Source organism: Triticum urartu, chromosome 2A (assembly GCF_056163025.1).
Source record: "Triticum urartu cultivar PI428250 chromosome 2A, HENAU_Tu73, whole genome shotgun sequence".
In the NCBI taxonomy this organism is placed as follows: Eukaryota; Viridiplantae; Streptophyta; class Magnoliopsida; order Poales; family Poaceae; genus Triticum; species Triticum urartu.
The window spans coordinates 353,542,644-353,614,732 of NC_141874.1; the positions used below are offsets into that span (position 1 = coordinate 353,542,644).

At 45.4% G+C, this 72,089-nt stretch overlaps 1 protein-coding gene and 1 pseudogene across 1 annotated transcript; one reads left to right on the forward strand and one right to left on the reverse strand.

Annotated features, from left to right (window-relative positions):
* Positions 1 to 12,365: 12,365 nt before the first annotated feature.
* Positions 12,366 to 37,173, forward strand: LOC147985083 (uncharacterized; annotated as a pseudogene).
* Positions 37,174 to 38,028: 855 nt separating this feature from the next.
* On the reverse strand, positions 38,029 to 46,379 carry LOC125537086 (exocyst complex component EXO84B). The gene is made up of 7 exons (XM_048700380.2): positions 46,036 to 46,379; positions 44,909 to 45,006; positions 42,926 to 43,961; positions 41,131 to 41,643; positions 40,384 to 40,572; positions 40,177 to 40,310; positions 38,029 to 38,561 (listed from the first exon to the last, which is right to left on the reverse strand). The coding sequence occupies exons 1-7, from the start codon at positions 46,240 to 46,242 to the stop codon at positions 38,399 to 38,401; spliced, it is 2,340 nt and encodes a 779-aa protein (XP_048556337.1). The 5' UTR covers positions 46,243 to 46,379; the 3' UTR covers positions 38,029 to 38,398.
* Positions 46,380 to 72,089: the final 25,710 nt, after the last annotated feature.

The following is a 72,089-nucleotide window of genomic DNA, read 5'->3' on the forward strand; positions in this document are numbered from 1 at the left end:
GGAGCTGGCGATGCATGAAGACCTGTGCACTTCCTTGGAGCTGTTCAACTTGGCGACCAAGTGCGCCAGGGCTGAGGAAGGGCGTCTCTCCCTCCTCGAGCTGCCTGCCGTAGACCCAGAAGAGAAGAAGCCCAAGGCCAAGGACGTGAAGCGCAAGGGGGCTGCCGTGCTCGCGGCAGAACCAGACACCAAGCGGGGAAGAGATCAGCCCGAACCTTCCAAGGGCAGCAGGTACTGTGTGTACCACGACCTCCACACCCACAATGCCAACGAATGTCAAGAGCTCTGAGCCGTGCGAGAAGGATCGGCCGTCGCCCCGACCGCGGTGACCGGGGCTACGGTCAAGGAGGAGGAAGGAACGCAGGACGCTGGGAAGACTGTGGCCTGCGCTAAGGGTGGCGTGATCAACCTCGCGAGGATCGCTGGCAAGACCCGCCTCGCGAGGGAGACTGGAGGGATCAGCCTCGCAAGGATCGCCTGCATGGCAACGCAGGCCTCCCTCTGCTGCCGCCGCAGCCAAGGAGAAACGAGGACCGCCACCAAGACGAGGGGGATGGGGGCTTCCAGGAGCCGCGCGCAATCGCCTGCATCCTAGGCGGGGCTCAGGCCCCAGCCTCTCAACGCATCTTCAAGCAGTTCGCCCGCGAAGTGAATGCAGTCCTCCCCAGGCTTGAAGCCACACGCCCTCTCAGGTGGTTGGCGTGCGCCATCACGTTCAGCTCAGCAGATCAGCTCAAGTGTGCGGCTACAGCCGGAGTCCTCCCGATGCTTTGTTCCCCAATCATCAGCAACGTGGTGGTCACCAGGACCCTCATCGATGGAGGGGCAGGGCTCAATGTCCTGTCCGTGGAAACATTCAACAATCTCCAAGTGCCCTACAGCCAGCTTCAGCCAACCAAGCCCTTCTCCGGAATCACCGACGGCTCCACGGTCCCGATTGGGCAGGTCCGCCTCCCTGTCACCTTCGGGGCACGCGACAACTACCGCACCGAGCTCATCGACTTCGACGTTGCTCACATTCGCCTGTAGTACAACGCCATCCTTGGGTACCCGGCGCTGGCCAAGTTCATGGCCGTAACTCACCACGGCTACAACGACCTCAAGATGCCAGGAAGTGGCGGAGTCATCACAGTGCCCTGTGAAGAGAAGGACGCGGTGTGTTCCCTGGAACGAGCCTTTCAAGCCGCGTCACTGGAAGACCCGGATCGCGGAAGCAGGAGGCTTCTCGAGACCGCCCCCAAGAAGAAGAAGACATTGTCCGGCCCGGTCCCTCAGGAGGCAGGCCCCTCTGGGCCCGTGCCTGCCCAGGGGGAACCTTCTTCCATCACATAGGAAAGCGCGCCCGACGCCCTCCTCAGGCAGGGCTCGGGGGCTCTCCCCTGGAGGGCCACCGACCTGGCTAGGGTCACGAGGGAGGCGCTTGGGCACCACATGGAGGCGTGCTTCAAAGCACATTTCCCTCAAGAAGGAGTAAGGCAAGGAGAGCCAGACCCTCAGGAGTTCGTCAGCAAGGCCATTCAGGAGCTACAGTAGTCAAGGGTCATGAAAGGTGGCCGCCGTCTACCAGCAGTGGCTCCCCATCCAGGCGAGGATGGCGGGCTGCACGTCTGCATCGACATACCAGGGCTCAACCGAGTCGCCTCTCTGGAGCGCCTCTGGCCCTCGCGAGTGGGGCGCTACAGAGGTCCACCCCACAGTTGTGTTTGCATGCCTTACGGCTTGCCAAATGCGGCTGTCATGTACCAGCGCCTCATGAGGGGCATCATGGAGGCACAAGAGGCCAGGCGTTCCGCAGCCCTGGCGGAGATGGAGATGGCCCGTAGGGAGCCACCAAAGCCTCCTGAGGCCCCTGGGCCTGGGGGCTCGTGAGGATCGGCTTCCGCAGCCCACCGAGTCTGCTACACCAACACCCCTTCGTCCTCAACGTCATCAGGTGACATCTTTCAAGTTTCACTTCCAGCTGGGAGCACCCCCCCAGGGCTGCATTATTGCCAGGCCGCGTGGGTCCGTCCCTGCGGCATGTATCCCTTTTATTTCATGTTGTTAGCTTACCTTGTTGGGGGCGCCCCTCGGGCTGCATGATCCTCAAGTCACTCGGGCCAGACCCAGTGATGTCCGCCTTCCCAGCATCTATTTGAATGAATCCACTCCTTCGCGGCTAATGTGTTCGACCTAGCTGCCTGCTCAACTGACGCCAACTGACGGAACTGCTCTCAAACGGCACGACGCTTGCGCATGGGTCCGTCCCTGCAATGCCGACAAACCTGATGGGCTGAGCTCTGGCCGCGGCAGCCCCGCATGGTGCCACCTCGTCAAGCCTTCAGTGCCTCGTACCCCTCGGAAGCAACCAACGGCTGATTGTCAATTGTCATGGCAACCCCTCGTTTTTTCTATGATAGGTCTACAGGATCTCCTGAAGGAGCTGCGTCAGGCGAGGCCCTTGCGGTGTCTCCTTCGCTCTCATCCGCGCGAACCGCTTGCACATTAAAGGGGGGGTGCCTGAGCATCGCGACTTAGGGCTCCTACTGGCTCTCCAGCCCTCACCCTCTGGCCTTGTCCACGGCATCGCGACCTGGCATACCAGCGACGGCCGAGACTCGCTCGAGGGCCGGGACCCGAGGACGTAGAGCAGAAAGGGGAGCAAAGGCGAGAGGGGAGGGACACGCGAGGACCTCGCCGAGCAACCTCGCGACTGCCGATGCACGGACCCGGCGACACGCCAGAGAGCGACCCCTGATTCTCAAGATAAGTCACCACCGGAAGCACCAGCTACCGTGGCACCACCCCCGCACCTAATGCAATCCCGTGTTAACGAAGCCGCTCTCCTTTCTCACCAAACGACAGCTGCTTGAGCGCCAAAGGGGACCTCCTGAGCATCGCGACTCAGGGGCTCTTACCGGACTCCAGGTCGCTCACCTCCTGGCCTTGACCACGGCATCGCCACCTGGCATACCAGCGACGGCTGAAGCCGCCTTGGGACTGGGACCTGTCGGCGCAGAGCACCAAGCCCTCGTGAGGTTCGAAAGGGAGGACAGAGCTAAGACAGAATGAGAAACTCGCACAGTTCTACGACAAGGGTTGTATTAACAGAACAAGATCACAGGCACCTTACAAGCCCTCACGGGACGCGTCTTTGATTCCTCGCAGGGAACAGATCCTAAAGGGACACTAACTACGCGCGTCCCTGCAGAAGACGCCATCATCAAGAGTGGGCCGTCAAGCACCGGCACCAACCCCATCCAGATCAGAGTCGGCGGTGGCCTGACGAGCCCGCCCTGCTCCAGGAGCGGCGCCGGCTCGGGGGCACGTAGCTGTCGTCGCTCGTCTCCGGAGTCGCGAAGAGCTCGCCGGAGTCGCTGGAACCTCCGACGCCTCCACCGCCTGAGGAGCCGCCAAGGGAGAGGGCGGCGGGCCTAGTCCTCGCCGCAGCAGGGTCCGGGCCACCTCTCCCGAGGCAGCACTCTAGCCGGCGCCCGTTCGCATCGAAGACCTTGAAGAACATCACTAAAGCACCGTCGTACTCCAAGTGGATCGCGAAGGCGCCTATTGTCCTGCAAACCCGGGCGATTTCGCTCCAGCCTCGAGACATGAAGACCTCGCCCGGGGCAACGACCGCGACCTCTGCCTCGGTCGCGAGGGTGCTGCAGCCGGCGTGCTGCAGCCAAAGCTCCAGGGGCTCCCCCTGCGGGACGATGGAGGCGAAGAAGGGAGGAAGGAGAATCCAAGACTGAGGAGGCATGGCGACGTGGAGCACGAGCTCTCGGGAGGAGCCCTCGGTGTGGGCCCCAGGGGGGACGACCCACACCTTCGTGACCCATCGGCGCCGACGGTGGCGCCGCTCGTGGCGATCAGCATCAGCTCCTTCAGGGCCCTCGATGTGGGCATACAAGGGAAGCGGGAACCCCGGCGGTGCTCGCTCGCACCAAGGCCTCGGCACCACCTGATGGGCCCCCTCGTCCGGGCCATGGGGGACGAGTCGTTTCTTCGGCGGGAGCAGGTCAGGTTCCTCTCGGGGAGCCTTTCCCTTCTCCGCCATCGAGAACCGGTGGATCGGAGCCATTGCAGCAAGACGGAGCAAGGACCGGGAAGAAGGAGAAGCAAGGGGGGATGAACTGGAAGGGCGCGCGCCATTCCGTACTTATGGCCGGCGAAGGCCAACCGTCGACCTCCACGATCGCAGGTAATAATGACCCGCTTTGCATGCAGGGACTTGTCCAATCCGTGCAGTTGCCGAGGTGCCATGGGGAAGTGGAGGTGCTCACGTCCAATCAACCGCCACGCGGCGCCCAAGGCCGCAGGCTGTTAGGGCCCGCGGCACTTCGCTCTTGCCCTTCCGCCTCCCTGCATGGCCAAGTCCGGGCGCGCCTTGGGCCCGGGGGCTACTGTCGGCGTTCTGGGAACGGGGGTCCCCAGACTTGCCTGCCTGCGGCCTGCGGCGTGGCTCAAAGGGGGGCCCAGCACGGCCCATCTTCACCAACACAGACCCAAGACCCTCGCGAGGGGCCAAGCCTCGCGGGGCGGACGACGCGGAGCTTCCTCAGGCACGGCCTCATCAGGCTGGCTCGCGAGGAGGCGGAGAGAGCAAGGCGGGGTACCTCACAAGGTGCCTGTGACGCAAGCCATGACGACCGAAGGCGCCAGGCGGGTGCCAGCCCGTGCAGCGTCCTCCTTTCCTCTTTGGTGCAAAGGGAGCAAGCGCAACCGCGGAGTACCGAGGCATCAGGAAAAGGTTGCCATTTCGGTGCAACAAGACCAAGACCAGGAGGACTGCAAGACGGAGGTCATTGTGGAGCCCAAGATGGCGTCACCACCAGAGCTTTGTGCAGGCGAAGACTACTTTTGTCAGGATAGCTGGTACTAGTTGTCCCCCTTCAAATTAGCCCACCATTGTTGGCTCCCTTCCCGCTCGATATTTGGGAAGAGGACCAGGGCCTCCATAAATAGGACCAACCACCCACAGAACGAGAGAGGGACGAACGAAGAGAAAAAGGACGAGAAAAGGAAAAGAGAAGGAAAGAGAGAGAGAGAGAAGGGTGACTGAACTCCTCCCAGCAGTTCATCGCCCCAGCCAAGAGCAGACCCTCGCGAGGCTGTTCTTCCTTGTATCGTTCATCATCATCAGCCCAAGAGGCAATCCACCACACCACACACTAGAGTAGGGTATTACACCACAACGGTGGCCCGAACCAGTATAAACCCTGTGTCATTCGTGTTGTTCTTTCCATTGCTTAGATCTTAGCGAGGCGGAGGGGTGCAGGTAGGTAGGAGGCGAAATATCCGTGCGCACCCCAGTGTTCGAACCTCAAGGATCTGCCGGAACCCGAAATCCGACAGGTATGATGGAAACTAGGGCGGCAAGAGTGGAACAAAACACCAGGCATAGGGCCGAGCCTTCCACCCTTTACCAAGTATATAGGTGCATTAAAGTAGACAAGATATAATAATGATATCCCAACAAAGAACATGTTCTAACAAGGAACAAACTCCAATCTTCACCTGCAACTAGCAACGCTATAAGAGGTGCTGAGCAAAGCGGTAACATAGCTAAACAACGGTTTGCTAGGACAAGGTGGGTTAGAGGTTTGACATGGCAATATGGGAGTCATGATAAGCAAGTGGTAGGTATCGTAGCATACGCATAGCAAAAGAGCGAGCATCTAGCAAGCAAAGATAGAAGTGATTTCGAGGATATGGTCATCTTGCCTGCAAAGTTCTCCGAGTTGACTTGATCCTCGTAAGCGTACTCAACGGGCTCCTCGTTCACGTACTCGTCTCCTGGCTCTACCCAAAGCAAGAACACAAGCAAAGGGAGACACAATCAACCACGTGCAATGCATAAACAACATGATGCAAAACATGTCATGATATGCGGGATGCGATAAGTGATGCATATGCATGATTTGGAAAGGAATGATTGAACCTGGCCTCAACTTGGAAAACCAAGAGTGCCAATGGAAAGAGGAGTTGATTTCGGTCAAAATCAATATAAAGATCACCGGAATCGGATGCACGGATTGGAAATGGCAAGCAAAACAAATATGACACCGGTCTGCAATTAATAGCACGAGGCCATCTAAATGCATCAAGAACAACATGCTACAGCACTCTAACATGACAACAAAATACATGGAAGGGATCCACTCAAGATGCTTGACAAAATATGAACACTGAGCTATGGCTAATTCACTCAATATCAGGTTCAAACAAGCAAGGCTAAAGAGCAAAAGATTACTGGTTGCAGACTTAGTGAAAATAACAACAAGTCAGGAATTTAACATCAGGAAGCAATGTTTAGAGCAAGATAACTACAAGCTACAGGAATATATCATGGCAAAGCAAGGCATAACATGAAGATACTCAAAACATACAACAAAAGTCCCTTACTGACCATAAGCCAAAAGGGATCAGAAAATACAATGGCAACCATGTGAACTTAGCAATTATCGTTAACAGATTCAGACTTGGTGAAAAACTAGAACATGACAAAACAGATATCAAGTAGGCATGTTTACGAGCTCGATGCACTCACCACAAAGCATTGCATGATAAACTAAGCATACACCCAGCAAGTAGACATGGCATAGAAGCTAGACATGGCAAGAACAACAACATAGCATGCACGGATCAACAACAACAAGCTCAGCAAAAATGCTTAACATGTAAACATTCTGCCAGGAACATTTTATAGCAAAAGTAGAGCTCGGTTGACTCAAGCTAGGGTGCTCCATAAATGAAAACAAAGACATGGATGGAGAGAGCACCACAATATCTACAAAACATCCTTACTGATCATGCTCAAAAGAGGCACGGATCACTCGGTAGCAACATGAATACATGGCATAAAAATAATGACAGGGCAAAGACTTAGAATATTTCTAAGTCCCTGAAATCAGCAACATTGAGTAAGCTACTTTGCATGCTTGTGCTAGTCACCACAGGGATCACAAAAATACATGGCATACACCCCTGTAAAGATGGCATGGCATACTCCAAAACACATGTAGAGCTCAAGATCATAGGAGGCACACATCAATCATGGCAAAAATGACAAAAGTGCATTTGCTGATGATAATCTGAAACTAACATCACATAGCCCTCTTCCAACAGCATTTCGAGCATGAAGATGAGCTCCAATGAACATGATGCAATGAGATGAAATGAAGTACTCGTCGAGACGAACATTTCGCTATGCTACACGTACGAATCGGAGCCACGGTTACAGAGATATGATGCATTGAAATGAGCAAAAAATTATTAGGGTTCGGGAAAAATTAGGTCAACCTCACGATCCAGATCAGGCGGGGAAACCGAGGTCGCCAGAAAACACTGTAGCTGCCGGAGTTCGTCGCGGGACGTCGCCGGAGTACTTGAAGACGCCGGATCCAGGGGAGGAGAGGCCGGGGACGGCGAGGTAGGAGCGGCGGAGGGCGGTGCCTCGGGTCGGCGCTTGCTGGCGAGGAACAAGGCGGTGGCCGGTCGGGCGAAGTGGCGAGGGTGGGCGGCGCGCGGCAGGAGGATGAAGGCGGCGGGCGCGGGCGCTCGATGGGCTTCGGGGGCCCCGGCCGGGCCGAGCGGGCCGGCGGGGATGAGGCGGCGATGTGGGCGCCCGCCCGGGACACGTGGCGGCGTCCTATTTGTCAGCGGAGGCGGCGCGAGGTGTCCGGCTAGGAACGGACATTGACCGGCGGCGACGTGAGAGAGGGGGCTAGGGTTTGCCCGAAAATTTCGGGGGGGGGGGTCTATTTATAGAGGTAGAGGGAGCTAGGAGGCTCCAAATTGATCACAGTTTGCGGCCACGCGATCGTGATCGAACGGCCTAGGTGATGGAGGAGGTTTAGGTGGGTTTTGGGCTACTTTGGAGAGATGTTGGACTGCAACACACACGAGGCCTTTTCGGTCCCTCGGTTAACCGTTGGAGTATCAATCGAAGTCCAAATGGCACAAAACTTGACAGGCGGTCTACCGGTAGTAAACCAAGGCCGCATGACAAGTCTTGGTCCAATCCGAGAACGTTTGATACCCGCACATGAAAAGAGGTAGAAAGGGACACCGGAGGACATAGGAGCGCCGGAATGCAAAACGGACAATGGGGAAAATGCTCGGATGCATGAGACGAACACGTATGCAAATGCGATGCACATGATGACATGATATGAGATGCATGACAAAGACCAAAACAACACGAAGACAAAAACCCGACAATGAGGAAATAACATAACTTAGTGCCGAAAATGGCAAGAGTTGGAATACAAATATGGCAAGTTACATACGGGGTGTTACAACACTCCACCACTATGAAAGGATCTCGTCCTGAGATCTAGGACTGGAAAAAACTCCGGGTACTCAGAACAGAGGTGATCCTCACGTTCCCAGGTGGCTTCATGGTCGGAATGATGTGACCACTTGACTTCGAGGAATTTGATAGACTTGTTGCGAGTCTTGCGCTCAGTTTCTTCAAGAATAGCAACTGGGTGCTCATGATAAGACAGGTCTTCTTGGAGATCAATGTCTTCGAAGTTGACGGTGCGGTCAGGAGTCTTGAAACACTTGCGGAGTTGAGACACGTGAAACATGTCGTGCACGTTTGCAAAGTTGGATGGAAGCTCAAGTTGATAGGCGAGATCGCCTCTTTTGCTGATGATCTTGAAAGGACCCACGTATCTAGGGGCAAGCTTCCCTTTGATACCGAAGCGACGAGTACCTTTCATTGGAGAGACGCGGAGGTAGACATGGTCTCCGATCTCAAAAGCCAAGTCACGATGCTTGCTATCATAGTAACTCTTCTGGTGCGATTGCGCGGCTTTCAGATTTTCACGAATGACTTTGCACATCTCTTCTGCCTCTGTGATCAAGTCATTGCCAAGAAGTTGACGTTCACCAGTCTCTGACCAGTTAAGAGGAGTACGGCACTTCTTGCCATAAAGAATCTCGAATGGGGCCTTGCCCGAACTCCCTTGGAAGCTGTTGTTGTAGGAGAACTCGGCATATGGCAAACAATCTTCCCACTTCATACCGAAAGAAATGACACAAGCCCTGAGCATATCTTCAAGAATCTGATTTACTCGCTCGACTTGGCCACTAGTTTGAGGATGAAAAGCTGTGCTGAAGCGAATGTTGGTGCCCATGGCCTTCTGAAAAGAATCCCAGAACTTAGAGGTGAAGATGCTGCCATGATCTGAAGATATCAACTGCGGAATGCCGTGCAGAGAGACAATCCTGGAGGTATATAGCTCTGCCAACTGAGCTGCTGTGATAGATTCTTTGATAGGAAGCAAATGAACCACTTTAGTGAGTTTGTCAATGACAACGAAAATAGCATCATTGCCACACTTGGACTTTGGAAATCCAGTCACGAAGTCCATCTCAATATGGTCAAACTTCCATTCTGGAATGGCAAGAGGTTGGAGGAGACCAGCTGGTTGTTGGTGTTCTGCCTTCACTCTTCTACAGACATCACATTCATTCACGAACTGAGCAATCTCACGTTTCATTGGAGTCCACCAATAAAACTGCTTGAGGTCATGGTACAGCTTTGTACTTCCAGGGTGAATAGAGAGGAGTGAATTGTGAGCCTCATTCATAATGACTTTACGAAGGTCACCTTTAGGCACAACAACGCGATCCTCAAAGAATAGAGTATCCTTGTCATCAACGCGGTAGCACTTGTACTTGGGTTGACTCTTGGCAATCCCAATTGATGCGGAGCATCCTATGGACATCACCATGTCAAGAGTCCATTCGGCAAGTGACACGTGCCACATCTACTTCATACATACAAAGGTGAATCATCTCCTTTACACGTGTCCACTTGTACCTCTCTAGGATGGTATACTACTTGACCCCTCTCTCGTATGCATACATAGGTGTGAGCGGAGCTACACATTCATCGAGGAGGAGTCCAAGAAGAAGAGAACATCTACACCATCCAAGAGGGAAGTCTGGAAGCGGAGAAGGAAGCGCCAAGAAGAAGGCAGCAGCTCCCAGGAAACCCCGTGCGCACGGGCCCCTCCGATCCCGTGTCCACGGGCCCCCCCAGGCTGGCGGTCCTGAAGCCCCCGTGCGCACGGGTGTGTACCATGCCCACGGGACCCCCGTGTCCACAGGCCCAGCGGACCCCGTGCGCATGGGCCCTTGCGTCAGGTCTCTGGACACCCCGTGCGCACGGGCTCCACTTACCCTGTGCGCACGGGGCCCCCTGTGTGTTGTTGCGGGCTTTGCCCATGTAATCCCCATTTCGCCCCTGCTTACCCCTTCATCCCTTGGACCTATATATACTCCTTCATCTCCTCCATTTAGACTTAGCTAAGAATAGATCTAGATATTAGAGCTTAGCTCATGTACCTCCCCTTGTGGGATTCCTCTTGAGAGAGAGACACTCCATTGGAGTTCAAGGCCTCCATTGGAGAAGATCCCTAGTAGATGAAGACCCCCTTGAGGGAAGGATCTATCTAGATCATCAAGCCCTCATCTCCTTCATAGGATTTGGGATGAACTCTACCATGTATCTTATTTCCCTTTGATTGTTCATGTACCTTGTGGATCTTGTGTGTTTGATTGTCTAGTGGATGTGTGATTGGACTTGTTCTTGAGTGTTCCTCTTGTTTACCCTCTTGTGTTCATCTTGTTCTTGGGGATTCCCCCTCCAATTCGTGAAAGATCTCCACTTAGGGTTCCACCCTATATCATTTGGTATCATGAGCCATGGTTTCTCATGAAATTGGAGCCCCCTCTTTGTTTTTCTAGCCTAATTTTGCTTGTTCTTACCCAATTTCGAAAATTCCCCACAAAAAGAGCCATAATTTTTTTTTGTGATTTGAAGTTTCTTGTGAGTTTTTGTTGATTTTGATCCGTGGATCTGGTGTCTAGCAAGTAGATCTAACTCCTATTGCGTCCCCATACCCCAATTTTTCTTTCCCCCATCGAATTTGACAAGAAAATCATGAATTTTCCGCCTACCCCGTACCCACGAGCTCCCCACCCCGTGCCCACGGGCCCCCGCAAAGTCGCTGGTGACCCCGTGTCCTCGGTACGTGTACCATGCGCACGGGACTCCGTGCGCACGCCCCCCCCCCCCCTACAATAGCCGCGAGCTTTTCACATTTTTGCTCATAACTTCCACTCCCGAACTCCGATTTGGGTGTTCTTTGGCTCGTTGAAAAGCTAGCGACGTTCCCGAGCTGCTCATCTTGGTTTTACCACCATTTGACTCCATCAAATTTTGCCCATTTTTGCATCTTTTGCATAGGCCCTACGCCATAACTTCCGCACCACCACTTAAAACGTCTGCAAACTAACCCATTTTGGTTCTTATTGCATTTGTGGTCGGTTGAGTTGTGATTTGAGTCTCCTGAGGTGTTTCGGCTACTTAGGGACGGTTACATATTCATCCACCATCGATGACTTGTATCGGTCCATCGACTACATCCACCACGAGCTTCCACATCGACGACAACCATCCATCCTTTGAGACCATCTTCAACCGAAAGCAAGGCCAGTTACCCCGACTTTGTGAAAGGTTATGTGTGACGAAGGTATCCATTCCGTCATAAACTTTTCCTTCCTTGCCATTACATCTTGATAGCCCCACCATCTTTGCGAATACCTTCATACCTATTGAGACTAGCTATCCGAGTATTGCCGAGCTTCGCGAAAACTTGTGCACCATAGTGATACGATATCATACTGTTGCATCATTGGATATATCATATAGTGCAATTTTTTACTCCCGTGCATATCTTGTGATACTTATCTTATGTTTGTGGTTGAGGCTCATTAAGCATAGTGGAAAGGAAGAGAAGAGCAAAAAAAGCTTTTAAGCAAGAAAGAGAATGATCATATGCTTATAAGCAAAGAGTTGAGCATGATAAGAGATACTTGTGCATGAGGATACATGGAATAGGAAACATTAGCTTGCATGCATATAGGTTGGTGCCAAGTGGTGAATCGTGCCCAAGTGTGCAATCAAGCTAGTGCTCTCCTAGTGTTTGTGCAACACGAGCTTCGTCTTCATTAGGCAATTTTGTATTGCTCATCCCTATAGTTGCATAAGCCCCATTATCCCACCGTGTGTGTTTCTTTATTACCCTCCTCTATATTGGTGATCACTTGCTTTGAATTTTGAGTCCTTTGGATTTATTTCAACATTTACAATATCTTGGACTTCAATTTTCATGAAATTTGTGCCACTTGTCCTAACCAAGCCACTCGATAAGCTTTTACTTGTAGGTGTGAGTGAACAAGTCCGGTACCAATTCCACTATTCTTTCATCTCACATTGAGTGATACGAGATACATCCTCAACTTTGGGAAAAGGTAGCTTGGTATTGTTTATCTCATTTCCTACTCACCTTTGCTTAAGTCTTGTGATGGATAGGCAAAGCACATCATCTCCGGACTACAACCACGACGACGAGTTCGATGCTAGGACGAACGTCATCAATGCCAAGATGGACAAGCACATGGAGGAGCTCAAGGTCCTCATCAAGAACGGCAAGCGGTCTTCCTCATCTTCGAGAAGACGCTCAAGTGCAAAGACTTCTGTGCTACCATCTCCGGCAAGTACACACAAGCATCGACATCGACAAAACCATGAAGAGCGACCTATTGGACGAGAGTTGGCTTCTCTGCCACCCCCGTGCACACGGGCCCTTGACCCCCGTGCACACGGGACCCCGTGCACACGGCCTACAGCACCCCCGTGCGCATGGGCCATACAGTACAGCAACATCGACTACAAGGCTACGGCTTCTTCAACACCTTTGGCATCTTCGCCAAGTGACTTCACGACATCTTCGCCTTCGGACGTACGGCATCTTCGCCTACTCAATGAGCTCAAGTCCACTACTCCCTCGAGCTAGTACGACCTCGACACCAACCATGAGATTCCTTTCTATGGGACTCTAGAACCCGAGGAGTATCTCGAGTGGGAGCGTTTGATGGACGACTACCTCAACCTACATCAAGTCCCTCCCGAAGATCAAGTGAAGTGCGCCTCAAGAAACTTCCACGACTACGCATCCACATGGTGGCTTCACACACCTTCGGAGAACTACAACATGAGTTGGCCCAAGACGAAGAAAGTTTTGCGGCGAGAGTTCGTGCCTCCAACCTACACGGAACAACTTCTACGCCAATTGGAGAACACCATCCAAGGATCCAAGTCCATCGACGAGTACTTCAAGGAGATGAAGCATGCCTTGCGACGTGCCGGCGTGGACGACCCCATGTCAATGAAGTTCCACTTCATGATGGGATTGAACAACGACATCTCCAAGCCTATCTTCCTCGAGAACTACAAGTCCCTCGACGACAACTACATTGGTGCTCTCAAGGCGGAACAAGAACTCATGAAGGCCAAGGCTTCTCCACCCCAAGCACACTTCTCAAAGACCAAGCTCCAACACGACGAGCATGAGGCTAGTACCGATGTCCAAGCCCGACGAGCTCCAAGACAATGCTCCCAAGTTCGACTTCACCGCCATCCCTCTTTGTGGCATTGATGATGCCGACTCTCCTATGACTCTTTTTCAAGATGGTGCGGCGACGAGTTCAACTACGGAGACCTTCAACGACCAAGCTTTGGAGGCGAGCGACACGGTGGCGAGAAAGAATGATGCTTCCATCTTAGGAGGTGAGAGTGATGATGTGCCATCTTCGGCCTTCATCCACGGCGAGAATGATGTTGTGCCATCTTCAGCCTTCATCCATGACGACGACTACGAGACAGTTGAGCATGGGATTTTCCCTTCGGCCACGGCGGCGTATGATGACTTGAGTGACTTTAGCCACCATATTGAGAGTGAGAGTGATTTCACCACTAGCCCCATATATGATGTGTTTCCATTATTCCCATGTGAGGAGAGCCACAACCCCCACCTCTTGAGTGAGATGAGTGACTCCATCATATGTGAGTTTGAGTGCACCTATTTTGAGGGAGTGAGTGAACCACCACATAGAGAGAGTGAGATAGTTGATAGGTCATGTGAGGCCACTTTCAACACTAACAACTTGACCTCTACCTTTATTGTGTCTTCTCATTTGGTGCTAGGTCCCATATATGATGACGCGCCGATTCACGACGACTACCCTTGGACAAGACTATGGCCATGGTGGAATATGATGCACCCCCACATGGTTCCATCAAGTTGATGATGATGACCACCATTTGGTCTTTACCACCTCACCTACACCACTTGAGTGGAATGACAAAGGTAACATAGGTGAAGGTGATGCTCTTGTCCCACTAGTGGACTATCTTGACATTGATTGCTTGCATGATGTTGATCAACCTATTTCCATGCTTCATGCTAGTGTGACTTCCCCATGCGATGATTTACCCATTTATGATGAGTATGATGATTGCCATGTGGAGTCTATTAGTTGTGATGCCATGTTACATAGGATTTCTTGTGCTAATTCTCTCGGTCACATCATGTTTGCCAATCCGCTTGACTTGTCATATGCTATGCATGCGATTGACCACATGTCATATTTGCAATCTCTTCATAGTGACTATGCATATGCCATTAAGTTTAACCCAATTTGCACTTATGGCATAGATGACAAGCCCATGGTTATTGGCATTTGTTTTTCTTGTGATGATATTGATATGCTCCCTTTGCATCCTGTATCGCATATGCCATGCCATGACCACCTAGCTTCGGATATGCATTGTTTTGGATATTGTCCATTTTCTCCACATGACGTTTCCATTATTGCTCATGAGGAGACCCCCATAGTTTCCTCATACATGTTTGGAGATTTTGATCACTCCCATCCATTGCATGATCCCAATACTTATGTGCACCATATGCTTCCCATGAATAAACATGCTATTGATGTGCCATATACTTGTATGCTAAATTTGCATCCCCATCGTGTCATACACAATAACTATTCTTTCATGATGGATGACATGTTTCTATATCATGCAACTCATTTATTTGAGCATTGGATATTTTGTGCTAACCAACACAAGCACGTGCACATCATGATGGATGATGCGTACATTTACCACGTGCACAATTTCTTTGGTTTGTGTCTCCTTTGTGTAGGTACCCATGAATTCTTGTCAACCTCGCAATCCCACGAGTTGACAAAACGAGCTCTAGAGAGCAACGATGACTTGGGATCCCAGGGATTGCCTTTCCCACCACTCTCTTCAAGCGAAGTCTTCGCACATTTCTTCTACATGACCCTCACTTGGCTATGGGTTATTGTTCATTACATATTCTATGCCCATCTTGCCAAGTTCACTTTGCATGATATACTCATTCCTATGCTTTGGCCATGCATTTGTGACCCATGCTTTGCATTACACATGATGATTGATTCTAATACTTGTATGTGTATTTGCAAGCTTGGTGGAGATATCACTTGTTATTGCCATATTTGCTTTGTGCCCCATGCCTATGATTATACTATGATCTTGCTTTGTGTTTGTGCTTGCGATATGTCATGTGCATTGCCTATGCCTATTATTTTCTCACATGACATGATTGCCATGATTTCCTCTAGTATGTTGCATCTTTGCACTACTAGCTTGCACGACTTGATTCTTATGATTTCTTGCCTTATTGCCTCACACATGATGAACAATTGCTCTTTCTATCGTGTTGAGTGCCACACTATATTCACTACACCCCATGCACATTATGCTTGGATTGTCTGGCACTTGACCCATGTGTTTAGACACCTCATTCTACTTGGTGTTGTGAATGATTCCTATGCCTACCATAGACCTTTTGTTGAGCACATTGCGCATTCTTGCTATGATCTTGAGGTTGATGCTTGTTCACTTGTCACACATATTAGCATCTTTACCTCCCATTTGCATACTTGTTTCCATGATGTCCTTGATTGTGCTCACCTCATATGCTTTAACTGACATGCCACACTTCTTTTCCAAACCATATGCTATGCTTGATGACAACACTTGTTGGGTGAATCACCTCTTGAATGCTTGGTTTTGCTCTTACGCCAACCACATTTGTTTTTCCAAGTGCTTGTTATCTTTGCTCCTTTTGAAGGAATTACAAGACGGTACGACATCGGAGAGTGCCCATTTGGAACTACAAGACATCCACTACTACACGGCAACATCATCTCTTTCCCATGGTGATTTGGATTTTGATCTGAGGTCGGATCTTTCCCAAGGGGGAGGGGATGATGCGGAGCATCCTATGTACATCACCATGTCAAGAGTCCATTCGGTAAGTGACACGTGCCACATCTACTTCATACATACAAAGGCGAATCATCTCCTTTACACGTGTCCACTTGTACCTCTCGAGGATGGTATACTACTTGACCCCTCTTGATGAGGACATCAATACCATTGTTACACCCATAGCCCCTACTGTTACATATACTGGACCAATTACTAGAGCTCGCGCACGCCAATTAAATTACCAGGTACTTTCGTTTCTTGGTAATGATTCTAATGTTCATGAGATTATGATGCTGCCTAAATTGGATACATTTGTTTTGCTTACAAATGAAGGTCCTAGCTTGGAGAAGGATGAACATTGGAGCAAGAACACGAATGGAGTTGATGGCATGCGCAAGGGGATCAAGAACGGAGTTACAAGTGATGATTTCAGGACTTTGAAGCCGCCATAAGGAGTGCATGAAGCCTTGGACGAAATATACAAGATGCCACTTCATAATATTCGTCCATAGGCTATTCCAGGTGCTGCGTCACCTTATTAATGGGCCAGGCCCATGTAATTTCGAAATACTTAAGTATAGGCTATTTTTAGAGTCCGTATGTGTGGGGAAACAAGAGTTAGGGTTGGATTCGGACCCCACCCTCAAGGGCCACGAAATTCCCCTCTCTTCCTCCATATATACAGCCCTTAGGGCGTCGTTTAGACTGGGGTTTTGTTTAGATTAAAAGTTCGCCATAGCTGCAACTTCGCGTACTTCGTTTGTGTCCAATGACCAGACCAAGACGTCACAGAACCCCACCTTGATCAATAAAGCTTTCATCTTATATTCGCAATATCCAGATTGCAATCTCAGTTTCTTGCTTGTTCTTCGTTTGCTCGCAGGAAACAGGCCCTCGTGGTCAGGTTGATCGTGCTCCGGCGTGGTCAATAACCCCTCGGAAGTTGGTTTAGCGATTGCTAAGGCGCGACGTCTCGCACGTTCGTAGTCGGATCGTCAAGGTCGACTCCCACAGAAAACGATAGCCACCATCTCATCGAAACATCGGGACACCTTTGCCTCTATCAAGTGGTATCAGATTTCCAGGTTGCTCGGTGAGATTTTACAGTTTTTCGTAGATTAGATCGAGTCTGTTCTTCATACCTACAGTCCACGAAAAAGCCACACAAAAAAAATTAGGGTTAGTTCATCATATCCGAACCAATCTGAGCCTTTGCATAATCTTTTTAGGGTTTTTGCTTTGTTGAATTTGCGGTTGCATCGTCGTGTCAAGTTGCTGGTCTTAGAGTCTAGTCTTTTAGAGTTTCGAGTTCTGGTCATAAGTTGTCACGCCGCCGCCGCACCATCATCATCGCCCATCTACCACTTTTGCTTATCCGCCACCGCTCTGAATCCTTATCCATATACCACATACCACCACCGCTACCATATACCACCACCGCTGCCATATACCACAACCATATATCCACCACCAATCCGAGTTCTTCTCATATTAGGTTTGTTCTTGAGATCAATCTCAATTCCGATTCGTGTTTCCTTGCCTGCGTAGGTCTCGAAAAAAAAAAAAGTCTGGAGACCCCCGGGCAGTTTTTAGGCCAAAATTTTCTCGGGCAAAATTTTTTTTTTCCCTATCCTATTTTTAGGCTTTTCTGAGTCTTTTGAGCCACGTGCCATCATAGTGATTTTTTGTCGCACTTTTTCGTCGTCGCTGCCCTGATTTCCGAAAAAAAAAGTGGAAAAAGAATTTTCGTGCCCATCCTATCAGTTTGACGTGGGAAGAGTTTTGAGACACTCGCCATTATAGTAATTTTTCGCAAAAAAAAAAAAGAGGAGCGCAAAAAAAAAAAAGAGGAGCGCAAAAAAAAAAAAAAAAGAGGAGCGCAAAAAAAAAAAAAAAAAGAGGAGCGCAAAAAAAAAAGAGGAGCGCAAAAAAAAAGCGAAAAAAAAAAGTTCCAGAGTGTGCTTTTCCCTTATTTACGTGCAGCGCCGTGATTTTGTTAGTGTTCTAGGCTCGCGTCTCTAGCACGGTCTAGCCTAGGACCAGCACAGTACCGTCGTTGAGCGTTTATTCAACTTTGCATCTCTGAATTGATTATTGCTGACCCTTTTTGCTACCATACTATAAGCCTTCCCAGCTCCACATACCTCTACGTCGTGCGTTTGACTCTCCCTGGCAATCGCTCTATCCAAGCTTTTGAGAGTTTTGACTACAACGGTTGCCGATCACCGCCTGCTGCTGGGTAAGAACTGGTAAGAATTTGAGATTTGCTTGACGGATTTGTGACACCCGCCACCACCACCTCTTGTTAGTATTCTGTAGGATCATATTCTTGTGTGTTTTCTATTGTTGCTAACCATGGCAGGATCACAAGCCGACGAGACTGACTGGGAGAACATGACGAATCAGGAGTTGCATGATAAATTTCAGCAAATGATGAATGGACAGGTGCAGGATGTGCTAAACAGATTTGAAGAGGCCATGGAGAAGATAGATGACATGGAGAAGACGTTCGAAACAAAGCTCGATGACAGGTTTAATGAATTGCTCGCGCGTCTTCCACCACCACCACCGGCTGCACCTAACGCACCTCTACAACAACAACAACGACGACTACCTACACATCGTGAAACAGCCCTCCGCCGAGCGAGCCGTCTCCCTCTTGCACCTGGCCAAACTGTTGGTGCTGCTGTTGCTACTTCTGTGGCTCCTGCTGCTGATGCGGAGGAGGATGATTTTGCTGGCGATTACGAGGATGAGGTTGATCAAAATCAGAACTACGTGCCACCACCAGCACAGCAACCATCCGGTCGTCCACATGCAAATAATGGCAATGGTAGGGCTCACCCTCAGGTACGAGATCATGACCATCTCCCTAAACTAAAATTGAATATTCCACCATTTGAGGGTAGATATGTTCCTGATATATATCTTACTTGGGAGTTAGAAACTGAACAACGATTTACATGTTTACAATATCCCGAGGAGAGACGTGTTCCTGCTGCTGTTTGTGCATTCACTAGTTTTGCATGTGTTTGGTGGTCTGAGCATTGTAGATTATATCCCATTCCTGCTACTTGGGCTGCTTTGAAAACTGCTATGCGTACTCGTTGGGTTCCACCATATTATCAACGTGAATTACTTCAAAAATTGCAGCGCTTAAGACAGGGAAAAAATTCTGTAGAAGAATATTATCAGGAATTACAAACTGGCATGATTAGATGTGGTATTGTTGAGGAGAATGAAGCTATGCTTGCACGTTTTATGGGTGGATTAAATAGAGAGATTCAGACGATTCTAGAGTATAAGGAGTATACTAATATCACTCGTTTATTCCATCTTGCTTGTAAAGCTGAACGTGAAGTGCAGGATCGACAGGCATTGGCGCGGACTAACTTTTCTGCAGGTCGACCTTCTTCATGGACACCACGTGCATCATCTACTTCCACACGTTCTGCTTCACCGGCGCCTCCGTCGGCTGCCACCTCCAACCGTGATACAATAAAGCAGGCACAATCACCACTATCTGCCAAGAGCACACCTTCTGGGCCTGCAAAGAGCTCTTCTTCATCCATGGCATCAACAGGGCAGACACATGATATTATTTGTCGACGTTGCAAGGGTGGAGGTCATTATGCGAGAGAATGCCCATCTAAGCGTGTGATGATTGTTACTGAGGATGGTGGGTATGAGTCCGCTAGTGACTATGATGAGGAGACTTTGGCTCTTATTACACGTGACGAACACGGTGGAGACGATTCTGATCATGAGACGCAATACATGGCTCCTGAAGATGCTGACAGGTATGAATGTTTAGTTGCTCAACGTGTTTTGAGTGTGCAGGTTACACAAGCTGAGAAAAATCAGAGGCATAATTTGTTCCATACAAAGGGAGTTGTGAAGGAACGTTCTATTCGCGTGATCATAGATGGAGGGAGTTGCAACAACTTGGCTAGCATCGAGATGGTGGAGAAGCTATCTCTCACCACAAGACCACATCCACATCCTTACTACATCCAATGGTTCAACAACAGCGGCAAGGTTAAGGTAACACGTACTGTTCGTGTGCATTTTAGTATCTCTACATATGCTGATTATGTTGATTGTGATGTGGTACCTATGCAAGCATGTTCCTTATTACTTGGTAGACCATGGCAATTTGATAAAAATTCTATTCACCATGGTAGAAACAATCAGTATACTCTTGTTCATAAGGATAAAAATATTACTTTGCTTCCTATGACTCCTGATTCCATTTTGAAAGATGATATTAATAGAGCTAATAAAGCAAAACAGGAGAAAACTAAGAGTGAAAATCAGATTGTGGCAAAAGAATTTGAGCAACAAATGCAGCCTAATAATAATAAACAATCTAGTGTTGCTTCTGAAATTAAATTGAAAAGTGCATGTTTACTTGCCACCAAATCTGATATTGATGATCTAGATTTCAGCAAATCTGTTTGCTATGCTTTTGTGTGCAAAGAGGCATTATTTTCATTCGAGGACGCGCCTTCCTCTTTGCCTCCTGCTGTCACTAACATTTTGCAGGAGTTCGCCGACGTCTTTCCACAAGACGTGCCACCGGGATTACCACCTATTCACGGGATTGAGCATCAAATTGACTTAATTCCCGGTGCATCATTACCCAACCGTGCACCATACCGTACCAATCCAGAGGAGACGAAGGAGATTATGCGTCAAGTACAAGAACTGCTCGACAAAGGTTATATACGCGAATCCCTTAGTCCTTGTGCTGTTCCTATCATTTTAGTGCCGAAAAAGGATGGTACGTCGCGTATGTGCGTTGATTGTAGAGGCATTAATAATATTACTATTCGTTATCGTCATCCTATTCCTAGGCTAGATGATATGCTTGATGAATTGAGTGGCTCTACAATATTCTCCAAAGTTGATTTGCGTAGTGGTTACCATCAAATTCGTATGAAATTGGGAGATGAATGGAAAACAGCATTTAAAACTAAGTTTGGATTATATGAGTGGTTAGTCATGCCTTTTGGGTTAACTAATGCACCTAGTACTTTCATGAGGTTAATGAACGAAGTTTTACGTGCCTTCATTGGACGATTTGTGGTAGTTTACTTTGATGACATATTGATTTATAGCAAATCTTTGGAGGACCATTTGGAACATTTACGTGCTGTTTTTATTGCTCTACGTGATGCACGTTTGTTTGGTAACCTTGGAAAGTGCACCTTTTGCACCGACCGAGTATCTTTTCTTGGCTATGTTGTTACTCCACAGGGAATTGAAGTTGATAAAGCCAAGATTGAAGCTATTGAGAGTTGGCCGCAGCCCAAAACGGTCACACAAGTGAGGAGTTTCCTTGGCCTCGCTGGTTTCTATAGGCGTTTTGTGAGAGATTTCAGCACCATTGCTGCACCTCTCAACGAGCTTACAAAGAAGGATGTACCTTTTGTTTGGGGTACCGCACAGGAAGAAGCCTTCACGGTATTGAAAGATAAGTTAACACATGCTCCTTTACTCCAACTTCCTAATTTCAATAAGACTTTTGAGCTTGAATGTGATGCTAGTGGAATTGGATTAGGAGGTGTGTTATTACAAGATGGAAAACCTGTTGCATACTTTTCTGAAAAATTGAGTGGGCCTAGTCTGAACTATTCTACTTATGATAAAGAATTATATGCTCTTGTTCGGACCTTAGAAACATGGCAACATTATTTATGGCCCAAGGAATTTGTTATACATTCTGATCATGAATCTTTGAAACACATTAAAAGTCAAGCAAAACTGAACCGTAGACATGCTAAATGGGTTGAATTCATTGAGACTTTCCCTTATGTCATTAAACACAAGAAGGGTAAAGAAAATGTTATTGCTGATGCCTTGTCTCGTCGTTATACTATGCTTTCACAACTTGACTTTAAAATATTTGGTTTGGAGACCATCAAAGATCAATATGTTCATGATGCTGAATTTAAAGATGTATTGCAGAATTGTAAGGAAGGGAGAACTTGGAACAAGTTCGTTCTTAACGATGGATTTGTGTTTCGTGCTAACAAGCTATGCATTCCAGCTAGCTCCGTTCGTCTTTTGTTATTGCAGGAGGCGCATGGAGGAGGATTAATGGGACACTTTGGCGTCAAGAAGACGGAGGATATACTTGCTACACATTTCTTTTGGCCAAAGATGAGACGGGATGTTGAGCGTTTTGTTGCTCGCTGCACTACATGTCAAAGAGCTAAGTCACGACTCAATCCTCATGGTTTATATATGCCTTTGCCTGTACCTAGTGTTCCTTGGGAGGATATATCTATGGACTTTGTTTTAGGTTTACCTCGAACAAAGAAGGGGAGGGATAGCATATTTGTTGTCGTGGATAGGTTCTCGAAAATGGCACACTTTATACCATGTCATAAAAGCGATGATGCTGTTAATGTTGCTGATTTGTTCTTTCGTGAAATTATTCGCTTACATGGTGTGCCAAATACTATTGTTTCAGATCGTGATACTAAATTTCTTAGCCACTTTTGGAGATGTTTATGGGCTAAGTTGGGGACTAAGCTGCTTTTTAGTACTACTTGTCACCCCCAAACTGATGGACAAACTGAAGTAGTCAATAGAACATTGTCTACTATGCTTAGGGCTGTTTTGAAGAATAACAAGAAAATGTGGGAAGAATGCTTGCCTCATATTGAATTTGCTTATAATCGTTCATTGCATTCTACTACTAAGATGTGCCCTTTTCAAATTGTGTATGGTTTCCTACCTCGTGCACCTATTGATTTGTTGCCTCTTCCATCTTCGGAGAAGGTTAATTTTGATGCTAAAGAACGTTCTGAATTGATTTTAAAAATGCATGAGTTAACTAAGGAAAACATTGAGCGTATGAATGCTAAATATAAACTTGCTGGAGATAAGGGTAGAAAACATGTTGTGTTTGCACCTGGCGATCTTGTTTGGTTACATTTGCGTAAAGATAGATTTCCTAATCTGCGCAAATCAAAGCTAATGCCACGTGCTGATGGTCCTTTTAAGGTTTTAGAGAAAATAAATGATAATGCATATAAACTTGAGCTACCTGCAGATTTTGGGGTTAGTCCCACTTTTAACATTGCAGATTTGAAGCCTTATTTGGGTGAGGAAGATGAGCTTCCGTCGAGGACGACTTCATTTCAAGAAGGGGAGGATGATGAGGACATCAATACCATTGTTACACCCACAGCCCCTACTGTTACATATACTGGACCAATTACTAGAGCTCGCGCACGCCAATTAAATTACCAGGTACTTTCGTTTCTTGGTAATGATTCTAATGTTCATGAGATTATGATGCTGCCTAAATTGGATACATTTGTTTTGCTTACAAATGAAGGTCCTAGCTTGGAGAAGGATGAACATTGGATTACGCTTGGGATTACGCTTGACCACTGCGGAGCTGGCAGACCTCATAGGAGGAGGAGGAGGAAGACACCTCTGATTGAAGCATTTGTTGGCATAGTGACCCTTCTGCTGACACTTGTTGCACGTGACCTCCGAGAGCGGGCGGTGGTACGGAGCACTTGATCTTGGAGCTTGAGACGAAGTCTTGTTCTGAAAGCCTGGGTTGGGTGGGTGGGAAGATCCATTGCCACCTTTGCTCTTCTGCTGATAAGGCTGACGGAACGGAGGAGGAGGCAACCAATACTTTTGCTGCTTAGTCACCACTTGAGTTGAGGAAGAAGGAGTTGCATCTCTGACTCGCTTCTTGGAAGCATCGCACTTGAGTTGAGCAGTCTCTTGTTTCAGTGCCATATTGTAGAACTCATCGTACTTCTTCGGCTCAAAAAGCACAAGAGCTAGTTGGAGATCTTCTCTGAGGTCACCCCTGAACTGATAAATCATGCTCTTCTCGTCAGGGACGTCTTGCTTGGCGAAACGAGCGAGCCTCTGAAACAGAATGTTATACTGGTAAACAGACAAGCTGCCTTGCTTCAGGTTGCGGAATTCCTCACGCTTGCTCTCAACAACACTCTGAGGAATGTGATGAGCTTTGAAGTCTTGACGGAATTCATCCCAGGTAATCACACGACCTCCTCTGGAATCTTTGTATTGTTGAAACCATTCTGCAGCTTGGTCTTTGAGTTGGAACGAGGCAAACTTGACAAAGTCTTCAGGCCTGACGTTACTGCACTCGAAATGCTTGAAGATATCCACGATCCAATCATCAGCGTCTGAGGCCTCGACACAGTTGCTGAAGGTCTTTAGCTGGTTAGCGAGGAACTCGTTGAGTGTAGCAAACTGATTCTGATTGTTGCCATGGCCTTGGTTGCGCTCTTGCAAGAGTTGCATGATCAGCTGCGTGTTTGCATTGGTAGCGGCCATCACAGCTTGACATGCCTCCGGAGGTGGAGGTGGTGGTGGCGGATCAGGATTCGGAGTCGTACGCGTTGGAGGAGCCATCCTGAAGAGGGTGACATCCGTTAGCATCTTGACAGACATATATTCAAGCTGAATCAAATGGATCGAAATTGCAACATATCCGAACAAAATGAACGAATGCATTCCAATTGAAATGGTCACATTTCCATAAATTGAGAAGCCACTTAGATAGAGGTAGAAGAACAAAACAACAAGGTACGGACATGAACAAATACTTGGTGAGGATTACCCAATCACAAACCAAATATCCGCGGAAGAAATACTAGAGCTACAAGAATTCCCGCCTATGGAACTCCCGAACCTTTCCGGTTATGCAATCAGGTGTTAGGGATACGGGAGAAGCATAATATCTCACCCAAAGCTAACAAATCCTACATCCAGCAGTATCCATCCTTCAACACATAACCAAGAAAACTTCAGAAATCATCTACCTCAACCTTCGAAAAGCATCCGTTATATGAGTTATGGCAATACTCCCGAACTCCCACCCCAGTACTGGGTGGCGTCGAGGTTATCTCACCAACAACTGCATAAAAGAGATTTTCGATGTCGGCGAAACTCAGGTATTCCAAAATTGCAACGATAAAATTGTGACGACAACACCTCGGAGCTCAACTCCCCGGGACACTGCCACAACCCCTAAATGTCAGGAGGCACCAAGAATAATGTTCTCGTCACAAAACCATCGGAACGATTCCAAGATACCCGCGTGATCCGAAAAAAATTAGTGAAAGTTGGGAAGAGAAGAGTCAAAACTCTACGTCGGATGCCTCACCAGAGCGACGAAGGGACTGAGGAGTAAAAGAATCCTACTCTCCGATATATATAATCCTAAATGACTCAAAACATTTTTCTAGACTCAACAACGCCAGCGATTCGATCAAGCAGGGGGCTCCTAAAGTCGGGGAAGGCTCTGATTACCAACTTGTAACACCCTCGATGCGGCTATATCTCCCACGTGTCGGAGCACGACTTAGAGGCATAACCGCATTAAAGGCAATGTCGCAAGTGAGGTCATCTTCACAACAACCCATGTAATAAATAAGGGAAAGAGATACATAGTTGGCTTACACTCGCCACGTCACACAATAGCATAAATATCAATACATTCATCCAGTTACACTCAAGGTCCGACTACAGAACCAAAATAAAGATAAACCCCAAATGCGACAAAGTCCCCGATCGCCCCAACTAGGCACCACTACTGATCGTCTGGAAAGGAAACGTAGTAACGATGTGAGTCTTCATCGAACTCCCACTTGAGCTCAGTCGCATCATCTGGAGCGGTATCATCGGTCCCTGCATCTGGTTTTGGAAGGAATCTGTGAGTCACGGGGACTCAGCAATCTCACACCCTCGCGATCAAGACTATTTAAGCTTATAGGAAGGGTAAAAGTATGATGTGGAGCTGCAGCAAGCGACTAGCATATATGGTGGCTAACATACGCAAAAGAGAGCGAGAAGAGGAGGCAAAGGCACGGTCGATGAACTATGATCAAGAAGTGATCCTAGAACAACCTACGTTCAAACATAACACGAGACCGTGTTCTCTTCCCGGACTCCGCCGAAAAGAGACCATCACGGCCACACACTATGTTGATTCATTTTAATTAAGTTAAGCTTTAGGTTATCTAGAACCGGAGATTAACAAATTCCCATCTGCCCATAACCGCGGGCACGGCTTTTGAAAGATCAAATCCCTGCAGGGGAGTCCCAACTTAGCCCATCACAAGCTCTCACGGTCAACGAAGGATATTCCTTCTCCCAAGATAATCCGATCAGACTCGGAATCCCGGTTACAAGACATCTCGACAATGGTAAAACTAAACCAGCAAAGCCACCCAGATGTGCCGAAAAATCTTGATAGGAGCTGCACATATCTCGTTCTCAGGGCACACCGAATGAGCAAGATGTCAGGTAGGTCAGCCCAGAGTTGCCCCTGGTAGCCCCGGACATCGCTCAGTTTGGACCAACACTTAGAGAAGCACTGGCCCGGGGGGGGTTAAAATAAAGATGACCCTTGAGTCCGCGAAACCCAAGGGAAAAGGCTAGGTGGCGAATGGTAAAACCAATGTTGGGCATTGCTGGAGGAGTTTTATTCAAGGCGAACTGTCAAGGGGTTCCCATTATAACCCAACCGTGTAAGGAACGCAAAATCAAGGAACATAACACCGGTATGATGGAAACTAGGGCGGCAAGAGTGGAACAAAACACCAGGCATAGGGCCGAGCCTTCCACCCTTTACCAAGTATATAGGTGCATTAAAGTAGACAAGATATAATAATGATATCCCAACAAAGAACATGTTCCAACAAGGAACAAACTCCAATCTTCACCTGCAACTAGCAACGCTATAAGAGGGGCTGAGCAAAGCGGTAACATAGACAAATAACGGTTTGCTAGGACAAGGTGGGTTAGAGGTTTGACATGGAAATATGGGAGTTCGTCGTGGGACGTCGCCGGAGTACTTGAAGACGCCAGATCCAGGGGAGGAGAGGCCGGGGACGGCGAGGTAGGAGCGGCGGAGGGTGGCGCCTCGGGTCGGCGCTTGCCGGCGAGGAACGAGGTGGCGGCGGGCGATGGACGGCATCGCCGGAGCGGGGCGGAGGGCGGCGGCCGGTCGGGCGAAGCGGCGAGGGCGGGCGGCACGCAACAGGAGGATGAAGGCGGCGGGCGCGGGCGCTCGATGGGCTTTGGGGGCCCCGACCGGGCCGAGCGGGCCGGCGGGGATGAGGCGGAGATGTGGGTGCCCTCTCGGGACACGTGGCAGCGTCCTATTGGTCGGCGGCGGCGGTGCGAGGTGTCCGACTAGGAACGGACATTGTCCGGCGGCGACGTGAGAGAGGGGGCTAGGGTTTGCCCGAAAATTTCGGGGGGAGATCTATTTATAGAGGTAGAGGGAGCTAGGAGGCTCCAAATTGAGCATGGTTTGCGGCCACGCGATCGTGATCAAACGGCCTAGGTGATGGAGGAGGTTTAGGTGGGTTTTTGGGCCACTTTGGAGAGATGTTGGGCTGCAACACACATGAGGCCTTTTCAGTCCCTCGGTTAACCGTTGGAGTATCAAACGAAGTCCAAATGGCATGAAACTTGACAGGCGGTCTACCGGTAGTAAACCAAGGCCGCATGACAAGTCTCGGTCCAATCCGAGAATGTTTAATACCTGCACACGAAAAGAGGTAGAAAGGGACACCGGAGGACATAGGAGCGCCGGAATGCAAAACGGACAATGGGGAAAATGCTCGGATGCATGAGACGAACACGTATGCAAATGTGATGCACATGATGACATGATATGAGATGCATGACAAAGACCAAAACAACACGATGACAAAAACCCGACAACGAGGAAATAACATAACTTAGTGCCGGAAATGGCAAGAGTTGGAATACAAATATGGCAAGTTACATACGGGGTGTTACAAAACCCTTCTCCCATCTAGGGAGGAGGTCAAAGAAGAAGAAGACGAAGGGGCCCCCTCTCCCCTTCTCTTCCGGTGGCGCCGGAACGCTACCGTGGCCATCATCATCATCACCGCGATCTACACCAACACCTCCGCCATCTTCACCAACATCTCCATCACCTTCCCCCCTCTATCTACAGTGGTCCGCTCTCCCGCAACCCGTTGTATCCTCTACTTGAACATGGTGCTTTATGCTTCATATTATTATCCAATGATGTGTTGCCATCCTATGATGTCTGAGTAGATTTTCATTGTCCTATCGGTGGTTGATGAATTGCTATGATTGATTTAATTTGCTTGTGGTTATGTTGCTGTCCTTTGGTGCCCATCATATGAGCGCGCGCGTGTATCACACCATAGAGTTAGTTGCATGTTGATAGGACTATGTATTGGAGGGCAAGAGTGACAGAAGCTTCAACCTAGCATAGAAATTGATGCATACGGGATTGAAGGAGGACCAATATATCTTAATGCTATGGTTGGGTTTTACCTTAATGAACATTAGTAGTTGTGGATGCTTGCTAATAGTTCCAATCATAAGTGCATAGAATTCCAAGTCAGGGATGACATGCTAGCGGTGGCCTCTCCCACAAAATACTTGCTATCAGTCTAGTAAAGTAGTCAATTGCTTAGGGGCAACTCCTACCACCACTTTTCCACACTCGCTATATTTACTTTATTGCTTCTTTACTCACAACAGCCCCTACTTTTTATTTACTTGCTCTTTATTATCTTGCAAACCTATCCAACAACACCTACAAAGTACTTCTAGTTTCATACTTGTTTTAGGTAAAGCGAACATCAAGCGTGCGTAGAGTTGTATCGGTGGTCGATAGAACTTGAGGGAATATTTGTTCTGCCTTTAGCTCCTCGTTGGGTTCGACACTCTTACATATCGAAAACGGTTGCGATCCCCTATACTTGTGGGTTATCAAGACCTTTTTCTGGCGCCGTTGCCGGGGAGCCATAGCATGGGGTGAATATTCTCGTGTGTGCTTGTTTGCTTTATCACTAAGTAATTTTTATTTGCTATTCTTAGTTGTTCTTTATCTTTAGTTATGGATATGGAACACGAAATACCAAAAAAATTAGGTGTACTTGCTACTCATGGAGATGGGGAACCTCCTAAAACCCTCGATGCTGGTTATGTGAAAGATATTATGTACTACTTTAATAATCCTGAGAAAACCCCATTCAATTATGTAATGGGAGTAACGTTGGATCAGCATGAATACTTTAGGGATTACCGCTTGACACAAAAAGGGAAACTATTATGGGATCAAATTCATATATTGATGTGGTATGCTCGGCAAGTATGCTTGAGATATGATTGTACTTGTTGCTCTAGGGTGAAGGCTCCACACCTTCCCTTTTCATGTGAATTTAATGATAATGAAACCTTGGCTTCTTATGCTAATGGTATATATGATTACTATGATGTGGAACAAATAGAAGAATTTGTTGCTTTTAAGGGTGCTTATGAAATTGAACCTTTGTTTGAAAAGAATGAAGCTTTTGATGATGATGTTTATAGGCCTGAAAATTTAGCTATCTTAAAATATTGCTATGATAATTATGAATATAATTCCTATATTAATGCACTTATTGAGAAAGTCTCGCTGTCCAAGAAGAGACTAATATTTTGCAGGAATCTATGGAAGAAGAAGTTGATGAAACTGTGAGCTCATTAGATGAAAAAGATGATGAGGAGAGCGAAGAACAAAGGAGGAAGAGCGGATTAGCTACCCATGCCCACCTTCTAATGAGAGTAACCCTCCAACTCATACATTGTTTAATTTCCCTTCGTGCTTACCGAATGATGAATGCTATGATAATTGCTATGATCCCATTGATTCTTTTGAAATATCCCTTTTTGATGATGCTTGCTATGCTTGTGGCCAAGATGCCAATATGAATTATGCTTATGGAGATGAACTTGCTATAGTTCCTTATGTTAAACATGAAATTGTTGCTATTGCACCCACGCATGATAGTCCTATTATCTTTTTGAATTCTCCCGACTACACTATATCGAAGAAGTTTGCACTTATTAAGGATTATATTGATGGGTTGCCTTTTACCGTTACACATGATGATTTTGATAGATATAATATGCATGTGCTTGTTGCTCCTACTTGCAATTATTATGAGAGAGGAACTATTTCCACCTCTCTATGTTTCCCACACGATAAAATTGAAAGAAACTGTTTATACTATGCATTGGCCTTTACTTTGTGTGCATGAATTGTTCTTTTATGACATGCCGATGCATAGGAAGAGAGTTAGACTTCGTTGTTACATAATATATGTTACTTTGTGCTCACTACTAAATTAAAAATCATTGTTAATTAAAATTGGCTTTGATATACCTTGGGATCCGGGTGGATTCATTACTTGAGCACTATATGCCTAGCTTAATGGCTTTAAAGAAAGCGCTGCCAGGGAGACAACCCGGATGTTTTAGAGAGTCATTTATTTCTGTAGAGTGCTTTCATATAGTTTAAAAACAACAAAAATAAAGAGGGGAATGCAAAACTTTTCAACAAAAATAATTATCCTCTTGTATAATTCCATTGTATTATAAAAATAATGTGCCAAGGTTTGCCTTTAGGATGTTTACATTTGCTTGATGGTTTGTACGGTGCAGGACAGAAACTTTGGTTGTAGTTCGCGATTTTACATTTTTAGATGGAATGTCAAATGGTTCTGATTCTTTTTGCACTGTATTTATATACAAATTTTTTTATTTTTTCTAATTTTGGCAGAATTTTTCAAGTATCAGAAGTATGGTGAATGTTCAGATTGTTACAGACTGTTCTGTTTTAGACAGCTTCTGTTTTTTATGCATAGTTTGCTTGTTTTGATGAAACTATCGATTTATGTTAGTGGATTAAGCCATGAAAAAGTTATATTACAGTAGACACAATGCAAAAACAAAATATGAATTGGTTTGCAACAGTACTTAGAGTAGTGGTTTGCTTTATTATACTAACGGATCTTGTCGAGTTTTCTGTTGAAGTTTTGTGTGGATGAAGTGTTCGATGATCGAGAAGGTCTCGATGTGAGAAGAAGGAAGAGAGGAAAGAGCTCAAGCTTGGAGATGTCCGAGGCACCCCAAGTAAATATTCAAGGAGACTCAAGCGTCTAAGCTTGGGGATGCCCCGGAAGGCATCCCCTGTTTCTTCAACAAATATCGGTATGTTTTCGGATTCGTTTCATTCATGTGATATGTGTAATCTTGGAGCGTCTTTTGCATTTAGTTTTCATTTTTCTTTTATGCACCATGCTGGTATGAGATAGTCCTTGGTTGATTTATATAATGCTCTATGCACTTCACTTATATCTTTTGAGTATGGCTTTATAGAATGCTTCATGTGCTTCGCTTATATCATTTGAAGTTGGACTGCCTGTTTCTCTTTACATAGAAAAGCGCCATTTGTAGAATGCTCTTTTGCTTCACTTATATTTGTGAGAGCGTGGGCATATCTTTTGTAGAAATAATTAAACTCTCTTGCTTCACTTATATCTATTTAGAGAGATGACAAGAACTGGTCATTCACATGGTTAGTCATAAAATCCTACATAAAACTTGTAGATCACTAAATATGATATGTTTGATTCCTTGCAATAGTTTTGCAATATAAAGATGGTGATATTAGAGTCATGCTAGTCGGTAGTTGTGGATTAGTAGAAATACTTGTGTTGAGGTTTGTGATTCCCGTAGCATGCACGTATGGTGAACCGTTATGTAACGAAGTTGGAGCATGATTTATTTATTGATTGTCCTCCTTATGAGTGGCGGTCGGGGACGAGCGATGGTCTTTTCCTACCAATCTATCCCCCTAGGAGCATGTGCGTAGTACTTTGTTTCGATAGCTAATAGACTTTTGCAATAAGTATGTGAGTTCTTTATGACTAATGTTGAGTCCATGGATTATACGCACTCTCACCCTTCCACCATTGCTAGCCTCTCTAGTACCGCGCAACTTTCGTCGGTACCATAAACCCACCATATACCTTCCTCAAAACAGCCACCATACCTACCTATCATGGCATTTCCATAGCCATTCCGAGATATATTGCCATGCAACTTCCATCATCATCATATACATGACTTGAGCATCATTGTCATATTGCTTTGCATGATCGTAAGATAGCTAGCATGATGTTTTCATGGCTTGTCCGTTTTTTTATTTCATTGATACGCTAGATCATTGCACATCCCGGTACACCGCCGGAGGCATTCATATAGAGTCATATCTTTGTTCTAGTATCGAGTTATAATATCGAGTTGTAAGTAAATAAAAGTGTGATGATCATCATTATTAGAGCATTGCCCAAGTGAGGAAAGGATGATGGAGACTATGATGCCCCCACAAGTCGGGATGAGACTCCGGACTTTAAAAATAAATAAAAGAGGCCAAAGAAGCCCAAATAAAAAAGAGAGGCCAAAGAAGCCCACCAAAAAAACAAAAAAACAAAAAAAGAGAAAAAGAGAGAAGGGGCAATGTTACTATCCTTTTACCACACTTGTGCTTCAAAGTAGCACCATGTTCTTCATATAGAGAGTCTCTTGAGTTATCACTTTCATATACTAGTGGTAATTTTCATTCTAAAACTTGGCTTGTATATTCCGATGATGGGCTTCCTCAAATGCCCGAGGTCTTCATGAGCAAGCAAGTTGGATGCACACCCACTTAGTTTCAGTTTGAGCTTTCATACACTTATAGATCTAGTGCATCCGTTGCATGGAAATCCCTACTCACTCACATTGATATCTATTGATGGGCATCCCCATAGCCCGTTGATACGCCTAGTTGATGTGAGACTATCTTCTTCTTTTTGTCTTCTCCACAACCACCATTCTATTCCACCTATAGTGCTATGTCCATGGCTCACGCCCATGTATTGCGTGAAAGTTGAAAAGGTTTGAGAACGTCAAAAGTATGAAACAATTGCTTGGCTTGTCATCGGGTTGTGCATGATGTGAATATTTTGTGTGGTGAAGATGGAGCATAGCCAGACTATATGATTTTGTAGGGATAACTTTCTTTGGCCATGTTATTTTGAAAAGACATGATTGCTTTATTAGTAGGCTTGAAATATTATTGTTTTTATGTCAAATGATAGATTATTGCTTTGAATCACTCGTGTCTTAATATTCATGCCATGATTAGATTACATGATCAAGATTATGCTAGGTAGCATTCCACATCAAAAATTATCTTTTTTATCATTTACCTACTCGAGGACGAGCAGGAATTAAGCTTGAGGATGCTGATACGTCTCCATCGTATCTATAATTTTTGATTGTTCCATGCCAATATTCTACAACTTTCATATACTTTTGGCAACTTTTTATACTATTTTTGGGACTAACATATTGATCCAGTGCCCAGTGTCAGTTCCTGTTTGTTGCATGTTTTTTGTTTCGCAGAATATCCATATCAAACGGAGTCCAAACGGGATAAAAACTGACAGAGATTTTTTTTGAATATATATGATTTTTGGAAAGAAAAATCCACGCGAGACGATGCCCGAGGGGGCCACGAGGCAGGGGGGCGCGCCCCTGACCCTCGTGGCCACCCCGTAAGGCGGTTGGTGCCTTTCTTTCGCCGCAAGAAAGCTAATATCCAGATAGAGATCGTGTTAAAATTTCAGCCCAATCGGAGTTACGGATCTCTGGGAATATAAGAAACGGTGAAAGGGTAGAATCTGAGAACGCAGAAACAGAGAGAGACAGAGAGACAGATCCAATCTCGGAGGGGCTCTCGCCCCTCCCATGCCATGGAGGCCAAGGACCAGAGGGGAAACCCTTCTCCCATCTAGGGAGGAGGTCAAAGAAGAAGAAGACGAAGGGGCCCCCTCTCCCCTTCTCTTTCGGTGCCGCCGGAACGCTGCCGTGGCCATCATCATTATCATCGCGATCTACACCAACACCTCCGCCATCTTCACCAACATCTCCATCACCTTCCCCCCTCTATCTACAGCGGTCCACTCTCCCGCAACCCGATGTACCCTCTACTTGAACATGGTGCTTTATGCTTCATATTATTATCCAATGATGTGTTGCCATCCTATGATGTCTGAGTAGATTTTCGTTGTCCTATCGGTGGTTGATGAATTGCTATGATTGATTTAATTTGCTTGTGGTTATGTTGTTGTCCTTTGGTGCTCATCATATGAGCGCGTGCGTGGATCACATCATAGGGTTAGTTGTATGTTGATAGGACTATGTATTGGAGGGCAAGAGTGACAGAAGCTTCAACCTAGCATAGAAATTGATGCATACGGGATTGAAGGGGGACCAATATATCTTAATGCTATGGTTGGGTTTTACCTTAATGAACATTAGTAGTTGCGGATGCTTGCTAATAGTTCCAATCATAAGTGCATAGAATTCCAAGTCAGGGATGACATGCTAGCGGTGGCCTCTCCCACATAATACTTGCTATCTGTCTAGTAAAGTAGTCAATTGCTTAGGGGCAATTTCACAACTCCTACCACCACTTTTCCACACTCGCTATATTTACTTTATTGCTTCTTTACTCACAACAGCCCCTACTTTTTATTTACTTGCTCTTTATTATCTTGCAAACCTATCCAACAACACCTACAAAGTACTTCTAGTTTCATACTTGTTCTAGGTAAAGCGAACATCAAGCGTGCGTAGAGTTGTATCGGTGGTCGATAGAACTTGAGGGAATATTTGTTCTGCCTTTAGCTCCTCGTTGGGTTCGACACTCTTACTTATCGAAAACTGTTGTGATCCCCTATACTTGTGGGTTATCAATCTTCGACGTATCTATAATTTTGTGTGTTTCATATTATCAATCTTGGATACTTTATATGCATTTTTGTACTATTTTATATCATTTTTGGGAAATAACTTATTAACACAGTGCCTAGTGCCAATTGTTGTTTTCTGCTTGTTTTTGGTTTTCCAAGAAATCAGTACCAAGCGGAGTCCAAACGCTATGTAACTTTTTGACGATTTTTCTGGACATAAGAGACCCTAGAAGCTTCGGGAGGAGACAGACGCAAAGCAAGGAGACGGCAAGGCAACAGGGTGCGCCGAGGGGGGTAGGGCACGCCCTGTTACCTTGTGGGCCCCACATGGCTCCGTCTGGCCTAATTCCACTTCTATAAATTCTCAAATATTGGGAAACCCTAGAGAGCCACCAGAAACATTTTTTCCGCCGCCGCAAGTTTCTGTTCTTTCGCGATCCCATCTGGAGGCTTTTCTGGTACTCTATCGATGGGGAATCGATCACTAAGGGCTTCTACATCGTCCTTGCAGCCTTTCGATGACGCGTGAGTAGTTTACCACAGACCAACGGGCCCATAGCTAGTATCTAGATGGCTTCTTCTCTCTCTCTTTGATCTTCAATACAACGTTCTCCTCGATCTTCTTGGAGTTCTATCCAATGTAATCTTCTTTTGCGGTGTGTTTGTTGGGATCTGGTGAATTGTGGGTTTATGGTTAGATTATTCATTGAAAGTAACTGAGTCTTTTCTGAACTTTATTATGCATGATTATGATAGCTTTGTATTCCTCTCCGATCTATCTGTTTGGTTTGGCCAACTAGATTAATTTATCTTCAATGGGAGAGGTGCTTTGTAATGGGTTCAATCTTGTGGTGTCCTCACCCAGTGATAGAAGGGGTAGCGAGGCACATATTGTATTGTTGCCAACAAGTTTGTCATTAATGATGGATTTGTGTTCAACAAGCTAGGCATTCCCAGTTAGCTCTGTTTGTCTTTTGTTGTTGCAGGAGGCGCATGGAGGACGATTAATGGGACACTTTGGCATGAAGAAGATGGAGCACGTACTTGCTGCACATTTCTTTTGGCCAACGGTGAGAGGAGATATTGAGTGTTTTGTTGCTCGCTGCACTACATGTCGAAAAGCTAAGTCATGAGTCAATACTCATGGTTTATATATGTCTTTGCATCTACCTAGTGTTCCATGGGAGCACATATCTATGGAACTTGTGTACCTCAGACAAAGAAGGGGAGGGATAGCATATTTGTTGTCATGGACAGATTTTTGAAAATGGCACACTTTATACCATGTGTAAAAGCGATGATGCTGCTAATGTTGTTGAATTATTCTTTCATGAAATTATTTACTTGCATAGTGTGCCAAATACTATTGTTTAAGATCATGATACTAAATTTCTTAGCCACTTTTGGAGATGTTTATGGGCTAAATTTTGGACTAAAGTGCTTTTTAGTACTACATGTCACCCCCAAGCTTATGGACAAAGTAAAGTAGTCAACAGAACACTGTCTACTATGCTTAGGGTTATTTTGAAGAATATCCTGAAAACGTGGGAACAATGCTTGCCTCATATTGAATTTTCTTATAATAGTTCATTGCATTCTACTACTAAGATATGCCCTTTTAAAATTATGTATGGTTTCCTACCTCGTGCACCCATTGATTTGCTGCCTCTTCCATCTGCGGAGAAGGTTAATTTTGATGCTAAACAATGTATTGAATTGATCTTTAAAATGCATGAGTTAACTAAGGAAACATTGAGCACATGAATGCTAAATACAAACTTGTTGGCCATAAGGGTAGAAGAAATATTGTGTTTAAAGCAGGAGATCTTGTTTGGTTATATTTATGGAAAGATAAGTTTCCTGATTTACGCAAACTTAAGCTTATGACACGTGTTGATGGTCCTTTTAAGGTGCTAGAGAATATGAATGATAATGCATATAAACTAGAGCTGCCTATAGATTTTAGAGTTAGTCCCACATTTGACATTGCATATTGAAGCCTTATTTGGGTGCGGAAGACGAGCTTCCATTAAGGATGACTTTAATTCAAGAAGGGGAGGATGATGAAGACATCCCTACCACAGTTACACCCACAACCCCTGCTACTACACATACTGGACCAATTACTAGAGCTAGCGCGTGCTAATTGAATTATCAGGTATTTTCGTTTGTTGCTAATGATTCATGTTCATGAGAATATGATGCTTTCTAAATTGGATACAATTGTGTTATTTAGGAATGAAGGGCCTGGCACGGACAAGGGGGATGAACACTGAAGCAGGATCAAGCGTGGGGATGAAGGCACATGCGAAGGGAACAAGAACAAAGTTTCTAGCGAAGTTGTCGGCACTTTGAAGCCACCATGATGACATACAAGAAGATGAACGAAATATACAAGATGACATTTCATAAATTTCCTCCATAGCTTATTATAGATGTTGCGCCACCTTATTTTAGGGCCAGCCATGTAATTTTGAAATACCTTATTTTAGGTTGTTTTTAGAGTCTGTGTTGTAGGGGAAGCGATTCAGGAGGTGTTTCAGTCCCACCTTGTCAAGGGTGGACGAAATCTCCTCTCTTTTCCCCTATAAATACAGCCCTGGAGGCGTCGCTCAGACTTGGGTTTTTTTTTTAATTAAAGTTCACCATAGTTACAACTCGTGTACTTCGTTTATGTCCAATGACCAGGCCGAGACGTTTCAAACCCCCACTTCCATCAATAAAGCTTTCTCTTAAATTCGCAATATCCAGATTGCGATCTTAGTTTCTTACTTATTCTCCGCTTGCATGTAGGAAATAGACCCTCAAGATCAGATTGATCATGCTTCGGCGTGGTCAATAACTTCGGGGGTTGGTTTAGTGATTGCTGAGGCATGACATCGACTTTACCAAAAACAATAGTTATCATCTTATTGAAAGACGAGACACCTTTCACCTCCATTACTGGTGGTGGTCACTCATCCTTTCATAGAAAATGCATTCAAATTGTCCAAGCTGTTTGACCAAGCAACACGCAGCGAATCGTAATTTCCTATCAGTTGCATATATAGGATTGGGCATTTGGTTGTCTCCTGGAGATGCCAGGTTCATTAAAAACCAATCCAAAATAATATGTGGCAATAGAATCTCAGAACAAAACGCAACAACTACAATTTCTACAACTCTCCATGGAAGATATAACGTTTCATCTCATTCACATCATCCCACAAATCATGATAAAGTGGCACTTGCTTAAGAGATCGACATCTGGCTTTACAGTCAGAAAAATGACAAGGGTGACTCGCCCATGACTTGTTCACTCTACACAAATCCTGATGAAGGAATGATCCGGTGATACAAAACTCAATGTCATATACTAGTCATGCAAGACGCAACGCTCGCAGGACTCAGCGCTGTGAAACAATTGCAAAGGATTTTGTTTCCTAGGTCAAACAATTATCAATCTATGCTAGCACAGCAGATGCAGAACAAAGAAGGAAAACAGAAACCCAAAAAATAAGATCAGAGGAATATGAAAGGAGAGAATGTAGTATATTACTTATTATACAATGACCTGCCTACAAAAAGACTAGCCTGCAAACTAAGAGCTGCCATGGGATCTGAACGATGACATAGAGTGTGCTGAAACAGAGGCAGTCGGGCTGTTAATCTCCCTGTCCCCATTGGCAGCCCTACCCCTTCCACTGATCATGCCGACAACCTCTTGAGCGACATCCATGAACCAATCATCGCCGGGAAGGACACTGCACAAAAGCAAGCATACTGATCTCAATTTAGAAGTCCACGGAAAAAGCAACGAGCAACTTTGTAGAGAAACTAATATAAGAGCGTTTAGATCACTATATTAGTTTACGGAGGGAGCATTTTGGAAAGTTTTGGTATATACGTCAAATTCCCCTAAGGGGTGCTTTTTTTACTCCACAAGAAATTGAACAAAAGAGCTGCCATATTGGCCTCTTTCTTGCATGTGGCAATTGAAGTATTTTGAGGTATCTCTTTTTGAACAGAACTAAATGAAAAAAAGAAGAATTGGAAGAATGCAAGTTTTCTCGATACGGGGAATTACTAAACCATCCTGAGGCAAACTGTTTAACTGCGATCCAAATAACAGGCTGGTCACCATGACGAATTGGAGAGAAGGTATTTTCAGAGTATTAATGCAATCTGAGAATCCAGGAAACATCTTTCTAGCTATTCAGGTACATAGCTAAGATTATAATCGACAGATGGCTACATTTTACATTCATGCTAAATTTTACACCCTCTGTTCCTAAATATAAGGCATTTTGACAGTTCAATTTAAACTGCCAAAACGTCTTACATTCAGAAACAGAGTAGTAGTAAATACTCCCTCCGTCCGAAAAAGCTTGTCCCAAGCTTGTCCCTCAAATGGATGTATCTAGCACCAAGTTAGTGATAGATACATCCATTTGAGGGACAAACTTTTTCGGACGGAGGGAGTAGGAAATACATCAAACAGCTATTTTCATAAAACGATCCTCCAAATTATACCATTACCAACACTCTAAACACATAGATAACTGCCTAGACATAACTTAATGAGTGGATGTTTAGCTCCATGGAGCTGCTGCTCCACCGTATGCACCTGTAGGATAAAGTATTGTTGCCATGGGGATCTCAGGTCAATTAGGATACAGACATATAACAGCAATGCTACACCTACGTAGGAGATCTTACGTAATTAACGTAAATGATTAAGCGGCATCGTTTGATTGGATGGAATTAGGGAAGGGAGGCCCACCAGTTGAAATCAGGGGGGGGGGGATTTATTGGTTAGAGATGGAAAGTTACGTAAGTTTTCGTAGGTCTAGCATTTTTGGACATATAAACTGATGTATAAAGAACATGCCACGATGCACCGCAGCTCCTTGATTGCATGCAGGTCCCAATGAGAGAAGGAATGAATCAAACAGCTAGGTTCACTGGAGCTACAGCCCCGTGATTTCAAAGGACATTCCCACCATAACATATCCCTCAACCAAACATGGAGCTATCATATTCTTTGAATATTTCTAGATAATTTGAGGAGGCAGCAGTGGTGGTGGCACAAGAGATTCTATAGTGTAACTAACTCTATGCCAGATGTATTACTGTTTAGAGAATCTTAGCAGCCGGCAGCTTTGCTAGGAAAATTTGCTTGGCTGTCCAAGCAAACTAAGTAGACATGACATAGCTTAAATATTTCTCCTCAGTTAGTATTTGGATAACATATTTGCGTGCATCACCAACGATCCTAAGCAACTGCAGTTGATAATTATGCTTTTTGGCTGAAATTAGCAGATCCAGAATACTTAGGTCTGAACCAATAGAAGTACAAATAGAAGTCAAGCATAGTACCTATCAGGATTCATTCCGGTAGCAGAAAAGGCACCCATTGCTCTATCAATGATATCCAATATGACTTGATGCACATGTCTAGACAAAAATCGACCTTGTCCGAAGATGATGACAAATTGCATATCCAGGTAGAACTGCAAACAAAGGAAAAAAATTTGTGAAACAAGAGTTGCACCTAAAAATAAGATAAATAAGTAATGAATTTACCTGCTGAAGACCAAGGGGGCCCAAAGGCTTTGGTCCCTGCTCGATCTCTTCCCAGAAGGCCTGATCCTCCGAGAGCCAAAGGATAACTGTCTCAGTGAGCCGCATCATTAGCAAAGTAGCAAATCTTTCTCTACCAACAAACATATCTGCAGCAACGCCTGCCATCCTATTTAGCTTTGCATACAGTTCCTGCAATGAACAGCACATAAGATTAGACCATATTGTTTTGGAACAAGCTTGCTCCATGCAAAGAAAGATAATTATGTTTGACAAGTTGCTGCATTCTAAACTGTACGAGAGTACATTGAATACAAAGGACTAAGATGATGAAAGCTAACATATTGACACGATTTATAACAATGTGCTTGGAATATCACAATAAACGTGCCTTTTTTCAAAATTGTCTATATGTTTCATTTACTCTAGTCACTTGCAACCCCTGGATCATCCATTCCATGTCGTCAGTTAATTTTAGTTATAACTGTCCTCCAGTTCTATAAATCACCAATTCATGATAGAATGATAAACAAAAAATACATATAAAGAACTAACATGACCAACTGCACAAACAATGAGATAACAATTATTTCAACGTATCACTGACTGCCTGAGGCACTGTTATCCCTAAAAGCTAAAGGATTTGCAAAACAAAGGTAAGGTTCAGGGATCAACATAAATAACACAAATGGCATACGCACTTGGGTTTAAGTTCTCAAGAGACAATAAATAGTTGCAGCTTGTAAATACCTGGAAAATTGGAGATGGGACCCACTCTGGCTCTTCAACAGTATTATCCATACTAATATACATTTCTGCACTGAGATGGGTATCACCTTCATCTGTAAATATTAGTTCAAGAGCATGCTGCCTGCAGAAACTATCTCTCAACCTGTCCACCATGCGTTGTAATTTCCTTTTCCATTCTCGTAGCTCGGGCACACGGTTTTGCTTATCTGGTCCTCTTTTACGCAAATCATCCATGCTGGACTGGTTTATAGATGACAGCTTCATAGCTGCTCTAGGTAGCAATTCCTCAGCAAGTAAAGATGCATTGGCTAATAAAGCCAACTGCTGTTCCTCAGTCTCTGCCATTCTAATAATCTTATTGCCTAAACCATCTATGTTAGCTTCGTCATCCATTGATCCAGGTAATGCACTTATGAGCAGATTGATGTACAAGCTGAAATTTTTTGCAATCCCATCCATTGTTGAACCCCCTAACTGCAAGCTAAGGAGTGGTGTGACATCCTCAAAGTAGTCCTGAAATTTCCAGGTATTATCAACACATACTGCATATAGTCATACACAATACTTGAAAGGACAATGATACAAGATAGTCACCGCTATCAAAGGAACCGAGTGCAATGGAAGCAGTATGTATCACAAGATCTCTTATATGCATATGTGATGATGTTTAAGCATGACTAACCAATATACCAGGGAAGCCAACTAGAATTAAACAATTCTAGCTATCGCAGGCTGGGACTTTAGTATTACTGTAGTTGATGATTATATGCTTCCAGCTTCTGCAAGACATTATATGATTTGAATTTCGTTGGGAAGCTCTTTGATCTTTTCAACCGCCCGAATGACTGCAATCCTACTGTATTAATATAATGTGTTGTAGCTAGTCTAAAGAATATAAGGAAGGAAAAAAGGATAAACAATTAAATATTCTCATGTCTTTGAACTTCAAAGGCCACATTAATAAATTTTAATTATATGACCCATGAAACACCTACTTTGGTATCAATGTACTATGGAAACGCAATACTTCACTTAAAGCAAACAAAAATAAATAAATGCACTTGACAGGGTCTCCTGTAACATTTATAATTCAGCTATTTCATAGGCTAGTCGAGCAGTTTTTCAAGCCTATGGCTAGTTGGTAACTAATCACCTAGCTTGTCAGGCCAACCAACTACGTTCAACAACTTGCCTACGGTGATCCTCCAGGGACCTTCTGCTGCACCTCCTAATCTGGACAATCCACAACTACCGCCACCAGCTCCAAGACAAGCCACCAACTCAGATTTCCGCCTTCCCTACATAACGACACCTCTCCTGGCCAATACTCAGGTACTCCCTCCTGTTTCCCTACCCATCCCCTACCCTTGGTATCTCCTGCTCTTCTCTTCTCTATTTCAACCCCTGCTCTGCTCTCGTGACTAGTCACCTAAGTTGGTGGGGACTCAACTCGACTAGGTTGAAGACCTCGTAGTTGAGATACCCATATAGTGACTACTAGCCAAATCCTAGTTGAGAACTACTCCCTCCGTCCCAAAATAAGTGTACAACTTTGTAGTACAAAGTTGTACACTTATTTTGGGACGGGGGGAGTACATCTTTGTGCGAACAGAAATTCAATCGCTCAAAACAAATGTTAACTGAGGTCGCAACTCCACACACACAAAAAGGGGTTGTGGCTATTTGTTGTGTAGTACCAAGCATGCCAAGATGGATAGGTCACTACCATTTTGATGAAAACAGCAAGAAGGAAAGATTTGTTCATTTTGCTCAAACAAAATGGATCAATCGTTACCTGAACCATAGAATTGAAACGATGTGCACTGCTCGAGAGCTTTGGTTGAAGTGCCAAATTAGCAACAGAAGATCTAGCTAATGGGTGAATACCATTTGGGGGATAAGTGAGTGTCCAGTTATCTGCTGCAGCAAGTGCAGCAGTACTCTCTTCGATTCTCCTCAAGTTAGCATCTAATGCTTGCTCAAGACTGGGCTTGAACTGCTTCAGGAGGACAGCAGAAACAGATAGACCACGAGCTTCCAGCAAGGAACAATGGCCAATTGATATTTGAACACATTCTGCAGCTGCTCTCAAGCCTCCAGCGGCTGCACAAGAAGACAACACATGCCTCTTTACCAGGAGTGCAAAGGACAAAACCTGCTGTGTAGCCCATGTAACCAGCTCAGATGCATAACATGACTCATCGCCAAAAACTTCCACAGAATCACTGAGCGCCTGAGCTACAACTGAAAAAACTTGCTGAGCAAGTGCAGCAGTATATGCCCCACCATATGAGGTGCTTGACGGATGTATTGTTTGCAAATTACATTGAAGCCTTTGATTATGTGCACTGAGTAATAGACTGTGAGCTCGAGGGCCATCACCAAGCCTTTTGAGAGCAGAAGCGGCAGCACGGAGCTCAATGCCACGAGTAGAAGACTGACAGGCAGCTTCAGCAAGCTGGTCTGCCAGCTTTTGACGATTATCAGAGACGGCACTTCTCAAAGCCGAAATTTCAGCTGTAGTTAGAGTTTGTGTCCGGTCTGCAGCAACTCGCTCCGCTTCATCTAGTGCATCTAGCGCTTCATCCACTCTTCTCTCAGCTAGCAAAACATCAAGCATGTCAGGGAAATCTGCAGACCATTTCTGTATTTCTGAAGGCTCCTGGCCTTCAACATTGGATATGTCCTCTTCTGTAGAACCTTCAGTACCCGAAGTCAGGGAATCTATCTGAACTCCTTCAGATAGACCATGGATTAAAGCCGCCTGTGTATTGAGTAAATTTCTAATTGACAAGAGCTCGCCTTCAAGGTCGGATATCTCCTTCGATGTTCTGATGACCAGGAGATCAGTTATCAAATATTAGTGAGGAAATAATGTAGTAACAGGAAGAACAGAAATAAATGGAAGTAATTATTTTAAAACAAAGTCACGCATGCAAATTATGGTCTCACATGCCACAAATTAGACGCTTTGCACATCAACTATGCACCATGAAGAAAATGATACCACTACATAAAGACACATGTAGTGGAACTCTTGACTGCAAGAGAATGGACTTTTCTGATGAGGACAGAAACAAAACGAAATACATGATAGCCAGCACTCTACAGCATTTATTTTTCAAACACAAAGGATGCATATGTAAAAAAGAGGAACTAACTGGCTATATTAAGTGTGATTGAGTAATTGTATGCTACGTGTTTATCAAACAATTTTCCAACCATCCACTTACTACTCAACTAACAAGTTAGGAACTTTTTTACCTAAATGTTATTTGCATATCGTAGCCATCCCAGAAGGTTTAATGAAATTTCTCATAACGAAGAATCTGCTACGGTAAAACTAAAATAGGCAATGTTTCCGCATAAGCAATTTTTATTAATGCAACCCAGCCTGAGACGGTAAAACTAAAATAGGCAAATGCCTCCGCATAAGCAATTTTTATTAATGCAGGAAGTTTCATATAAAGATATCAGTGGCATTATATTGATTATTGAAGGACCAAAATGCCTTAAGTTGTTCTTCCTGTGGTACTGATGCAGCACATGACAGCGTGGGTGGAAACATTGGCATCAGTAATTAGAAAATACCACTATCATGATGTGTCATACAAAATTTAACGAGAGTAGAAAACTTTATTGGCAACAATAAATAAACTATACCACTCCTGTAATGTGTCATCAACTCATCATGATTGGTGGGGTTCATTTCTAGCACAAAGGTGACAAATGGATAAAGGCACCAAATGAAATTGCACTCATGGGGCTACAGCCAGACCTGATGAATGCAGCATAATTTGCATAAACACTTCTGCGCATTTCTTCAGCTGAAGCCTTCTTTAGATCTTGCAGATAGGAGCACAAATGTCTTATTTCCTGTAATGAAGTTGATTTGCTCAGCTATTTTCGTTGTGCATTTTAACACGTACTCATAGCTCTGGTACAGTTTCAATAATGTTGAAGGAAGTCAAGCCTAAGGAATATAACCATAACAAGCTCAAAAGAGAAGGAAAATAGATAATTAAGGACTTGCAAAATATTCCCGTGAAATGGTTGTGCAAATTTGCAAGCAAATGCAGAAGTTTCAGCTGTTAAACGAGAACAATTGAAGTATGGACGCGAAGTGAGTATTTTAACCGAGGTGAGAATGCAGTTTTTTTGTGAAAACAAAAACTGCACCAGCAGCCTACATTGTAATGCAATACGACATATTTAGATATACTTCAGTGAAGTGGTTGTGAATCTTGTTATCCTGGTAGAAAAACACAAGCAATACACGCAGTATAGTTGCATTAACCAGAATGGCAGCATGTTCAAACCTGAACTTCAAGCATTTCCAAATCCTTCTAATAATGCATGCACGCCATGTTGCAGATTACTTTTCAGTTGTCCAGAGCATGCCTAGTTTTCAGTTCCGATATATAATACGGCTAAAACAGCGTCCTTTTTATATCACCAAGGAATCAAGTTTAACCTCCAGCTAAAGTAAAGCATTCACACCTATCGTCGGAACAATTCCACTAAAGTAGTGATCTAAACGCTCTTATATTTCTTTACCGAGGGAGTACATTGCAACCACAATCTTCTCACACTCACATCCCCACAGCCAGAATTTTCCATGTACATAGCATGACCCGATAATGCAGACACAATAAAGGAGAAGTTGATAGTGCCAATACCCCCGTAATGAATTGACCTGAATGTGAACACTGATCGAGGCCCCAAATCGCATTTCCCGTACCTCCATACGAACCACGATCACAGGCTCGTCCTGGAAACAGAACGCCGCAAACTCTTTCCCACCACCCAAATCACACCATCCGCGGTCCAGAGTCGGCAAACACAAACGGAGACGGGCCGAGCGCATGCCTAACCCTGGCGACAGATCGGAGACAGCTCGCTCACCTTCTCGTTCATGGTCTGGCACTTGGACTGCACGTAGGCGTCGGGGTCGAAGTTGTCGGTCTTGAAGATCTTGAGCTTGTCGGCGAGCTGCACCCCGCCGTCGCCGCCGCCGCCTCCACCACCACCAACCCCCGTCGCCGCCGCGCCCACCGGGAACACCCCCGAGTGGCCGGCCGGCCTCGACCGTGACGACTTCGCCGACGCCATCCGAGATCCAGAAGCCTCCGACGGTAGGGCGGTGGCGGATTTGAGGCGGGGAAGGGACGCCTTCTCCGAGATCGCCGCGTCCTGGCTGTCGTCGTTTTTTGGGGTGAGGGCTGGGGTATTTCTTATAGCATCCAACAAATATAAAAATGGTCTTTTAGGTGGACAATGAACCAACGAACATTAAAGGGCGCTGCAAAAAGTCAAACGGTCGAATCTTACATTTTTAAGAAATTACTCTTCACTACAAGGCATTCTCTTAACATGCAGATAGTCTACCTCAGCATTGCCATGTCACCACTTCAGTTACATATGACAATAGATGTCAAACAATCTCTCGGTTACTCTATCTCTCTCACCAGTCCCTCTTCTGCCTCTCCAACCGCCCAATAATCTCCCAATTAAATCCTCTACCCATTTATTTCCATCACAAATTTCCATTCATCTTCACCATCGAATAAATGCATGACTAGCAGAAACTTCCCTCTTCACCACAACGATTGGAAGCACATCAACCACTGTCTGGCCTAGATAACTGTCGCACCGGTCATCCACCCCAGGAGCATCACCCACCACCACCTACGAGTTTGAACCACGCAGGTTGCCGCCGGCGACGAGCGCGCCGTCGCCAGCCACCTGACCGTCAGTACTGCCCTCGACCAAGCTCCTGCGCGCTCCACTTGCCCCAATCATGCCGCGTTCCACCCCTAGCAACATTCCCAAACACCCGCCGCCAACCCAGCTGCATGCCGCGTGACACCGTCAACAGCCTCACCCATCTTCAGCTGCGGATCCACCTCCTCTAGCATCGATCTGTGCATCGTGTTTCGATCTCCCGCAGCCGGCCAACCTCCTTCGGCGTGCCACCGGGCACGGCTCCCACCCTCCTCCCTCACGCCCACGGAGCAGCGCTCGTCGTACACCCTAACAGCGGCGAGCATCGCATGTGTTAGGGACCCCACCCTTCCCCATTGACTAGACTGCTCCTTCTTCCTTGATCTGAAGACAGCGATCTGGAGGAGCCCACGACGGTGTCCCGTTTCTTTTCAGGCAAAGCTCTTTTTTCTTCTGAGTAATGCTTTTTTCAAGGTTGTGTTCTGCTGAAATCTCTGATTACATAGAGTTGTAGCCATGGCGGTGATATTATGTGACTCTGAAGATCAGAGGCGGGCCAGATTTGGAGCATACTATGGGCTGACAATTGAAAATTTTCTTTGTGACGTTAATCAACACATTTTCTCACTGATCTCTATACTTCTTATATATTGATCCTATAAGTGATACTGCAGAGTTACCATGATACATGAGTTCCACAGAAACATGAACACATGAGTACATTTGCTTTGGGACAGGGCGAATTTATTAGGAGACATATCAGCAGGTACTATATATATTACCTTAATCCCTGATTATATTGCTCAAATTAGCCTTGCTGTGCTATTTATTTGTTCCCTTCATGTATGTTACTATCATACAAGTTAATAGTGCTCGGAGAAATTTTGAGTTCTCACTGCCTGTTAGTACACTATATTGCTAATTACTGTGAGGTTACCCTATATAATTTTATTTATTATTTTTCCCATACCTAATGTTTTTTTTGCGTGTATACCTAATGTGATTATGTTTGCAGAGAATGAATGTTTGCATTATTTGCCATCCCATTGATACACGTTTATTGGTTGTTCTTCTAGATTATTGTAAAATTGTGCTATCTAATTTCCTACATCAGAACAATGAAACATGGATGGTTGTGGTACATGAAAGGCTGGCTCTATAGGATGTCGTACACACTTCATGTTTAAATCTTCCCTTCCAGTTGTCGTAAACATGTTGCCTCACTGTCGTGTCTCGCTTTCGCGGGAGATCTTGCAGCTTCCACTCATTGGCGATCTTAATGGAGTCGCTATGAACCAAAATATTCCGAGTAAATATGAATAGTCTATTCTCCCATTTTAGTTTCTTTGAAGAATCAATAAGTCCAAGTACAACACAACTTCTAATTGTTGCTTTGCCGCGAATGAACAATGCAAAATCAAATGAGTATGGAATTTTTAGACAAGGTACAACCTACAGGTATAAGTCTTTGAAAAAAATTATCATGCCGGTGCAAATAAATAAATTTAGTTTTTTTTCTGTACAACATACTGCCTCCTTAGCAATTAACAGAACTATATCGATATATGCTATTCATGATGACTCTCTGGATTTTTGAAACATATATCTGAGCTAACTTCTCACGTGTATTTCACCTGTACTATCATATGCCCATACTTTATTTTTCCAGTTGTTAAGATTTGGCCACACAACTTTTAAGTTTTTTGTAGGTGAACAAATATCTCATTTGAATTGGCCATAGGCTAACCAAGTGTACTAGAATTACTTCAATGCTCTTAAAATCCAACATAGTTACTTGGGAGAGGAATTGGTGCACGTTAGTGATAATTTTCTTTATGTTTGTGCAGAAATATATTTGTTCAACATTTCAAATGTAAATATCAAATATTCCATTGGATCTCCAAAACCAATATTTAGAATGTAAATGTTTTGTTCAACATTTCAAGTTGTATCTTCTATTCATTCATACCAGATATGTTTTTCTTTGAATCTTCTTATGGAAAGCATAAAGTCCCGCAGCAACGCGCGGGGTATCATCTAGTTAAGGACAGTATAACCGCACCTAATTCCTGCTCTGACGGTGATTTGAGTTTTTGACCGTCCGTTTTCGCGATCTGATAGTTTCTGGCCGTCAAATTTCATGTAAAAAGCGATTTGTTTTGCAGTCTGGCTAATCTAGCCCATCTATCATGTGGGCTGCTATTCCACGGGCCAAAACGGACGATTCTGGTGCATTGGGCCTTCGCGAGCCAGCAACCCATTCGAAGGAGGGAGGCCTACGAGCTACGCGTTGGGTCCATCCACTCCCGAACCCTAATCCGCTTGCCCAATCGGATCGAAGCTGGAGGGAAACGAGACTGCCGGTCGTTCCCAATCCCAATCCCGATCCATCCAGCCGCCCAATCCCGATCGAGGCTTAGGGAATCGAGACTACCGGTGGTTCCCAGCGACCTGAGGAGAGGAGCAGCGACCCGGTGAATCCCGACCGGAGGAACAGGATGCGTTAATGCGTGTGAAGAAAGGTGGGGGCGAGGGAGATAATGGCGGGCTCCTCCCCTGCTTGAAACTGCTCTGCCCTCCTTAAGCTCGCAATCATGGTCCTCTGCTGGAAACTGCTCCTCTCTCCTTGAAGCTCGCAATCATGGCGTATTATTCATTCATGGCTGGTAAATTTGCAAGCTTTTCATATGCGCAGTGGTACTATATGATTTGAGTTTTTGACCGTCCGTTTTCGCGATCTGATAGTTTCTGGCCCAGATTTAATGTAAAAAGCGATATGTTTTGCAGTCTGGCTAATCTAGCCCATCTATCCTGTGGGCTACTGTTCCACGGGGCAAAACGGACGATTCTGGTGCATTGCGCCTTCGCGAGCCAGCAGCCCATTCGAAAGAGGGAGGCCTACGAGCTACGCGTTGGGTCCATCCACTCCCGAACCCTAATCCGCTTGCCCAATCGGATCGAAGCTGGACGGGAACGAGACTGGCGGTCGTTCCCAATACCAATCCCGATCCATCCAGCCGCCCAATCCCGATCGAGGCTTAGGGAATCGAGATTACCGGTGGTTCCCAGCGACCTGAGGAGAGGAGCAGCGACCCGGTGAATCCCGACCGGAGGAACAAGATGCGCTAATGCGTGTGAAGAAAGGTGGGGGCGAGGGAGATAATGGCGGGCTCCTCCCCTGCTTGAAACTACGCTGCCCTCCTTAAGCTCGCAATTATGGTCCTCTGCTGGAAACTGCTCCTCTCTCCTTGAAGCTCGCAATCATGGCGTATTATTCATTCATGGCTGGTAAATTTGCAAGCTTTTCATATGGGCAGTGGTACCATATAATGCTTCCCTCCCTGGCTTTGTATGCACACCCTACTCCAGGATCTACATCTTCTTCAGCGATATGCTCAGGTATTTTACCTGTAAATTGCATCGGACAATTACAATGTCCTCATATCGTCTCACAGAAAAGATACTCATACCCTTTGCCAACAAAAATATGTGCAGGTGATGTTCATGCTACGTGTGCATAATTGATTTGGGCAGATTCTGCAGCTTCCAACTGTCCATTCTTGTGCTCAGCCGTTGATCATCCCTCAAATGGCTTTTGGACAGGTAATTACTCTGTACATTATCCTTTCATCTTTTGCTGTCAATTTTACTACTACGCCGCAAATCGCTTAAATAATATGTTCCTCTGGTATTCATATCATGCTCCTGTATGGAACAGGTGAATTAGAAAAGTAGTATTACAATGTGCAAAAAACGTAACCATTCCGTCGTAGAGGGAGCCGAAGCCTCAACATCTTTTGCCCATACTAATAAACGAGCGAAGTCCAATTCTATGGATAATTTTTTCCCTAAGTACCCAATTCGACATTCAAATGAAAATCGTCTCATCCGTATTAAATTCAGAAGACACAAGAAATTAGTACAATCAGGGCCATTGCGTGATGCCACTGGCCACATAGAATTGGCTCTTAGTGAGGGGAGTGCATTGGCATTTTGATTTGGGGAGTTCTTCAGTTTAGGCGCATTTGGGAATTCTTCAGTTTCCGATCTCCAATGGATAACAATTGTTAATTATGTTCTGAAATTAATTATTTGTTGATCTGATCATGCTCTAAGTTAAACTGATCTATGCAGATTCACCCATCGTATATTCTCCAAATAAGTATGGGAATGGTTTCTGTTTTTCCGTAAGAATGCATATACAAAAAATCATTTTGATGTGCCAGTTCTAGGTTCATATAGATGTCCATATCAGACCTATCAGACTAAAGCCTACTGACTATCTTGATTTTCTTGTATCTGAATTTGGATGTACCAACTGGTTTTTATGCTCGTGTATCACACAATGGCTATTGTGAGGGCAGCAGGGATACACCATTAGAACTGACCTTATTCTTTCAAGAGCTAAGATCTACTCTGATGTATCTTCCAAAAGCTCAAAAATATCAGGTTTAACTAATGGCAACACAGCCACGAACAGATTCAAGCATCTACCCCAGCCACTTCTTCACCACTCCAGGCAGAAGCGCAAGCACTTCTTCTTGCAGCCAACATATCCCAGCTCCTCCAGGTCTAGCAGCCCACTTTCCTCACAGATAATCTCACCCTTGCCAAGGAGGCGGCACCTAGGAACGTCACTGCTGACATTGTTCCTTGGGCGGTCAGAAAGCATCTTGCTCATTTCTACAGGACCACCGAAGAATTGCAGCCGCAGGTGTTTCACATCTCTAGGGAAAACAATGGTATTGCTCATAATGTAGCTCATTAGGTTCTGAATCATTCCATTGAACCCGTTTTTAGCTGTTTTGGTTCAGCTCATAGGTATAGAACATGCCATGTAATTTCTCTCCTCTCTTCTGTAAATCTCCAGGGTGTTTTTCTTTACGTTGTACAGTGTACAATGCTTTTGAGCTGGATGAATTTGTCGCCTTCGATGCTTTTCTCTGTTTAAGAAAAAGCTTATACAGTAATGATTACATGCTAACTTGTGCATACAAGTTTGTCATTTTACAGGTTCTGTTATTTGGAATACTTTTTTCCAGTATACTAAGCTCCTTTGAATGCATTACTAGCTGTATAGAATTATGGACCACCTCGATCAAAAAACACACATCTTCATATGCATTTTGAAAGCTGGTGTTTTTTCAAACGTTCCAAAAGTTCACTTCTCTTTGTACAAAAATCTTGACATTTGAACAATCTGATCTTGAAAAGGTAAGTATTTCTTTGCATCTTATTTTAATCTACATCTTGCAGTTTACTTGACGCTATCTATGAAGCTTATACAACTTGATAAGTGCATCGTGTTGATTAACAAAATCAATTGACCAGTCAATAATTTTTCTAACATATATGTACCATCCGCATACTAAATGGTAGAAGAACTATAAGAGATGGCTTGCACAACCGGCACATATCTGCTACTCCCTCCGTCCGAAAATACTTGTCATCAAAATGGATAAAAAGAGATGTATCTAGAACTAAAATACGTCTAGATGCAGCCACTTTTATCCATTTTGATGACAAGTATTTCCGGACGGAGGGAGTACTACGTAAAAGTCATGATTCAATTGATAGTGAATCTGATGAGGACATCAATACCATTGTTACACCCACAGCCCCTACTGTTACATATACTGGACCAATTACTAGAGCTCGCGCACGCCAATTAAATTACCAGGTACTTTCGTTTCTTGGTAATGATTCTAATGTTCATGAGATTATGATGCTGCCTAAATTGGATACATTTGTTTTGCTTACAAATGAAGGTCCTAGCTTGGAGAAGGATGAACATTGGAGCAAGAACACGCATGAAGTTGATGGCATGCGCAAGGGGATCAAGAACGGAGTTACAAGTGATGATTTCAGGACTTTGAAGCCGCCATAAGGAGTGCATGAAGCCATGGACGAAATATACAAGATGCCACTTCATAATATTCGTCCATAGGCTATTCTAGGTGCCGCGTCACCTTATTAATGGGCCAGGCCCATGTAATTTCAAAATACTTAAGTATAGGCTATTTTTAGAGTCCGTATGTGTGGGGAAACAAGAGTTAGGGTTGGTTTCGGACCCCACCCTCAAGGGCCACGAAATTCCCCTCTCTTCCTCCATATATACAGCCCTTAGGGCGTCGTTTAGACGGTGGGTTTTGTTTAGATTAAAAGTTCGCCATAGCTGCAACTTCGCGTACTTCGTTTGTGTCCAACGACCAGACCAAGACGTCACAGAACCCCACCTTGATCAATAAAGCTTTCATCTTATATTCGCAATATCCAGATTGCAATCTCAGTTTCTTGCTTGTTCTTCGTTTGCTCGCAGGAAACAGGCCCTCGTGGTCAGGTTGATCGTGCTCCGGCGTGGTCAATAACCCCTCGGAAGTTGGTTTAGCGATTGCTAAGGCGCGACGTCTCGCACGTTCGTAGTCGGATCGTCAAGGTCGACTCCCACAGAAAACGATAGCCACCATCTCATCGAAACATCGGGACACCTTTGCCTCTATCAAGTGGTATCAGATTTCCAGGTTGCTCGGTGAGATTTTACAGTTTTTCGTAGATTAGATCGAGTCTGTTCTTCATACCTACAGTCCACGAAAAAGCCACACAAAAAAAATTAGGGTTAGTTCATCATATCCGAACCAATCTGAGCCTTTGCATAATATTTTTAGGGTTTTTGCTTTGTTGAATTTGCGGTTGCATCGTCGTGTCAAGTTGCTGGTCTTAGAGTCTAGTCTTTTAGAGTTTCGAGTTCTGGTCATAAGTTGTCACGCCGCCGCCGCCGCACCATCATCATCGCCCATCTACCACTTTTGCTTATCCGCCACCGCTCTGAATCCTTATCCATATACCACTACCAATCCGTATCCATATACCACCATCAATCTCTATCCATATACCACCACCGCTACCATATACCACCACCGCTGCCATATACCACAACCATATATCCACCACCAATCCGAGTTCTTCTCATATTAGGTTTGTTCTTAAGATCAATCTCAATTCCGATTCGTGTTTCCTTGCCTGCGTAGGTCTCGGAAAAAAAAAGAGTCTGGAGACCCCCGGGCAGTTTTTAGGCCAAAATTTTCACGGGCAAAAATATTTTTTCCCTATCCTATTTTTAGGCTTTTCTGAGTCTTTTGAGCCACGTGCCATCATAGTGATTTTTTGTCGCACTTTTTCGTCGTCGCTGCCCTGATTTCCGAAAAAAAAGTGAAATTTTTTTTTTCGTGCCCATCCGATCAGTTTGACGAGGGAAGAGTTTTGAGACACTCGCCATTTTAGTAATTTTTCGCAAAAAAAAAGAGGAGCGCAAAAAAAAAGAGGAGCGCAAAAAAAAGCGAAAAAAAAAGTTCCAGAGTGTGCTTTTCCCTTATTTACGTGCAGCGCCGTGATTTTGTTAGTGTTCTAGGCTCGCGTCTCTAGCACGGTCTAGCCTAGGACCAGCACAGTACCGTCGTTGAGCGTTTATTCAACTTTGCATCTCTGAATTGATTATTGCTGATCCTTTTTGCTACCATACTATAAGCCTTCCCAGCTCCACATACCTCTACGTCATGCGTTTGACTCTCCCTGGCAATCGCTCTATCCATGCTTTTGAGAGTTTTGACTACAACGGTTGCCGATCACCGCCTGCTGCTGGGTAAGAACTGGTAAGAATTTGAGATTTGCTTGACGGATTTGTGACACCCGCCACCACCACCTCTTGTTAGTATTCTGTAGGATCATATTCTTGTGTGTTTTCTATTATTGCTAACCATGGCAGGATCACAAGCCGACGAGACTGACTGGGAGAACATGACGAATCAGGAGTTGCATGATAAATTTCAGCAAATGATGAATGGACAGGTGCAGGATGTGCTAAACAGATTTGAAGAGGCCATGGAGAAGATAGATGACATGGAGAAGACGTTCGAAACAAAGCTCGATAACAGGTTTAATGAATTGCTCGCGCGTCTTCCACCACCACCACCGGCTGCACCTAACGCACCTCTACAACAACAACAACGACGACTACCTACACATCGTGAAACAGCCCTCCGCCGAGTGAGCCGTCTCCCTCTTGCACCTGGCCAAACTGTTGGTGCTGCTGTTGCTACTTCTGTGGCTCCTGCTGCTGATGCGGAGGAGGATGATTTTGCTGACGATTACGAGGATGAGGTTGATCAAAATCAGAACTACGTGCCACCACCAGCACAGCAACCATCAGGTCGTCCACATGCAAATAATGGCAATGGTAGGGCTCACCCTCAGGTACGAGATCATGACCATCTCCCTAAACTAAAATTGAATATTCCACCATTTGAGGGTAGATATGTTCCTGATATATATCTTACTTGGGAGTTAGAAACTGAACAACGATTTACATGTTTACAATATCCCGAGGAGAGACGTGTTCCTGCTGCTGTTTGTGCATTCACTAGTTTTGCATGTGTTTGGTGGTCTGAGCATTGTAGATTATATCCCATTCCTGCTACTTGGGCTGCTTTGAAAACTGCTATGCGTACTCGTTGGGTTCCACCATATTATCAACGTGAATTACTTCAAAAATTGCAGCGCTTAAGACAAGGAAAAAATTCTGTAGAAGAATATTATCAGGAATTACAAACTGCATGATCAAGTGTTGATCGGACGGTTGCATACACGGTTGATGCGTACGAACGATCCGCGGGTTGACAGGAAACATTTCCCATATTTGAAGCAAACTCAAAGCTGCCACATTTATTTTGGATCAAGAAGGAGTACCGTGTTTAGGGCATCTATAGCCGAACTGAACAAATTTGGCCCCTCAAACGTTCGCGGACGCGCCAGGTCAGCATCAAGGCGTGTGCATTTTGACTCCATGTTTTTTCGTTCACGCAGTCATGTACCTCACTTTTTTCCTTATATGCCCGATCACATGCAGCAAGAGAGAGAAAGAGAAGAAATAATAAAGAAAAAAGATGCTTTGTGGTAGGCCCGATCCTATGTGGCGGACGCATGACCACTGACCGGGCACGTCCAGACACTCCTCATAGTCATCTCATATATGAGATGGAGGGGCTGTCGGACAGCCCGGACATTTAAGGAGACTTTGAGGGGTCCGGTTTGGGTCAACTTTTTGGTTCTCTCTCCTGTCCGGCCAGTGGTCTCTGTGCCAGCCCGATCAATTTGAGGAGTTCGATTGTAGATGCTCTTAGTTGGGGCGAGTTGGAGGGAGTGGATGGGACTTAGAGCAAGTACAATACTAGGCTTATAACACTTTTGCCTAGGGAAACACTTCTAATCAGTAGGCTAATTAGAAGCACTCGTCAGACCAATAGACAGCCGTTGATTCTAGTTGATGCGGAGCATCCTACGATCATCCCCGTGTACACTCGAGCATACGCCATTGGACACAAAGGTGAACTCGCTCCTTTTCAAATCTTCCCTTTCCGCATGTAAGACATGGATGCTACTTCAAGCGCGGACCTTGTGCACACTCAGGTACACCCGACGAGACCAAGGAGAGCCCAAGGACTAATGCCAAGTGTGCGCAGGAGCGAAGGAAGGACAAGGAAGAAGAGCCGGCTGCTACAGGCCCCGGACATCCGGCCCCAGCCCAGACATCAGGCCCTACCCCCGGAAATCCGGCCCCTTCCTATCCAAAGAGCTCCGGAAGCGACCCCGACAGCCCGGACATCCGGCTCCTCCCGAAGCCCCGGACATCCTGCCCCTCCAGCCCGAAAATCTGGTCCCTCCATCACCGAATGCGTCTGGAACCGACCCCGCCAGCCCGAACATCCGTCCCGTCGCAAAGCCCCGGACATCCGGCCCCCAGCCCGGACATCCGGCGCCTGTCTACACACAGTGAACGGGCCAAGGACCCATGTATCCCTCTTTCCCACTTACCCCTTCGTGGGTTAGACTATATATACTCCCCCACCTCCTTCTAGTTAGGGTTAGCGTTGTGTTAGCTCATTTTTGAGATAGAGCTTTGCTCATCCATATCGGATCTACTCCTTGAGAGAGACCGCGACCCCTCTTTGGAGAAGATCCACCTTGGATTCAAGACCCCTTTACGGGAAGATCCCCTTGTGGATTCAAGACCTCTCACGGAGAAGAACTGGCTACCCTTTGTATCGTCCCTTGTTGGATTTGGATCGTGTATCTCTTTGTGTTTCGAGGATCTAGCATATGTGTGACCATATCTTGTTGGTTTTAGTGTTTCTCTCGTGTTTCCCCTCGTGATTCCCCTCGTTTTCCCCCTTGTGTTCTTCGTGGGATCCGCTCCTTTCGTGAAAGATCGGCCATCTAGGGTTCCACCCTACATCATCTTGGTATCATGAGCCACGTTGATCACGATTTCGGAGCCTCTCCTCTTTGTTTTCGAAAATCCCCACCAAAAATATCCCCCAATTTTTTTGTGATTTGTTCGTTTGATGAAGTTTTGTTGGATCTGATCCATGGATTTGCTTGGTTTCAAGTGGATCTAGCATATCCCCAAGTTTCCCCACTTTCCATCCATGAAATCTCCGCAATTTTGCCCATAAAATCATCTATTTCCACCCACAAATCGAGTTTCGAAGTCCAAATCCCGATCTGGAATCGTCGGGCCAGACATCCGGGCCTCAGGCCAGACATCCGGGCCCCAAGCCGAACATCCGAATCCTGGAGCGCAATTCGCGTGCGGTTCTGGACATCAGGTCCCGGATTTCCGGCCCCGAGCCCGGATGCCCGGCCCCTGACATCTGAGCCATCCCCGTTTCACCGTTTTGTCCATAACTAATTCATCTGGAGTCCGTTTTTGACGTTCTTTAGCTCATTGAAAAGCTCTTGACATTCCCCTTCCCAAAAAAATACTACCATCACCATTTGACTCCATCAAATTTTTGGAACTTTGGCATCTTTCCCTAGGGCTTCCACCTTATCATCCACATAACGACCACCGACTTCCGCAACCTAACCCAATTTGTTCGCCATAGCATTAGTGGTTGTTTGAGTTGTGATTTGAGGCTCCTAAGGTGTTTAGGCTACTTAGGGACGGTTGCTTCTTCATCAACCACCACCACCACCATAACTTCCGCATAGCCCACCGTACATTTCCACCACCTTGACTTAACCCAATTTTGTTTGTGTTGTGAGTTGTGTCTCCTAAGGTGTTTCGGCTACTTAGGGACCGTGTTTCCAACTCTGACACCGTGTATAGTCCACCACCTTACCCTCCATTTCCGCATTGCGTACTCCGCAACCCATCATTGTCATTCCGCAATTCCATCGAGCTTCCACAAAACCATCACCGCATCCCGCTACTACCATTTGACATTTGAGATGTTGAGTTCGCGGTTTTTCCGTTTCCTAAGGTGTTTCGGCTACTTAGGGACGAGCCTACCATCATCTTGGTATCTCCATCAAGATCACCACCACTCATCATCGCCTCGAGTTCGTCATCGACATTGACCACTTCACCATCATCTGTCCGTGGCTTACAAACGACAAACCCTTGACGTTAACCTCCATATCTTGGTATCATGGTATCCCTCCATTGTATATTCCCTCGCAATTGCATTGTTAACCCCTAGCCCATTTTGCGTCACTTGCCTATCGAGACTAGCCATTTGAGTATTGTCGGCAACGTTACTTGTGCACATTAGTGATCTACACCATACATTGCATACATACCATATCATATTGGTATCATATCATCCCTTGTGTCACAAGATTGTTCCCGTATATACCCAATTGATATCTTGGTTTGTGCATTTCGCATTGTGGCCATATACAAAAAAAGAGAATAAGCTTTTAAGCAAAAGAGAAAGAGCAAAGAAGCTTGTAAGCAAGTGCCATAGCATCATACCACATTAGATTGTCATATCCGATCATCTTGGATCATACCACCGGAACATCATATACATAGCATACTTGGGATAGAAGTCGTTGCATTTTTGTCTCCTATAGGTTGTGCACAAGTGTCGTATCTGCCTATTGAGCAATCGTGCTAGCGTCTCTCTAGAGTTGTGCAACAAGAGCATTTTCTGTGGATTCCACATTTTGAACTCATTCCTTGGTTGCACGACCCCATTTATCTATCCGTGTGTGTGTTTCTGTGTGCCACATATTGCTATTGGTCTACTTGTTTCACTTGCGAATTTGTGAATCTCTTTCAACATTATTGACTCTTGCCAACATTTTGCATCAAATTTTTGTGCCACTATCCTCACCGAGCTCCACTATAAGCCTTACTTGTGTTCTGCCTATGAAATTGGGGTTCGACGTCTAGTGGTCCGCCTATTCACGGTTGATTTTACAGTGGTCTCGTTGTGTCTTAAAGAGTCCTTGGCTATGCCGACCCGGAGACGCTTCGTATGTCATGTGCACTGCCTTGTACATGATGGTGCTGTACGATCGAGCCCGTGTAGGCCCCACCACGAAAACTTCGAACGAAATCTCTATCATATGTTTGTTCCGGTTTATTCTGCAAGCCAATCCTTTGTTTTGTTTTGAGAATGTGGTATTCGAGTTGCTTCAATGTCAAGTGTTGATTCCACACCTTTCCTAAATGGTGTTCTCATACTTCGATGTGAATACAAATCCTTCATGATAATCGAGATTGTCATGTCAATCCGTTTCAACCGGTGTGTTTCTCTTCAAGTGGATCCGACCATTTCAACATCCGCAAGATCGACTCAAGTCTTCTCAATGGTGTTTGTTTCATTCGCCTCCAAGCTGCCTTTGTTTTCCCGCCCACACTCCCTTTCTCTTCAAGGACCCAGATTTCTTAATCAAGTATCCTTTTATTCTTCTGAAGTCTCTCCATCCTTTTCCGTCAATATTCTTATCCGGTGATTCTCATGAAGATCCTAACGGAACCTCAAGTTTAGCATTCCTCATTCTTTTCTTCTCCGGTGGATCCAAGTCAAGCTTTGTGGATCATATCCTTTTTCCTCGTTTCAAATACCTTTTCTTACCGGTGCACCTCTTTATCATTCACCTCTCGCTATTCATTTGTTCCGGAGTGCTCAAGATATCTCGAAGATTCGTGTTTCCACTCTGCTTTCGTTCAAGATCTTTCGAGGATGTCACCTCATTCAAGCCATTTAATTCAACCGGTGGAATCTCTCTTTTCAAGCAATCATTTCAACGGTGTTTCTTTTCAGTGGGCCCTAACCCACAGGTCTTTTCCCAGGATGTTACCTGACTCTTCTTATTTTTCCGGAGCTATCCTAAATTCTTTTCGAAGTTTGACGTAAGAATGAATTATCATCAGTCTTATGTTTTTCTCCAAGACCTATCGAATTCTTTTCATCGTTGGCTGAACCTCTTCGTTTTGATTCTTCCGGAGTGTCTAAACAATTCATGGTGGTGTTTCTCTTTGTCATTCTCAACACTTGAAGACCGAAGAAGAGTTTCTCTTCAATCTTATCCGTTCTCTCAAAGATTCGTGATTCTAGTTTGAGGCCATCCTCTCATAATTGTTTTGATTGTGGGAATTCTTTTTACCTATCCGGAGCAATTCAAGATTCTTCTCAGTTTGTTATCTGGAGTCCATCAATTCTGGATTATTCATGTCAGCTTCCAGTTATCAGTCTCAAATCTTACCGGTGCATCATTCAAATATTCTCTAATCAATTCTTGATCTCTTCGTTCTCTTGTATCTAAATCCTAGCAAACATTTTTGTTCACTTGCTAATTCTTCCCGGTGTTTTCTTTATCTTTTCTTCGTTCATTTTAATTCTTACGGTGGTTCGTGCAAGATTCCTCTTCTGTCGTTATCTTATCAATTCATTCGTTGTTTCGATTCCACCGGTGTTTCGTTGAAGGCATTCTCAAGTTGGCGCGGTATCTATATTAATCTTTTCTACGAGAATAAGTAACATGCCAAATCCGTTGATTGTCATCAATTTAAATTGGTGATGGATACGCATAATGTAATTCTTATTCTTGTTTCATCAAGTGTTTAATTCCCTATTCCGGAGGCTCATCAAACTCTTGTTTCCATTTGTTCATCTTTATTTTTCGGAGTTCCAAGTTTTCTCTTTATCTCGTCGCAAAGCTTCATCTAATCATTGCAAGGCTTCAACCTTACTCTTCTCATCTTTCTTTTCGTTTGATCATTCTTTTATTTATCGGAGTTCTTCATGAAATTTCTGCTTGATGGTCCATAAAGAACTTAATCCGTTCTCGAAACGTTCATCAAGATTATTTTCAGAGGAGTTCAAGATTTCTTCTTCTTGCAATCCGCAGTGCAATTCTTTCTACCATATTATTGGAGGTGGTATTATGTCATTCTTGATAATTTGAGTTCATGTTTCATGATTCACATGTTGTTAAGAATGAGGTATTTTAAACCCATAACTTTCTTCCATGGAGTTATCTTGGGTTATATTTCACCTAAAGCTTTTTCCTAAGGATTGTTGCTAATTATGGTGCTTATAAATGATCCAAGTTCTTCTTTTATCCTCACGGTGAAATAGTTTCTCGTCTCCTTGTTCTTATCAATCCAATCTATCGTTTCCGTCAGTGGCAGAATTTTCACCTCAGTTTTGAGATGTTTTTTTCCATAAGGCCACAACAAGTTTATTCGTTTCGTTGTTGATAACCCAACAACTCCGGTCTAGCATTTGTTGTAAGCGTGCTCTACCAAGATCTTGTGTTCTCCTCCGGTCATTCTTTTCCATCCTCTCATTTCTTTCGGAGGCTTCGTGATATTGTTTTCTCCAACCATCATCTCTTTTTGTCAAAGATCATGTTCTTTTCATGCCTATCCATTTAACCGGAGGGTTGTGCCTTTTGCTCAAGTTCTTTTCACCTTATCAAGCCTTGCATCTCTTTTCAACCGGAGTGCTGTCTGAGACCTTTCTTACCCCTTGCTCCATTCATTCAATAGTTCTGGAGGCAGTGTGTTGTCATTTCATCAAGCATCTTCTCACCTTACCAAGTTCTTATTCAATTCCTTTTTCTTTTCAATCGGAGTGCTGCCCGAAGTTGTTCTTCCTTGTCCCTCTTTTCCAACGGAGTGTTTTCAAATTTGTCATCTCCATTGTATTCTTTTCTCGAAATGGCTTAACCTTTTCAAGGTTCTTTGGTCTCACTCGTTTGTCAAAGAAGCAACTTAGTTTTACCTCTTTTCTTTCTCTTCCGTTTTCCCCTCCGGTGCCATTCTAGATCTCGGGACGAGATCCTCTCATAGTGGTGGAGTGTTGTAACACCCCAAGACCGGAGCTTCAGATGTCTTCCAAGGTTTCCGGGTTTCGTCGTGTGATTTGTTTGGTTCATTGCATTCATCTTTGCATCATGTGCATTTGCATCATGTCATCATGCCATCATGCCATTAATCTTTGCATCTCAGATCAACTAAATAAATTGCATGGATCTTCGGTCATTTAAACCGAGGGAATTCACATGATGATTCTCTTTAAAACATATCCTCCCGATATTAGGGAGCTATATTGAATATTCCATTTTCGGAATCACCCATGAACACACTTGCAAATAATCACATGTCTTTTCTGCTTCGAGTTTGCTCCTCAAACTTCGGCCATAAATTCTTTTATCTTTTTCTGGAGGTCTACCAAAAATCTCAACATTTTGGGACCTTTCTAACGCCCACTTCTTTTTCGAACTCATTTGAATTTAATTCAAACGAGTTCCAATCCAAACTTTGTACACATGCCCATTTATATTTTTTGGATCAAGATCATTCTTGTGAGTCCGGGAATTTAACTTCCATGCCCAAATTCCATCCATACCCTCTCTTTCTTTTTTTCCCTTCTATCTATTTGTATTTTTCTCTTTTTGGTTAAGAGAGAAGAGTAGGAGAGGCAGTCCAGGAGGTCCTGGTTGTTCTCCTTTCCATTGGGCCGGCCTCCCTAGCCCCAGCCTAGCCGGCCACTTAGGCCCATCCAGCCGGCCCACCTAACTGCTCTAACCCTAGCCCAACCCCCACTCTCCCTCGTCTCCTCCTCTAGCGCCGCTAGAAGCCCCACGACCGAACCTGCCTCTCCCCTCGATCCCCAGCTCGCGCGCGCCCCTCTCTTCCATCGCCCCACTGCCTCCATCCTCGCGTCGCCTCTCTCCCTTTCCTCCCGTCGTCGTCTTCGGTGGGAGCAGGAGCTCCCTGCTGTCGCTCCGGCCGGCGGAGTCCAAGCCGCCGAGCAGCATCGCGCCTTCGTCCCATTCCCGCAGCCCTCCTCGCTCGGTTTTGAGCGCCCCAGCGCCGCACCTCGTCGCCTCTTGCTCCGGCGACCAGCAGGACACCGCCGCAGCGCCGACCAGCACCGGACTCGACCTCCCCCTCTCCTCGAGCACCGGCGGCCACAACAGCTTCCTCCCATCACGACCCCGCTGCCGTTTTTCCTTGCCCTGTGTCCCCCTCGCGTACAAGCGCCCGACCTCCTCTAACCCGCTGCCCAGACATGCTTGCGTCCGCCCGGTTCCCAGCGTCGTTGTGCCTGCTGCCCAGATCCACCATCGTCTGCTTCTGCTGCCCTCTGCTGCTCTCCCTTGAGCGTGCCCGCTTCCTGCCGCTGCTCACGCACCGCTAGTCCTTCCTGCTGTCCTCCAGAGGCCTTTGGGGGTTAGCATTGTTTTGGATCGACAAGGATGAGAACGCCAAGTACCACGACATACGGTGCCCAAACGTCCACCACAACAGCGCCAAGTTCCACCATCGACGACCATTTTGGATACGGCAAGACCCGGACCGACAACACCGAAGACCTCTGATGTGTCAAGTCCCTTTTTGAAAGTGTACCACTACCGCTGTCTTCGGAATCGCTAAGAATGACAAGTACCTTGATGCCCGATGCATAGAACAACTACCGTCGCCGACGACCCGAGTACCACTACCGTCGACCCTCGAAGACCCCGTGGATGTCAAGTTCCATGTCGCGACCCCGAACATCTACAGACGTGTATGACTACCGTTGCCCGAAGAACCGCGAGTCACAAGCGCCGTGAACAACTACCGTCGTCGTGGATCCGACAAGTTCGCGAGTACGACTACTTCCCACGACTACCCTCGAGGACATTGGTTCCATCAGGTTCGACGACAACATGGGTACAACTACCGCCGCTGTGATTTTCGTCAAAACGTCGTGTACCTCTACTTCCACTACCGTCCTGTTGATCACCGATGACCGATAGTACCTCTACTTCCATTAGGGATGTCCCGAGAACGTCTACTTCCTCTACTTGGCACCGAACGAGAACCGTCCCGTTTGCACGCTTCAAAGGTATAACCGCCGAGACGACCTTCCGAGAGCGAATGTTGTGTGGTGTATGAGATGCCCGTGTTTGCTCTGTGTCTGAGTTGTTCATTACACGTAGCCCCTCTTTTGCTTTGCCACCCTCACGCGGGAACCCGGTAACCGGGAGCACCCCAACGTTCATCTTTTGCACGCTCCGCACACTTCTCCTTTGCATCGGTATCTCAACCGAGTTACCGGAACCGGAACGTTGCCATGGCACCATTTCGTTATCGTTCCCGTGGCTCCCCTTTTCGTTTTCGCCATGATGACAAATGCTCTCATCACGCTCATATCAACTTTTAATAAAAATTGCATAAACTTGTTCATGTCATCCGCATCATGATAACAACAATTAAAATGTTTAAATTGTTGTTGCAATAAATTACTAAGGCATATGGGGATTTACCGGATTTGTTATTTGTTATATCTGGCCCCATTTAAATTGTTTAGATGGTGTAGTTTTGTTATGCCTCACCTCTTGCCATGTTAATCAACATTTAATATTGTTGGGTACCTAAACGAGAGAGAACTAAATAATTGTTGTGGTGTTTCGTCAATATGCAACTCGTTGCATATTGAGCTCCACTTAACTTGTAGTTTTGCTTGTGCACATTGCCATGCCATGCCTCATTAAACCGGACATGCATCATACTTGATTTTGCATCATGCCATGTTTATGTGGTGGTTGTTTACTATGTTGTTTGCTTCTTTCCGGTGTTGCTTCTTCGGGTTAGTTCCGATAACGTCACGTTTGTGAGGATCCGTTCGAATTCATCCATTTGTCTTCTTCATGGACTCGTTCTTCTTCCTTGCGAGATCCTAGGCAAGATGACCATACCCTCGAAATCACTTCTATCTTTGCTTGCTAGTTGCTCGCTCTTTTGCTATGCCTATGCTACGATACCTACCACTTGCTTATCATGCCTCCCATATTGTGAAGCCAAGCCTCTAACCCACCTTGCCCTAGCAAACCGTTGTTTGGCTATGTTACCGCTTTGCTTAGCCCCTCTTATAGCGTTGCTAGTTGCAGGTGAAGATTGGAGTTTGTTCCTTGTTGGAACATGGATATTTTGTTGGGATATCATAATATCTCTTATTTAATTAATGCATCTATATACTTGGCAAAGGGTGGAAGGCTCGGCCTTATGCCTGGTGTTTTGTTCCACTCTTGCCGCCCTAGTTTCCGTCATATCGGTGTTATGTTCCCGGATTTTGCGTTCCTTACGTGGTTGGGTTATAATGGGAACCCCTTGACAGTTTGCCTTGAATAAAACTCATCCAGCAAGGCCCAACCTTGGTTTTACCATTTGCCACCTAGCCTTTTTCCCTTGGGAGTCGCGCATCTCGAGGGTCATCTTTATTTTAAGCCCCCCGGGCTAGTGCTTGTCTAACTGTTGGTCCAAACTAGAGCCACTTGCGGCGCCACCTCGGGGAAACTTGAGGGCTGGTTTTAGCTGTACGTAGTGTTCATCCGGTGTTGCCCTGAGAACGAGATATGTGCAGCTCCTATCAGGATGTCGGTGCATCGGGCGGTCTTGCTGGACTTGTTTTACCATTGTCGAGGATGTCTTGTAATCGGGATTCCGAGCCTGATCGGGTCTTCCCGCTAGAAGGAATATCCTTCATTGACCGTGAGAGCTTGTGATGGGCTAAGTTGGGACACCCCTGTAGGGATTTGAACTTTCGAAAGCCGTGCCCGCGGTTATGGGCAGATGGGAATTTGTTAATGTCCGGTTGTAGAAAACCTGAAGTTGATCTTAATTAAAATACATCAACCGCGTGTGTAACCGTGATGGTCTCTTTCCGGCGGAGTCCGGGAAGGGAACACGGTGTTGGAGTTATGTTGGACGTAGGTTGTTCTAGGATCACTTCTTGATCATAGTTGTTCGACCGTGCTTTTGCCTTCTCTTCTCGCTCTCATTTGTGTATGTTAGTCACCATATATGCTAGTCGCTTGCTGTAGCTCCACCTCATACCTTTTACCCTTCCTATAAGCTTAAATAGTCTTGATCGCGAGGGTGTGAGATTGCTGAGTCCCCATGACTCACAGATACTTCTAAAACCAGCTTGCAGGTGCCGTTGAACCGTGCAGGTGACGCAACCGAGCTCAAGGAGGATCTCTATGAAGATCGTGTTCTTTATGTTGTTCCTTTTTCCAGTTGATCAGTAGTGGAGCCCAGTTGGGGTCGATCGGGGATCTGTGTAGCATTTGGGGTAGTCTTCTTTTATTTTGGGTTCCGTAGTCGGACCTTGTGTGTATCTGGATGATGTAATGCTTTATTCATGTAATTGTGTGAAGTGGCGATTGTAAGCCAACTATGTATCTCTTTCCCTTATGTATTACATGAGTTGTGTGAAGATTACCTCACTTGCGACATTGCTTTCAATGTGGTTATGCCTCTAAGTCGTGCTTCGACACGTGGGAGATATAGCCGCATCTAGGGCGTTACAAGTTGGTATCAGAGCCTTCCCCAACTTAGGAGCCCCCTGCTTGATCGAATCGCTGGCGTTGTTGAGTCTAGAAAATGTTTTGAGTCATTTAGGAATTATATATATCGAAGAGTTAGGACTTCTTTTTACTCCTCAGTCCCTTCGTCGCTCTGGTGAGGCATCCTAACGTAGAGTTTTGACTCTTCTCTTCTCAAATTTCACTAAATTTTTTTTAGGATCACACGGGTATCTTGGAATCGTTCCGATGGTTTTGTGACGAGAACATTGTTCTTGGTGCCTCCTGACATTTAGGGGTTATGGCAGTGTCCCGGGGAGTTGAGCTCCGAGGTGTTGTCGTCACAATTTTATCGTTGCAGTTCTGGAATACCTGAGTTTAGTTTCGCCGACATCGAAAATCTCTTTTATGCAGTTGTTGGTGAGATAACCTTGATGCCACCCAGTACTGGGGCGGGAGTTCGGGAGTATTGCCATAACTCGTATAACAGATGCTTTTCGAAGGTTGAGGTAAACGATTTCCGAAGGTTTCTTGGTTATGTGTTGAAGGATGGATACAGCTGGATGTAGGATTTGCTAGTTTTGGGTGAGATATTATGCTTCCCCTGTATCCCCAACACCTAATTGCATAACCGGAAAGTTTCGAGAGTTTATAAGTGGGAATTCAAGTAGCTCTTAGGATATCTTTCCGACAGATGTATGATATGAAATTGGGGTTTGACGTCTAGTGGTCCGCCTATTCACGGTTGGTTTTACAGTGGTCTCGTTGTGTCTTAAAGAGTCCTTGGCTATGCCGACTCGGAGAAGCTTCGTATGTCATGTGCACTGCCTTGTACATGATGGTGCTGTACGATCGAGCCCGTGTAGGCCCCACCACGAAAACTTCGAACGAAATCTCTATCATATGTTTGTTCCGGCTTATCCTGCAAGCCAATCCTTTGTTTTGTTTTGAGAATGTGGTATTCGAGTTGCTTCAATGTCAAGTGTTGATTCCACACCTTTCCTAAACGGTGTTCTCATACTCCGATGTGAATACAAATCCTTCATGATAATCGAGATTGTCATGTCAATCCTTTTCAACCGGTGTGTTTCTCTTCAAGTGGATCCGACCATTTCAACATCCGCAAGATCAACTCAAGTCTTCTCAACGGTGTTTGTTTCATTCGTCTCCAAGCTGCCTTTGTTTTCCCGCCCACACTCCCTTTCTCTTCAAGGACCCAGATTTCTTAATCAAGTATCCTTTTATTCTTGTGAAGTCTCTCCATCCTTTTCCGTCAATATTCTTATCCGGTGATTCTCATGAAGATCCTAACGGAATCTCAAGTTCATCATTTCTCATTCTTTTCTTCTCCGGTGGATCCAAGTCAAGCTTTGTGGATCATATCCTTTTTCCTTGTTTCAAATACCTTTTCTTACCGGTGCACCTCTTTATCATTCACCTCTCGCTATTCATTTGTTCCGGAGTGCTCAAGATATCTCGAAGATTCGTGTTTCCACTCTGCTTTCGTTCAAGATCTTTCGAGGATGTCACCTCATTCAAGCCATTTAATTCAACTGGTGGAATCTATCTTTTCAAGCAATCATTTCAACGGTGTTTCTTTTCAGTGGGCCCTAACCCACAGGTCTTTTCCCAGGATGTTACCTGACTCTTCTTATTTTTCCAGAGCTATCCTAAATTCTTTTCGAAGTTTGACGTAAGAATGAATTATCATCAGTCTTATGTTTTCTCCAAGATCTGTCGAATTCTTTCCATCGTTGGCTGAACCTCTTCGTTTTGATTCTTCCGGAGTGTCTAAACAATTCATGGTGGTGTTTCTCTTTGTCATTCTCAACACTTGAAGACCGAAGAAGAGTTTCTCTTCAGTCTTATCCGTTCTCTCAAAGATTCGTGATTCTAGTTTGAGGCCATCCTCTCATAATTGTTTTGATTGTGGGAAAGCAATTCAAGATTCTTCTCAGTTTGTTATCTGGAGTCCATCAATTCTGGATTATTCATGTCAGCTTCCAGTTATCATTCTCTAATCTTACCGGTGCATCATTCAAATATTCTCTAATCAATTCTTGATCTCTTCGTTCTCTTGTATCTAAATCCTAGCAAACATTTTTGTTCACTTGCTAATTCTTCCCGGTGTTTTCTTTATCTTTTCTTCGTTCATTTTAATTCTTATGGTGGTTCGTGTAAGATTCCTCTTCTTTCGTTATCTTATCAATTCATTCGTTGTTTCGATTCCACCGGTGTTTCGTTGAAGGCATTCTCAAGTTGGCGCGGTATCTATATTAATCTTTTCTACGAGAATAAGTAACATGCCAAATCCGTTGATTGTCATCAATTTAAATTGGTGATGGATACGCATAATGTAATTCTTATTCTTGTTTCATCAAGTGTTTAATTCCCTATTCCGGAGGCTCATCAAACTCTTGTTTCCATTTGTTCATCTTTATTTTTCGGAGTTCCAAGTTTTCTCTTTATCTCGTCGCAAAGCTTCATCTAATCATTGCAAGGCTTCAACCTTACTCTTCTCATCTTTCTTTTCGTTTGATCATTCTTTTATTTATCGGAGTTCTTCATGAAATTTCTGCTTGATGGTCCATAAAGAAGTTAATCCGTTCTTGAAACATTCATCAAGATTATTTTCAGAGGAGTTCAAGATTTCTTCTTCTTGCAATCCGCAGTGCAATTCTTTCTACCATATTATTGGAGGTGGTATTATGTCATTCTTGATAATTTGAGTTCATGTTTCATGATTCACATGTTGTTAAGAATGAGGTATTTTAAACCCATAACTTTCTTCCATGGAGTTATCTTGGGTTATATTTCACCTAAAGCTTTTTCCTAAGGATTGTTGCTAATTATGGTGCTTATAAATGATCCAAGTTCTTCTTTTATCCTCACGGTGAAATAGTTTCTCGTCTCCTTGTTCTTATCAATCTAATCTATCGTTTCCGTCAGTGGCAGAATTTTCACCTCAGTTTTGAGATGTTTTTTTCCATAAGGCCACAACAAGTTTATTCGTTTCGTTGTTGATAACCCAACAACTCTGGTCTAGCATTTGTTGTAAGCGTGCTCTACCAAGATCTTGTGTTCTCCTCCGGTCATTCTTTTCCATCCTCTCATTTCTTTCAGAGGCTTCGCGATATTGTTTTCTCCAACCATCATCTCGTTTTGTCAAAGATCATGTTCTTTTCATGCCTATCCATTTAACCGGAGGGTTGTGCCTTTTGCTCAAGTTCTTTTCACCTTATCAAGCCTTGCATCTCTTTTCAACCGGAGTGCTGTCTGAGACCTTTCTTACCCCTTGCTCCATTCATTCAATAGTTCTGGAGGCAGTGTGTTGTCATTTCATCAAGCATCTTCTCACCTTACCAAGTTCTTATTCAATTCCTTTTTCTTTTCAATCGGAGTGCTGCCCGAAGTTGTTCTTCCTTGGCCCTCTTTTCCAACGGAGTGTTTTCAAATTTGTCATCTCCGTTGTATTCTTTTCTCGAAATGGCTTAACCTTTTCAAGGTTCTTTGGTCTCACTCGTTTTTCAAAGAAGCAACTTAGTTTTACCTCTTCTCTTTCTCTTCCGTTTTCCCTCCGGTACCTTTCTAGATCTCGGGACAAGATCCTCTCGTAGTGGTGGAGTGTTGTAACGCCCCAAGATCGGAGCTTCAGATGTCTTCCAGGGTTTCCGGGTTTCATCGTGTGATTTGTTTGGTTCATTGCATTCATCTTTGCATCATGTGCATTTGCATCATGTCATCATGCCATCATGCCATTAATCTTTGCATCTTAGATCAACTAAATAAATTGCATGGATCTTTGGTCCATTTAAACCGAGGGAATTCACATGATGATTCTCTTTAAAACATATCCTCCCGATATTAGGGAGCTATATTGAATATTCCATTTTCGGAATCACCCATGAACACACTTGCAAATAATCACATGTCTTTTCTGCTTCGAGTTTGCTCCTCAAACTTCGGCCATAAATTCTTTTATCTTTTTCTGGAGGTCTACCAAAAATCTCAACATTTTGGGACCTTTCTAACGCCCACTTCTTTTTCGAACTCATTTGAATTTAATTCAAACGAGTTCCAATCCAAACTTTGTACACATGCCCATTTATATTTTTTGGATCAAGATCATTCTTGTGAGCCGGGAATTTAACTTCCATGCCCAAATTCCATCCATACCCTCTCTTTCTTATTTTCCCTTCTATCTATTTGTATTTTTCTCTTTTTGGTTAAGAGAGAAGAGTAGGAGAGGCAGTCCAGCAGGTCCTGGTTGTTCTCCTTTCCATTGGGCCGGCCTCGCTAGCCCCAGGCTAGCCGGCCACTTAGGCCCATCCAGCCGGCCCACCTAACTGCTCTAACCCTAGCCCAACCCCCACTCTCCCTCGTCTCCTCCTCTAGCGCCGCCAGAAGCCCCACGACCGAACCTGCTTCTCCCCTCGATCCCCAGCTCACGCGCGCCCCTCTCTTCCATCGCCCCTGCTGCCTCCATCCTCGCGTCGCCTCTCTCCCTTTCCTCCCGTCGCCGTCTTCGGTGGGAGCAGGAGCTCCCTGCTGTCACTCCGGCCGGCGGAGTCCAAGCCGCCGAGCAGCATCGCGCCCTCGTCCCATTCCCGCAGCCCTCCCCGCTCGGTGTTGAGCGCCCCAGCGCCGCACCTCGCCGCCGCTTGCTCCGGCGACCAGCAGGACACCGTCGCAGCGCCGACCAGCGCCGGACTCGACCTCCCCCTCTCCTCGAGCACTAGCGGCCACAAAAGCTTCCTCCCATCGTCACCTCGCTGCCGTTTTTCCTTGCCCTGTGTCCCCCTCGCGTACAAGCGCCCGACATCCTCTAACCCGCCGCCCAGACCTGCTTGCATCCGCCCGATTCCCAGTGTCATCATGCCTGTTGCCCAGATGCACCATCGTCTGCTTCTGCTGCCCTCTGCTGCTCTCCCTTGAGCGTGCCCGCTTCCTGCCGCTGCTCACACACCGCTAGTCCTTCCTGCTGTCCTCCAGAGGCCTTTCGGGGTTAGCATTGTTTTGGATCGACAAGGACGAGAACGCCAAGTACCATGACATACGGTGCCCGAACGTCCACCACAACAGCGCCAAGTTCCACCATCGACGACCATTTTGGATACGGCAAGACCCGGACCGACAAGTACCATGGCACCGAAGACCTCTGATGCGTCAAGTCCCTTTTCGAAAGTGTACCACTACCGCCGTCTTCGGAATCGCTAAGAATGACAAGTACCTTGATGCCCGATGCATAGAACAACTACCGTCGCCGACGACCCGGGTACCACTACCGTCGACCCTCGAAGACCCCGTGGATGTCAAGTTCCATGTCGCGACCCCGAACATCTACAGACGTGTATGACAACCGTTGCCTGAAGAACCGCGAGTCACAAGCGCCGTGAACAACTACCATCGTCGTGGATCCGACAAGTTCACGAGTACGACTACTTCCCACGACTACCCTCGAGGACATTGGTTCCATCAAGTTCGACGACAACATGGGTACAACTACCGCCGCCGTGATTTTCGTCAAAACATCGTGTACCTCTACTTCCACTACCGTCCTGTTGATCACCGATGACCGATAGTAC

Bases quoted from the DNA above. Each gene is read 5' to 3' on its own strand.
- LOC125537086 (XM_048700380.2), bottom strand. From the start codon at position 46,242: ATGGCGTCGGCGAAGTCGTCACGGTCGAGGCCGGCCGGCCACTCGGGG. The intron at 43,962-44,908 runs GTCTGGCTGTAG...CCTGGTCATCAG, and splicing joins AATTATGCTGCATTCATCAG to AACATCGAAGGAGATATCCG. The intron at 40,573-41,130 runs GTATTTACAAGC...TGTTCATTGCAG, and splicing joins TCCCATCTCCAATTTTCCAG to GAACTGTATGCAAAGCTAAA.